Source organism: Dreissena polymorpha, chromosome 14, assembly GCF_020536995.1.
Source record: "Dreissena polymorpha isolate Duluth1 chromosome 14, UMN_Dpol_1.0, whole genome shotgun sequence".
NCBI lineage: Eukaryota > Metazoa > Mollusca > Bivalvia > Myida > Dreissenidae > Dreissena > Dreissena polymorpha.
In genome coordinates, this window is record NC_068368.1 from 5,634,662 (window position 1) to 5,697,067 (window position 62,406).

General features: G+C 35.9%; 1 protein-coding gene across 1 annotated transcript; it reads right to left on the bottom strand.

The window, feature by feature from the left end:
• Nucleotides 1–14,585: 14,585 nt before the first annotated feature.
• LOC127858527 (cytochrome P450 26A1-like) lies at nucleotides 14,586–36,081 on the bottom strand. The gene is given in 7 exon segments (XM_052395732.1): nucleotides 14,586–16,578; nucleotides 17,364–17,810; nucleotides 18,683–18,935; nucleotides 23,794–23,858; nucleotides 23,860–24,039; nucleotides 24,328–24,565; nucleotides 35,689–36,081. Coding segments are annotated over 6 exon segments (1,506 nt in total). The 5' UTR covers nucleotides 24,529–24,565; nucleotides 35,689–36,081; the 3' UTR covers nucleotides 14,586–16,218.
• Between the last annotated feature and the right edge of the window lie 26,325 nt (nucleotides 36,082–62,406).

Sequence of the window (62,406 nt, forward strand, 5' to 3'; positions counted from 1 at the left end):
TATGTCTTCCGATAGTGAATCTGTGTAAAAGGAGATTTTACACAGATCTTGTCATTATTGAAGTTTGTCATTAAATGCTTCATATTGATAAATGTAAACATTGTAAAAGCCCCAATAAAAAACAAGGATACAATTAAAAGAAGGAAAAAGTAACCCTCAACTGGGCTCTCACCACTGACCCCTGGAGTCCTGGAGTAAAAGTCTACCGCTTATGCTAAGTTTACATCTGGCCACGATCTCCCCGATTAGCCAGAGGCTAAAAAATCAGGGAGCTCTACGATTAAATGGTATACCCCACGTTATGTTACGCTTCCTTACGAAATCAGCACGTTTTGTTGCGCTCTACTGCGCTTTGCTACGATCGAGCCCACGATTTGCATCACGTTCTGTTACGCTTTGTTGCGATCAACACGATTTGCTTCCACGCTCCACAACGTTCCGTTACGTCTTGTTAAGATCTCCCACGACAAAGCCGCTTTGTTGCGATCTTCTGCAATTTGACCTACGATTTGAGACAAATAAACACGTTTTACGTCACGATTTGATATTTAAACAAGAACTAATTCAGTTTAGGCTTATTATTCGCAACAATGAACCAGCTGGATATAGACGATCCTGAATTGTCTGTTTTTATTTACGCATACGTTGTTGAACGAAAGAAAAGGCCACAGCAAACACGTGATATAACTATCGGATTACAAGTCAGAAGAAAAAATAAAAATCCTAGGTCATGCTGGGTTAAGCCATGGTTAAGTGTTGAAAGTAGGCTTCAATCTGGACATTACACACAACTATTAAATGCCGAACTCCGGTGTCGAGATGTCGGTGCATACATAAACTATCTAAGAATTGCTCCAGCAGGAAAAAAATGGATGAGAAAAATGTGTTTACGCTGGTCCCAATCTGTTGCGATTGTACTCCACGTTCTGTTACGCTTCGGTACGTTCCGTTACGTTTTGTTACGAAGGCCACGCTCTGCCACGATTAGAAAATGAATCGGAGCAATCGTGGTGAAATTAAAGTTTGATTTAAAATCTGTCCCGATGCCCACGATGTCCCCGATTCAACCACGTTCCGTTACGCTCCCCCACGATCACCCCGATTCGACTCCACGCTCTGTTACGTTCGCCACGATGCTCTGGAATCGGGGACATCGTGGTTATCGTGGCCAGATGTAAACCTAGCATTAGACCACTTGGCCATCCGTGCTGATACAATCCGTGATGTATTTTATACTTTATATAACCAATCCTCGTAGTATCACAAAATATAACGACAACAACAGAACTTTCCAAATTATTCAATCGTTTTGCGTTGCAACGCTTTATAATTTTCAGGTTTTAAAATCGTCAAAAGATGCATATAATGGATATTTTAGAGCATGGTTATGTTCAGTTTTACTGTTTCCTCACAAATATCATAACTGAAACAACTTTTTATTTTTGTCAATTTACCAAAACGTGAAAAACCCCTTTAAGAAAACTAACTTCCTTTGTGTATGCCGCATTTTTAGTTACAATATTATCTAACATGCATATTTACTAACAGACGTCAATTTGATAACACTTTTTCCATTTAACGTATTTATGCCTGTCGTCTATTTATGTATGCTGTCGACTACTTTCATAACCTTAAATATGTAAATTGCTTCTCATTTTATGTTTGCATGTAAATGAAATGTACATATATTTCATACGTTATCAAAAACGTTAAGAAATGTTCTTAAATCTTTTTTAAAGGTATGTTATGTGTTTTTTTATGAATTTTATTATATGGACAGTGTCCGACAAATCCATTGCCCGGAGCTCGGGAGCTACCGAATTTTTTCATCGGGCTACTGAAATTTTACATACGCCCACAGGGCTACTATAAATCTATAAGAGCGGAAGCCCGGTTTATTGACAGACAAACGTGGAATAAACACGCTGACCTTGTGTTTGTACACGGTGTATTGCTTATAATCGATAACAAAGTGCAATCAATTGACCAGTCGCCAAATTATCGATCGCTCCGCCCACATAGTCACGTGTGATAAGAAAACTCCGACAAGCAGTTCGCAATTATAGCGGATTACGTGAGGGAAATTCTATATTTGTAATGATGTATTATGCTCTTTTCTATAATATAAATTATTAAAGCCGCACACTAAACTAAACTGCTTAGTAAAACGATAATACACTCATAAATACTTTAGAGAGAAATGGCGTAATCAAAATAAATGAGTTAACGGCAGACTATCAGAAACGTTTCTTATACATATTATATAGGGAGTTGATGAAAAATCCGTTGTAAAAATGAGCAGTTATTTCATATTGATTTTGAACTTGTATTCAACCGTCTGACGGTGAACCAGGTGGCTATTCATATATAATTTTGAAAATATTTTTATTAAATGCAAATGACATATCCATATCATGATGTTTTTTTTGTTTATTAAAAAGGTTAAGATCTTTGTTTTATTGTGTTATTTTTTTTTAAAAGACGCCGATTTTTTTATTTAGATATAAATTAAATTTTTATTGTAATCATAATTTAATACAGGCCTAATTTCGTGGTTTCATTAACAGATAGTGTAATATACATTTTATTTCATTTATGTTTAATGCGAACTTGTTACATTTTACTATTAAAAAATGAAATGTTGGTATTACGGTGCTGTTTACGAACATTTGATTTGAATACATTTAGCATATTATGCATTTGCTTATTTATAACAAGATGACCCTTATATGTTAATTGCAATTTTCACATTTTTCCCCGTATTAATATATGTTGAATTAGGAATGTTGTTGTTGTATTATAAGCCGTACATTTTACACTTGAATTCGCTTAAAGCTGGCTAAGCCGCGTTGAAATCACATTTTTGTTGCTTTTACTTTAGTTAAAACAATATTTAAGTTAACAATTTATCATGATTTCCCTTGTTTATGATCCACAGAAAATAGATATATAATTGGAAATCATTTAAGTAATTAAATAGTTTTCTTTTCTTGTGTACAGTACCTAACAGTGCCTTAATGTTCATTCATTCTAAGATCCACGCAACATACTGTTATTTATTAATCATCGACAATTACGCTGAGATTAATAAGCACGTGTGGCAATTGTTATGTTGCCCAAATTGCTTAATAATATGGTGCATCAAACGGTATAACACGTTTTATAGAACACACAACTGGTCGAGCTAAACTATTTATTGTGTTTTTTTTTCTCATTACTTGTTCATATGTTCAAGAAATAAAGATAAAATAATAACCTTTTATAAAGTATGTATAGCACCTACAATTTTGAATAATGATCGAACAGTAATGATCATGCATTTGATATAAAATGTGTGTAAACTCTTAAAAATTACGTCCATTCCATATGTACAACACGCTTTGTTTGTCTATCAAAATGGCGGCCATTTCGACAGCGAGAGTGAAGCCACGCCCCCCCCCCTCCCCCCCCCCAATTTCAAGGGAGGCCACTCCGCCGAAGTCCGTCATAAAAACGGCTTCGCGAATCGGTAATCGGTACGTTGTAAGATATTCCCGATGATTTCGGTTCAAATAATATGAAATTTTTCTATTGCTATCATGTTTTATTTAAAATGTGTTAAATGTAATGTATCAAACGGGTGTTTAGCTCCCCTAAAAGATATAGTACCAGAAAGGCCGTTTACCAAAAATGCCTTGCCAAAAAGGCCGCATAAGTGTACCAAATAGGTCTCATGGTAGAACAGAAAGGCCATACAATATTTTTTATTATCATTGAATAGTTATGCTGAATATAATTATCATATCTATTAAATTGTCATAACTTTTTTATTAGTCTACTTAAAAGCCGATAATTTTATAATATAAGTCGGCAAAAAATTCGCCAATTATCGCATACATTATGAATCGTTCGATCGTCACAATACTATTCATTGAGTAATAGATGTTTCAGTTTTTAATAAAAAGCCGTTAATTTTGCAACCGATGGCAACATCGCAAATGTGGCACAGGCAAGTAAACTTATAAGTAAGTAAGTAAGTAAATATTTTATTAAAGTGACATGTGCAAACATATATAGAAATAACAACAGACAATTACAAAAAGGCATGCACCCGGCCCAAACGGGCCTATAAGTCACATAATACATGATAAAACATTAAGCATGAAAACAGTAAGCGATTCAATGGTCAGTAACATAGTCAGTATATCAAGAATTATCGACATGGTCATATCACAAATTCAGACGTCAATCAAAAAATATATTCTTCATTCTAATTAGGCAAAATATATGTGCTAAATTGTCAAATTGTCAAGCAAATTAGTATTTTCCTGCTAAATCACATTCCATAATATTTCATGTAGCGCCAATAATAGCGGCATGTAAGTTCTGACTTCAATGAAGTTACATTTGTACATAATTTGATTTTAATCAAAACTCATACTTTTAAGTGTATGTAGTGATCAAAATATTCATCCTTGTACGAAAATTCAAACTACAAGGATGAAACATGAAAACAATCTAATATTTATTGTAATATTTAAATAAAAGTGTATTCTTAATCGAGCCGAAAGATCAAGATTTACACTTCAAGAAAATAAACAATATCAAGGGTATTAAGTATGCGACTGATGAATTCAGAACATAAAACAGTAACAAAACGCCACATGTATACTATACTTATGTGTTATACATATACTTAACATGAATGAAGTGTAACAGCAACATGCATGTAACGTTCATCGTATCTTATCAATGCTTTAATTAAAATGGTATGGCATCGATATGATATGATATGATTTTATAAATACAGTCATCATTCACAGAGGCGTATTTAGGTGGGGGGCTAGGGGGCTAAAGCCCCCCTCCCCCAGCTGGCTGGCAAGATAAGATTTTTTTTAATGAGCCCCTCATAGTTTCAATCCACTTGTGTATTTTTTGTCATATGCCCCTAATAAATCCATAAACAGCTGTCGATTTGTGTGATCAGCCCCCAGGCATGTGTACAGACGATCTAAGCTTCGCCAGCTAAACTGCAGGCTTCACTGACAGTAAGTGATAAGCTGCGCTATTTGATTGGCTGAAGGATATACATTCAGCTGATGAAATTCATTGATACATTTAGCTATAGGTAAATGTTTACAAATGGCTCATTAATTTTTCGGTAAGTTTCTTTGATGAATTTAAAGGGAATCCCGGACAATCGCTCCTACGGACAATTGCTCCTACACTAAAGTTGACAGGGCCGACAGTCGCTCCTACGATGTTTTGACAGGGCGGACAGTCGCTTCCTACGATGTTTTTACAGGGCGGACAGTCGCTCCTACATTATATTGTCAACCCGGACAGTCGCTCCTAAATTATTTTAACTCCACGACAAAACTTAGTATACGCCGATCAAAGGAGAAAATCTATAATTAACCGACTATTAAAATTGCCAACTTGTTAACAGTAAGCCAAATCAACATGAATGTGATTTTAATAAATTAATTTACTTATTAAGAAACTATGTTACAGTTTGTTGATTCTTTAACAGTATTTAAGGTAGTTATAAGGTCAATGGTTCCTTCATTATTCCTATAAGGGACATGATTCCTATTACATTTATTGGAATAAGTGCCATTTTGCGAATGGAATAAACATAAAAACCACATAGATGAAATGTTGTTCTTTATTTCATTACACAAAATATGCAAACGAAAGCACATGCGAACACACAGCTTGATTTATACGAGCCACTTATCATTATTTATGATATTATGCACACTAATGTACAGAAAGGAAATGCTCACATATTTACATTTATAAACATATATACACACAAAATACGCAAACGAAATACTTCGTGAGAATGAGGATTCGTACCGTTCACTTGTGTTACCTGAAATTAGAAGTTATATTTATAATATAAAAGCAAAGAAATAGTATTTATATAAAAATACAATTAATTTAATAATGTAGGAGCGACTGGCCGCCCTGTCAAAACATCGTAGGAGCGACTTTCCATCCTGTCAAATTTAGCGTAGGAGCGATTGTTCGTAGGAGCGATTGTCCGGATACCATTTAAAGGGGCCTTTTCACAGATTTTGGCATGTATTGAAGTTTGTCATTAAATGCTTGATATTGATAAATGTTAACATTGGGTCTAAAAATCTCCAGTAAAAAAAACAAGAATACAATAAAAGACTTTAAAAAAAATAAACCTCAATGGGGCTCGAACCACTGACCCCTGGAGCCACGGAGCAAAAGTCTACCGCTCTATCATCATTAAACCATCCGCATAGATAGAACTTGAAATAAAGAGTGTTGTTAAAATGCTATTTTTATAATTTGTAAAAAAGATTTATCAATGACTTTGCCTTATTTGACAGTTTTTGAACCACAAGACTCAACAAGATACACATAATATGATTACAGCCAAGTTTGCTAAATATCCACCCATCCAAGAAGGTGACTTAGTAGGATATCCAACAAGGTTAAATAGGAGGTCCACCCATCTAACACTGTTAAAAAATTCTGGATAAAGATTATGTCTCCCACCACTTTAGTGGTTTGAGAGACATTTGATTTACCCCTGTGTCTATTTGTCTGTCACACTTGATGCCTGAACTAAAGTTCTTGTTTGTTTTACATGCACTTTTATCATGCCAAATGCTGATTAGATAGCAGGAAATTGCGTCATTTCAAGGTGCCATTTCAAAAAAAATTCGACGACAGGACGGGATAACCCTCCCGCACCCTCCCCAGTTCAGCCCCCCCCCCCTCTCAAAATTTTCTGGATACGCCTCTGTATTATAGGTCTTTGGTATAAGGGACACTTCAATACAAAGTGCATTTCATCTTCAACTGAAGCAGTGTTACGTAGTTTACAGAGTCTCTGTTCTGGCGCCTCACCAACATACCGTCCGGTTTCTATGCGGAGTGGCAGAATACCACATCTGAGCTGTGCGAGAAGAGACCGCTCATTTCGCTTTAAATTAAGGTTAAGATACGATTCCTTTTCAAAGTCAGTCTTAAAATGGATGTACGTTCGTAATTTGGAAACCTGAGTTACTTGTAAGCGCAAATCAGTTTTATGAAGTTCAGTGATGGATTGTTTGGCTTCTTCTAGATTTATTGGTTGGCGGCTACGGGCTAGTGAACTGATCATGTAATCCAAGTTTTGTCATAATATCTTTAACTTCACTACACCAGTTATTTTGACAACGGATGTAGTCCATATTAAATACTTGTTTTGTTATTCTATTGTCATCGAGTAGCACGAGTCTATTCCACATTTTTAACATGTTTAACCATCTTCTATAGTTGGTCGGATAAGAAGACGAAGAACGTTTTATTGAAATCCGATATAACACATATCTACAATGCGTTTGGTCAAAATGACCCATGAGCATTGTTATAATCGAATAACATAGTCAATGTCGTCGAAAAAGTAGCATACACAATATATTATTATATATTATTAATTTCCTCTTAAACTATTTTTTGCAATGTTTAAAATATAAGAAGTTGAAAGAATTTTCATGTACAAAAAAACCCTCGCTAATCAGACTGGGTATCAAAGTGTCTTAAGGGTCATTCACAGTTTGCGGGATCTGTTTTGATAACGGATTAGTAGAAAGCCCGCCTATGGTGTAAAGTGACACTTATTGGCACCTATTGATAATTACTTGCGCATTTTAAAATAGTTTCTTAACTTTTAACGATATAAAACTAGAAACATTAAATTCGGAAGACCTAAACCGAAAGAAATAAAAATGCTTTATTCTATGTGATATTATTGTCTTTATTATTACGCATTTCATTAGCATTAAAGGGGCCTTTTCACAGATTTTTGCATTTTTTAACTTATTCATTAAATGCTTTATATCGATAAATGTAAACATTGGATCGTAAAAGCTCCAGTAAAAAATCAAGAATAAAATTAAAAAAAGGAAAAGAACTTTGCTCGGACCAGGTTTCGAACCAGTGACCCCTGGAGTCCTGCCAGAGTCCTGAAGTAAAAACGCTTTAGCCTACTGAGCTATTCCGCCGAGTACGCATGCTGAACGTATTTTATACCTTATATAAGCAATCTTCGTAGTTTCACAAAATTTAACGACAAAAACAGAACTCTCCAAATTATTCAATCGTTTCGCGTTGCAACGCTTTATAATTTTTAGGTTTTAAAATCGTCAAAAGATGCATATAATGGCTCTATTAGACCATGGTAAATGTTCAGTATTACTGTTTCCTCACAAATATCATAACTAAAACGAAAATTTGCGAATCTGAAACAACTTTTTTCAATTTTGTCAATTTACCAAAGCGTGAAAAGATCCCTTTAAAAATGTATTTAAGCAAAGGTTATAATGTCTTTTTTATTAGCCGACTGCATTAGAATGTAAAATTTATTTAACGTTGGCCACCTTTGAAAATATGGTTTTAAATGTTCCTTTCTAATTTCTCTCTATAGAGGACAAACAAGTAAAAAGTGATACTAGTTTTCTATAGCGTGTCAGTTGCAAAACGTACATTTTCTATTTTCGCGTAGTATCTTATTATAACGAACTTAGAACAAACGTAGAGATGTTTTGCATTCGGGCGATCGCTTAATATGTTGAGATTAAGCTGTTCGTGTGGACGACCACAAAGACGAATCCAACGTTTGCATTTTTCAAGATTAGTACCCGGTTTAGGGAACGGAAAATACGTAGCTCCATCTTTTAACCGTTTTGGATACCTTGTGTCTGAATTACAAGTGCCATAACAGACAGCACCTTTAAACCATTCTCTTTGTTTAAAACACAGAATTACGTATAAGCTTATGTGTCGGACAACGGCGAGTTTGACGGACAAAATGGCGGATAGAAACGAGCCTAATCTATAGTGTAATCTGATTGATTAATAAGCCTGTCAATCCATCGGCTGTCGAAAGGTCAATTATCTAATCAGTCACCCATCACATGCGGTAATGTCGATTGTAAAGAGTAACAGTGTACATGTATTTTAATCATTCAATCAGAATCAACATTTGTCGTCTGCTAATTATATAATGAGAGCCGGTCGGATAATTTACGCAGCCAGCCAATATTATGAATATATTAGTGATAAATGGATTAGAGCCTTTTGGGTTTGTTTTAATGCATCTAGGTAATATTTGGTCTTTTTACCATTTTACATCTTACCTTTATCAATTTTCCATCAATAGTATACAAACTATTTTTCATTTACCGTGCACTCCCTCTGGTCCAAGGGAAGCAACCATTGTAGACTCCATCCCCAAAATTACCTCCCTTTGTTCTACTGAGTGACATTACCCCTGCTGGCTTTTTTTTCCCCACTCACATCGGCCTACACTTCCAAAAATCTCTTCTTCTTTCAACCCTCCAGGGTGGCAACATGTATTTTAAATATATAAACGCATATGGTTGCTGTACATATTGTAAATAATGTACCTCTTGTACAAATTTAGCTGTTTTTGTCTCATTTTTAACTGTAAAGCACATTGTCTTACCTTTAATTTTTATATGGCCCTATAAAGGTGACCGTTTGGAGACACGTAAGTTATTACCCTTAACATATAAGTTTTTTTTTAATAAACCCACTTTTAAATACTGGGGGGACTTATCTTCTCCATAGCCCAATCCTCCTTAAGTTCCATACAGACAGGGTCTTATGTTGGAGCATTACGGCTATATTCCCTGTCTGCAAGTGTTTAACATTGAGCCACATACATAAACTTATACTCATTACTTTTTTTTATAACTCAATAATCAATTGCAACATTAATATATAATTGAGAGTTATACTCTCTATGTGTTATCATATATTGTCTTTTTTCCTTTCTTTTTCATATAATTGCATGTACACATGCAACTTCACTTTACACTTGAGAGCTGTTAAATCAGGCTCTGACATCCCTACTAATTAATGTTCATAGACAAACATATCTCTCCAACGATTAGATCTTGTTGTGTGGCATCTAGTTTAAACCTTAAATATACACATAATAATGGTACTTGACTATGTATGTAAATATATAGTGGCAATGTTAAACCACTTTGTGATCTGGAAAACCCTCAAATATTATTATTTTGTGTTTGTTTCTCAAACATATTACACATCTGTGTATTCCTTTTCTATAAGCATTATATTAAAATAATCCTATTTGGATTTTAACATTTAAAACACAGATCACAGAGTCTAAAGACTCCAACAAACCCATTGCAGTATATACTGAACAGTGGGTCTAGAAATGATGATGCCACATACAACAGTATGTGTTTTCACCATCATTACTTATAAAAATTGGTCTATTCTTTCTCTCTCTCCTCTTTAAAAAACAAAACAAACAATAACATACAATAACAACATATATTAATAATAATAATTAATAAGAAGTACAGTAAAATAACATAAACATAGTAATTTATTATTATAAAATAAGTCCAAGTTCTTTTGGATTTATTCATCCTTTTCTTTCATTTATATTTTCTGCATAGAAACTATTATTGTTTACTTTTTGTAAAAGTGCAACGCTAAGGTCGTCCGCCGTGGGAAAATTCTATTAATAAACGGATTGACCTACTTGCAATTCTTAATAGAAATTTCGGCCAATCAGCGCCATCGTTTTAAAGTGTATCAACCAATAAAAACGCCGCTTTTTTAAATAAGTATAGATATTTTTAAACCAATAGATTTTTATTAAGGCACCGCACCAGCACTGCAAAGTTTTCTATTTATATCAATGTGTCCCGTAATCGTTCATAGTTCATGGACGACACATAATTACTAGCAATGTTCATTACTCTTAAATTACTGGTGTGTAGCCTATCATTCGATATCTCGTCATGCGCGTATTGCCAAGATGACGAGATTTGCATTAACTACCATTTTCTCGTGTCGCGCATGGGACAAGTCCGTCCCTCTCTATTAATGTTAATTTCTCTGCATAATGTAGGATAAAATATTCAACAACACCATATATCAGTTTCTAGTCCAATTTAATGTCTGACTTAACTAATTTTTCAGTTATACAAATACGTTGTGATTGCTACATGATTGTGTCTTTTTTCTATATGTACACCTCTAGGTCTAAACGCTAACTGAACTATTGCCCTCTAACATTTGCCCCGCGAAACTCAGTTATGAATCCCATTGGTCAGTCTTCTAAATGAGCTGATTGGCTAGATTACTAAGAATCCCATTGGTCATTCTATGCGTTGCTTGACCAATACAAACATACCCGGCCTTGTGTCAACTATACTATTCTTTAATCTCTCCCTCATCGATAAGCTTATATGTGCACTTTGTGACTGTCATGTTTACTGGCCCTTTTGATAAAATTTTCAATATTTCTCACATGAGGTAAACCCACATATTCCACCTACAATTTCTAACCATAATGTGACAAATGGTACAGCCCAGTAAAATCGGGCTGTCCATTTTATGGCCGTTTTCGACCTTTTTACGCAGAGTTTTATGTTAAGCAGTGTGCTCGGGTAATGGTTTATTAACCGAAGTCCCGAGGGTAAACAATCCAATTTGTTTGTTTGTTAGTTTACGCAGTAAAGGATCCGTGGTCTAGTGGTAACACACTGGCTTCACAATCCAGAGATCGCTGGTTCGATACCCCGCTGTACCTAACCTACTAACTCGTTTTTCGCATGAGACGTTAAACCGAGGTGCAGTGTACTAGGTGCTATACTCCGAGCACTAAAAGACCCAGGGTCACCTATGGAACGGGGTGTCTCCTGTATCTTGCCCTTAACCAACTAACACGTCTTTCTGGGGGCGACGGCCATATGGGAGACAATCCCGGTGCACTCGATAAAAAAATAATGAAGAATTAGTTTACGCACGTGATGTTGTATTCATGGCATGTCATCTACCATATGTTTGTTGTTTTTTTGTTGCGTAATAAACACATAATTTGTTATATTATTAGAAAGTAAAATGTTCATTCTTAAATTCATTTATTGCATTTCCTATAATTGTTAATTTTAAATGAATACAATGCATTGTCATGATTGTGTGATTTGTATTACTCGTTTTTTTCTTCATGTTTAGTAGTTTTGAGCTAAAACTCGTTTTTTTTTCTTTATGTTTAGTAGTTTTGAGCTAGTTCTTGTTATGCTCTCAAAAAAATTTGGCGACGAGTAACTGCACGTATTATAGACTGCTACTAATGATTGATTGATATATTTATGTATGTTGTATTTATAAAGGTCTTCAACCTCGCTTACTCATAATTTATATACTGGTCATAAATATGTGTTTAGCGTTATTATCGATGATGTTGTTATCAATTCCATGAACTTAAATGTGGCCTTCTGGAAATGTATATAAATCTTTAATCTTGAATCATAAGCGTTGAAATAGAAGTTGTAATTCAAAGGCGAATATCGAGGTCGGATAAGCCCATTTAAAAACAACGTTGTCATTTAAAGGCGAATATCGACGTCACATAAGCCCATTTACAAACAACGTTGTCATTTAAAGGCGAAAATCGACGTCGCATAAGCCCATTTACAAACAACGTTGTCATTTAAAGGCAAATATCGACGTCACATAAGCCCATTTACAAACAACGTTGCCATTTAAAGGCGAATATCGACGTCACATGAGCCCAATTACAAACAAAGTCGTCATTAAAAGGCGAATATCGACGTCACATAAGCCCATTTACAAACAACGTTGTCATTAAAAGGCGAATATCGACGTCACATAAGCCCATTTACAAACAACGTCGTCGTTTTAAGGCGAATATCGTCTGGTCTCGTTATAGAAACTGCAGCCACGGGCTTTCCACTAAGGTCGATTTGAAGTGATTTATTCCCACTTTTTGTTAAGTACTTAAACAAATGTAGCCATGAACATATCATAGCATCCAACGTCTTTGCTGTTCTTTCATTGTCTTAAATTACCAGTTCTTAAATATTTCTGAGATACGGTCCTTATCGGCGTCATGATGAATCAGAATGTTCATGCGAAATCCCTAATCAACCAGTGTGAGTAGTGCGAACTAAATATCCTTTTAACAGACGTGGAATACAACGGATTAATATCCTGCATGCTACCGAAGACCGACCAATTCCTGTCATCTTACTTATTGATTCCCGACAGCTAGTGTGCTCTACCAAGTATAGATGTTGACAGTAGGAGAAATTGGCTTCTTAAAAAAAACATTTGTACTTTCTTAAGGCCGTGTACCAGACTCGGCACATATACGACGACCCCCGTTTCCGAGTCAATGACAGTTTTGTGAAAATCGATCCAGACATGAAAGTTTTGGGTTGTGTCGTTGCAATTGTACATTTTATTCTGTGTCAGGACGTTTGAGACAGTCGCTTTGCGCAGTTTTGTTGAATTCCTGTGATTAACAGAGAGGGAAAGTTCATATAGAAAATTATTTGAGTCACGTTCTGCGAAAACTGGGCATAATGCTTGTGCGTAAAGTGGCATCCAAGATTAGCCTGTGTAGTCCGCACAGGCTAATCAGGGACGACACTTTCCGCTTTAACGGGATTTTCGTGTAGAAGAGACTTCCTTTAAACGAAAAATACCACAAAATCGGAAAGTGTCGTCTCTGATTAGCCTGTGTGAACTGCACAGACTAATCCGGGATGACACTTTACGCACAAGCATTATGCCCAGTTTCTCAGAACGCGACTCATTTAGATAATGACACCATGTACTCTTTCGCATCTCCGGCCCACGATGTTGACAATATTTTTGCTTTAACGCTGTTGCTCCCATGCTTTTATTATGACTGACCTAATATTTAGTTTGTCATTTGACCCCCGTCATGCGAAAACGGGTCTTATGCCATGCGCGGTCATCGTAGCCCCAGACCATCCTGCGCAATTGCGAACTCTGACCAGGGGTTACGTTGTCCGCTGTAAAGTAACGCTAAGTTTCGTGGTCTCATTTGCGGAAAGAGAAGCTACAGCTTCAGACCAGACTGCTCGACTGGATAAACGCTTTGCATGCTGGGAAATTTGTCGTCTGCAAAAATGTCGTCTGCTGAATTTCTCAAATAAGCATTTTCTTCGATTTTTTCAAAGAATAATATCAGAATAGCAAACAGTTTGGATCCTAATGATACGCCACGTTCTGTGGCATCTTATCTGGATCAAAACTGTTTGCAAAGGCCTTCAAAATTCGGTTCCAGCACCGAAAGGGTTAAACACCGGCCGCATATCATATAAGACTTATAATGAGGCGTGTCATATGTGTTTTGCGAAAACTAGTAAAATAGTCAATCCGATTGGTTTTAAGCGAAAGCACCCTGATAAAGTAAACAAGGTAATGAATTATCTAATCTGGTTGCGTGTGCTGTCTTAAGTTACTATATGTATATACATGTAGTAATAAAATAATTTTTAAAGGAGCACGTGTGACGGGGTTTAGCAAAAATTGTATTTACCCTGAATTTATTTTTAGGCACCACTACCAGCGGTAACACAAGTATTTAACACCACAAAACGAAGTTAATAGTTTAAAATATGTCTAATATAGCTTGTGTCTCGGACTTAAGATCGAAAATGGTGTTTGACAGATATCAAAATGTATGCTTAGTTTGAAATCAGTCAGTGACATAAAATAAGCAACAACACAAATAAAAGTAATGTTAACAAAATTTATTATAATTGTATGTCAATAATTGATAATGGCGATCAATGTAATAACATGTATAAAATAACCATTTACATCTATATCACCGGTACATGGTCAAGGAAATCACCAAAACATAATATTATGTATATAAGAAGATATAACAGAAACATTACAGTTATAAAATAAAAATAATACAACGTGTTGAACACTTAAAACAGGTTGGCCCATCGTTCACCGGTATGTTCCAGGAAAGCAAACTACTCTATGTAACAGGGTCATCGCGTGCTAATAAGAATGTTCAAATGACAGGTCCATTCAAGACTCTATACAGCATATTTTTTAGGTAAACCGTTTACTACGGAGTTCAGAAAATATTTCTTAGTTTAGTATATGTTTAGAATATTACTTCAGAATAAGTTAAATAAAATATGTTAAAACAAAAATAACAATTAAAAAAGTTGGTAAAATTATTAAAATATATTTTATCTAATATTGCCTACGTGCATGACTGAAACCAAAATATTGTTTGCAATGTTATGTAAAAGTTAATGTTGTTTACATGTACATCTGAATGTTGTTTTATGAAATATACCATTCGTTTACTCTGTACGGTGTGGAGTGGATGCCCTCGACCCACACTCACCACGAGGATAATAAAATATATTCAACGGGAACGTAAAACCTCGTGAAAGGTTCACACATAGATATTTAGCAATTCAATGGCACATGCCTAATAACAAATAATAAATACATTATAAATCTGATAACAACAAACCGAGTCTCGTGAATATGCAAAAACCTAGAAAGAATCAGACATTGAAATGTTTTTTTTAAAGACGTAGTTATTACGAATCACGTCATCCGTGTCAATATAATTCAACGTACGAGAGGACGTTGATTTCTGTATAGAAGGGCTCCACATCAAAGACAATAATGATAGATCCCATCGCTTCTTAAACCAATCTTCTAACCTGGCATCTCCTGGTGGCGGGTCAACACAATTCATGGTTACATTAAACTGAGTTATAATATTAACAAGAGATTGCCAAGCAATATATATTGTCCCCTACCGGTGAAACTCCACCATTGTCAGATTTTTTTTAATTTGTTGCCATAGCAACCAGAATTCTTGACGTAGGAACAAAATGAAATGACGTGCATAATCCCCATATTGCCATCTATCCATGTTTTTTTAAGTTTCATGAAAAAATATTAAGAACTTTTAAAGTTATCGCAGGATCCAGAAAAGTGTGACGGACTGACGGACAGAGCGCAAACCATAAGTCCCCTCCGGTTTCACCGGTAGGTGACAATAATGAGAGTAACACATAGTTCAACTCGATGTTTTATCCAAGCAAATATACATGCTAATGCTTTACACACGTGTTATTGCCCTCTTCGTAATCCTAAATATAGTCCTATATATTTATACCTGTTTTGCATAAACTCCATTCGTGAAGGCTTTCGCGCCAAGGAATAGATGTTCAAACGTGCGTATTCAAACACACCTTAATTGAAAGCTATCTTAGTCCGTATAAATAAGCATGTGGGAAAAAAATATCCCTATATGCACAAATTGTTAGTTATATAATTGTACTGGCTATATGAATCATTTAATAATTGTTTTATTGCACTTTGTTTTCACGTAACTGTTTCCGTGCGCGTCATCACAACGATGGGAAGATGGTCGGTAGAGACGGGAACTGGGAAAAACCTCATTTCCGGTTTGTCGTTGCACAATTGCCATTCACATTGCTGAACTAATTCTATTATGAAGATTTTCAACACCATCTGGGCATAAGTTTTTCCTATGCATCCGCGCGCTCCGTAACTGAACGGCAGGAAGTGAAACCTTGCTTGTTTATTACCGTCGGACGAGGCCGCGTCGATATCCGTCCACCGGTCTGGGTTGAAATCAGCAGGGTTTTCAAAGAGAGGCGATGTGTAGTGCGTTTCCCGGATACTGTACATGACAATCCAGTCTTTTGGTATCAGGAACCCCTACAGGACACACAAATCAGACGTGTATTCACAGAACTCTCTTGAATGACACTACTTGCTTTAACTCTTTGATGCAAAAATTGTTGATTATGACATCCTCTTTTTAAACCGACTTATCGTGTCTTTTTTTCTATCGAATTTTTATAAATGCATATGAAGTGAAAAAATGTGTGGATCAAGAATGTTCGTAAACACAATATGCAATACTTGTAAACAGGGGTTTTGGCCTTTTGGTATTTACGTCGCGTCGTGCAAAAATGGGTTTTATGCCTTATGTGGCCAAATTTGCTCCACACGAGCTCGCGCAATCGCGCAGTCTGGTCAGGAGCTACGCTATCTATAAAGGCACTCACTGTTTTTGTTTTCATTAGATGGCAAGGTAGCTCAAGAGCAGACTGCGCTGGTGCGCTGGCTGGTCTGGAGATACGCCGACTGCATGTGGCATAAAACGCTCTTTCGCATGGTCAATTTAAATAATATTTATAATGTTCATATTTTTCAATATGTAATTAAACGTTAAAGCAGGGTGGGTACAATACCACCATGTATGATGACAAAACGTATTCATAGTAAAACACGATCACGTCTAACCTTCGACTAGTCGATAGAAAAAACTGTATGCAATAATGCTTTTCATAAACTTCGACCTGTCGTTATGAAAACTGTTTGCAATAATGCTATTCACATAACCAACTGGATCCGTGACAACACTCCCGGTCAGTCGCAGTAGTACAAACATTTTTTATCTGCATAATTAATTAGCAAAATATACAAGTACCACTTACCCCCAGCTCGAAGGATTTCAGCACTTTCCGGAAGCCAGCCCCGGCAGGCGGACACAGACGCAGCACCTCATTGACGACGCTGTTCAAATACTTGAGTTCATTTATCTTCTGAAATGTCAGTCTCTCCGTTGAACAATCGCACCCGTCACCGGCAGCCATAGCGTTCTGATCTGTCCACAATGTATGCCTGATTTCGTCCCGTAATTTCTGCACGACGTCTTTCCGTTGCCCTAGAAACATGACGGAGTTCGTGGTCGTACTCGCCAGCGTCTCGTGACCAGCGAAGAGCACATCAAGCACGCCCTCGAGTAAATCGTCCTCTGGGTCGACGCCCATGGTTTCGCTGGATTTAAAGTAGGACATCATCACTGGGGTATAAGGCCCCTTGCGTACATCCGCTATAACCTCGCGGAGAATCGCGAGTAGCTGTTTTTTCGCCTTCAATCCCTGTCAGAAAATATAATTATTGTATGTATCGAAACAAATAGGACACTACTTCAGAGCATGTTTTACTCTATCAAAACCGAACGCTACAAAGTATAACTGGACAATTATTTACAGGCTTCACATGAAAACTCATATATTGATGGAGGGCTATATAAAAAAGTAAGAGTATAATAACTATTTCTTAATAATGTTTATAGTTATTGCTGTCAGTCAATGTTCTAGTGCACTCAACTACAATTGAAGAATTTAATACTTTATAACTTCATAGATCTACATTGAAAACTGTGTTGAAAGGCAGAATGCAAGATTTACAGCTCTGTTTTCGGAGTTATTGTCCTTGGTATGTCTATTGCGCTTAACCCAATCACTACGTGAATTTTATTGTGCAGATCGCTCCTGAAAAAGGATTCAAATGAAACTTTATAAAATGATAGACGACTTTAAGAAAAATTGCGGATTACAAGAATCATAACTTATTTTTTGAAAAAGGAATTAATGCCTTTTGTAAATTTTGTTTTGCATAACTTATAGTTTACAATTGACTGTCATGAAATGTGTGCATATGAAGGGCAATAAGATTGCTGATTTTTTTAAATAAATTATTTTTGCCAAATTTTGAAGGTCGTGTACATACTCTTTGGTCAAAATAATACTTCGGGGAAATCACGCATTTACAGAAACAGCATGTCGAGTGAATTTTTTTCAATTGTGCGTCCAACAACTGCCAAGCTAGCTGTCCGTCTTTTGAAAGGAGCATCTTTATAGCTGAGATGTAAGTAGTGCTCATTTAATATCCAATTTTCATGCAGAAGTTATTGATTGGTTTTCTGAAGGAAGATTTATACGTTTAACAATTCTGAAGAGCCACCTACCTTCCGAAACCCAAATCCAGGAAGGTTCACCGGTATTGTAAATAAACTATTCATAAAGTCCACAAACATCTCGTGCATTTTGCCAATCCTCTTCTCGGTTGGATCAATGCCCATCAGTGCGCCCGCCGCAATCCTAAACGTCATCTGCTTGCATTCTGGGTAGGTTACTATATCTCGTCTGCACTTCCAATCTGTCAGAACGGACGTTACGCAAGTTTTAATGAATGGGATCATCCCTTCAAGCGTCTCGCGACTGAAACAAAAAAATAGTTTGGCTTAAATTGAACTAAAATAGTTGAACATTAAATATGGTTTTCATCTCATTTTCTATGTTTTCCTTCAGATTGATCACGTCTGGAATTGAAAGATGATTATGTCCTCTTCCGTTGATAAGCCATGTACATAAACACACACAAAATGTGCAAGATCGCTTAAGTGCTTTTAAATCAGAAGAGAAAATCAAATCTTAATTTCTTCTTTGGACTAACTGGTGTGTTAACAAGTACTTAATTGATCTTCAACTTTTAATCCAGCGTTGCTCAATAATCCACGCATCTGAATTAATGTATCTTTTAAAGACAATACGTTTGTTAAACGTGCATTAAATATAAACTGGTGTGGTATTCCAGAAACATCTTAAGTCATTTCTTAAATGATTCCACTTAAGTTCAAAATAACAATGTTTTGTATTTCTTTACTAGATAAGGAATCACATGTTTCTTTTGGTATTCCTAAAATAACATTGACATAATGATGTTATTGTGATGTAATTCTTGAAGCCAAACTATTGCAATAGGAAATGAAACACTAATGAAAATTTCCCAATTATAGGATAAGAATAAAATATAACTTAAGATGCTTCTGGAATACGACCCCTGGCTTTCAATACTATATTCAAATTTAATAATTTTATAACAACATACAAAATATTTGTACTAATCAAATACATATGAAATGCATTCAGTCTCAGCCATTTGACAAATGATCATTCTGGTGTTGTGTTTTTAGTTTAACAATGAAAACCCATTAGGCAGGTTATTTACCATGTTGACGAAGTATTTAGTATCAACCAGCTACTTGCTGAAGTTTTAATGTTGACTTAAATACAATCGACATAATATTTGTATGAATCATCCGCCTACGTTAAAGGGGCCTTTTCACGTTTGGGTAAATTGACAAAATTGAAAAAAGTTGTTTCAGATTCGCAAATTTTCGTTTAAGTAATGATATTTGTGAGGACACAGTAATACTGAACATTCCCCATGCTCTAAAATATCCATTATATGCATGTTTTGACGATTTAAAACCTGAACATTATAAAGCGTTGCAACGCTAAACGAATGACTAATTTGGAGAGTTCTGTTGTTGTCGTTATATTTTGTGAAACTACGAGTATTGCTTATATAATGTATAAAATACATCATTCCTTGTATCAGGAAGGATGGCCGAGCGGTCTAAGTGGTAGACGTTTAACTCCAGGACTCCAGGGGTCAGTGGTCCGAGCCCATCTGAGGGTTACTTTTTTTATTTTTATTTTATTCTTTATTTTTTTACTTGAGCTTTTTAGATCTAATGTTTACATTTATCAATATAAAACATTTAATGACAAACTTCAAAACATGCCAAATTCTGTGAAAAGCCCCTTTAAAGCTTAATGCAACTCCTGGTTGTAAACGTTGATATAGCAAGTGTATGTCGTGTAAAACATATTCTTCTTATTATATTTAAAACAACAAATCTAGACATAACTGAGCCTCTTTCTTTAATAACTGGGCTTAATACATGTGGGTAACGTGTCGTCCGAGATAAGCCTGTGTAATCCACTAATCAGCGCGACTCTTTCCTTTTTTGTGGTATTTTCCTTTTAAAGTTAGTCTCTTCTCAACGAAAATCCAGTTAAGACGGAAAGTGTCGTCCCTGATTTGCATCTGCGAACTGCGCAGGATAATCTGGGACGAAACTTTAAGCACAAGCATTTAGCCCAGTTTTCCCTGTGGGGCCGTCCATAAAGTATGTCACGCTCCAGGTGGGGGGAGGGGGTGTAAGCAAGTGTGACAGTTTGTGACATGGGGGAGGGGGTGGGTCAGGCCATGTGTGATGTCACACATTTATTTGAAAAAATACTTTTAATTTATTTATTATTTCCGTAGTAGAATTTAAAAACAATTTTCCAAAAAATTGTGAAACATTTGAATTAGTTTTATATCAAAATAAGACGAATTGCGTATCTCCTGAATGTGTTGTTCGAATTTTAAATAGGCACCTTGGCAAAACCTCCACGCAGATTTCATAAGTAAATGACGAAATAATATATTGGACTGTTCCATTTTTTAGATAGTAAAGGGTTGAAAGAAAATCTAAATTATAATTTCGTTTTTATTAGAGGTTTACAAATGGATATTTTTTCATTGATGCCAGTAGTAACTATGGATGAACACTTCACCATGTATGGATGATGTCCACAGTGAACATTTTTGAATTTAACATGTTATTCACTGAAACACCGTGACAACTGTTGACAATTAACTATTCTAGTATGTAAGTCATTTTAATAATGTGGAAGTTCTTTTAAGTGAGATTTTAATACGGTTTAATAGTGAATCGTGTTTAAGATTCAATTTGAAATAGGTTTTAATTTAAAAAAAAATATGTTCGAAAGTGTGAGTTTGTGACGTACTTTAGGGGGGGGGGGGTCCAAGATTTTGTGACAGTTTGTGACATGGGGGGAGGGGGGATTAAAAATGGTAAAAAAAGCGTGACATACTTAATGGACGGCCCCTGACCTCTCTGTCACATTGATCAGGAGTTCAAGTTCACAACGTTGCGAAATAGGTTATCTCTGCCTGCAAAGATATTTAAGTGTAATATCGCGATAGACAGACAAAACAATACAATTTATTTTGCATTAATGCGAAATTAGAAAGCAATTCATCAACATTTACGCAAAAACTCGTTAATCGTTTAAAGGATTTAATTTGAATCATTTGTTGTTCAAATACGAAAACAATCAGAAATGATTTATATCCACATTCAAAACTCGTGGGACTTGAAAGGACTTATTCGAACGAGGAGTCGTACAAAAAATGTAAAGATGAAAAAATGGAGACCTCAGGTTTACTGCTAATTTGTATTACAGGTTAAGGTTGAACATATTACATAATTCATATCAAATGATGGGCGTTGATGTCTCAGAGAAGAATATTTTTGGAAGTTTTCATTTTTAAAATCCGTCTTAGGCCGAAGAGAAAACTTTCTTCTCTTAAACCGCAATGTCGAGAGGTAAATATTTGATATGTAAAATCGAATTGCTTTCCATACTTCTACAAATCATTTGCTCTGTACCACAAACCGACGAATTGCCCTATGTATGTTGTTCGTTTCTTGAACTATAAGTAATAAATTCTTTCGCTGAGTTGGTCCTAAGTCGAACATGTTTTGCAGCATTTTATTTAAAAAAAAACAGTAAGTAATAAAACGTGGTTAAAGTTATATACGTGAAATTATTGATTTAAAACACCAACCAATCAATTGGTGAGTAAAAAAATAGTTTTTCAACCAAAATTGAGGGTGTTTTTTTACACGAACATGTAACAAGTGGAGAAAACCACTTTCCAATATATTTTCTTATTTTCGAAAGTATTTTTCACCATATAAATGTGTATGGTTTTGATAATCAAAAAACCTGCAACAGGGTTTTGCCAACATACCTACACTGGTTTTAACTGCAAACAAACAACTTGTGTTGGCCCTATTGCGAACCAATGTTTAAGACGTTTTTTCCAAAGTTGATTGTGTTGCAATGCCACTCGAGAAACTAGCGAAAACAAATGTTCCACATCAGTTAGTGTACTTGACTTTTCCCTAAACAAATTAATTAGAACCCAAGCAAACGAATGATATGACAACATAACAAACTAGCATAGTAAGCAATAGATTATAAATCTCTTTTAGGTAACAGAAACTTATTCTTGTCATCTTGAATAAGCCGGTATTATCAAATGATATTTCAGTGAGACCTTAACTCTTTGCATGCTTTGTCGTCTGCTAAAATGTCGTCTGCTGAATTTCTAAAATTAGCATTTTCTTCGATTGTTTTCAGAGAATACTATCAGAATAACAAACAGTTTGGATCCTGATGAGACGCCACGTTATGTGGCGTCTCATCTGGATCCAAACTGTTTGCAAAGGCCTTCAAAATTCGGTTCCAGCACTGAATTAACCTTGCATCAATAACATCCTAATCCATATTCTGACCCAACTTTGAGTGCGTCTTTTTCTGAGTTCGATCATCATGTTCAATTTGGTGTTCCCATTTTTACAGATCTGAGTGTGTTTTTTCAAGTTTTGAGCTGAGTTCGATCATCATGTTCAATTTGGTGTTCCCATTTTTTTTAATTATGTGTGTGTGTTTTCAAGTTTTGAGCTGAGTTCGATCATCATATTCAATTTGGTGTTCCCATTTTATTTTATTCTGAGTATTACTCAGCCCCGAGTTTGAGGATGAATATGTGCGTATTCTTAGAGCTGTGATTTGAGAGTACCGTGCGCTGACTGACATTCTCAATACTCAGCTGAGTTGAACCTCAAATCTCATCGTCTGAGTTGAGCTCAAAAAATGAGCCGCGTAAACTAGGCTTAATTCATGTGCGTAAAGTGTCGTCCCTGATTATCCTGTGCAGTCCGCACAGGCTAATCAGGGACGACACTTTCCGCTTTTATGGTATATTACGTTTCAAGGAAGTCCCTCCTTACCGAAAATCAAGTTTATGCGGAAAGTGTCGTCCCTGATTAGCCTGTGCCTGCACAGGCTAATCTGGGATGACACTTTACGCACATGCATTAACCCCAGTTTTCTCAGAACAAGGCTCAAATTGAGAATGTTGATTATACGGGGCCCAGACTTTTCCTTACGTAGAAAAAAAATCGGGTACCAGAAAACCCCTGATGTGTATGCTAGTCAGCGGTTTAAGCGCTAAACACGGGATATCCGAAAACGACCATTTGATATTATTGCGGATATATTTGAATATCTTAGACGTTTCATGAAGGGTTCTGTTATGGTTTATGCCGACTCCAAACAATTGGAATGCGAAATAAAAACGGAGTCTCACCTTAACGCATACATCATGTGCTTTCTTCGTATTTTGTGCACGTGACCGGACGCCTGTGATAAAGAATCCCTTGCCGAGTAACAGTCGTGTACTTAATGGCCATGTTGCGGTCACGAGTGTGTTCTCTCCCATAAGAATCTTCTTCACGTTGTCGGCACCGACAACCCGGATGCATGGACTGAGAAGCAAGTGGCTCTTATAAACGTTGCCGTAGCGACGTAATTTTTCGTTGTAAAAGTCTGCTCCCTAGAGACAGTAAGTATCATTTACATATATATAATAGTAAGTCTAAATATTGGAGTTTTTCCTTTTGCTATGATGTAATGATTTAATACGCGTTTCTTGCACACACAAATTATGGCTCACAAAATTTGCAAATCTACAACATTTTTTTTTTCATTTTGGTCAAATTATCAAACAGTGAACAAGCACCTTTCAGATATGTTAGTTTCAGAAACGATACACGTGATGCACATGCTATAAGCTATACAAAATAATACACACATTAATACTCAGCAATGACCATCTGCTTACATGTTTGAGAAGGTCAATGGTCTCGCCTATGACGGGGTAGCCCATGTCTCCCGGGGGAAGGGCAAGGTCGGGAAACTCCTCACGCGCTACCCTGGAGACGATGTACCATTGCCATAGCAACCGTATAATGCCAAGCATAGAGTTCACCAACGTAGTGACGGCGTATGATAACGACATTAATGACGTCGTCAGCACTTCCATGGTACGCTTTGGAGCGGTCAGTTCTTGAATCAGTTTTCTGTAAAAAGAAAAGGGGAAGAACACGTCAGAAGATGTGCCGAATTGATACAAGTTTTTAAACACTATGTAAATGCTAGATAATGCAAATTGGTGCGGCAATACGTCGGAGACGTATTAGAATTGCGATAAAGTAAACATATTGCAATACGTATAAAAACATCGTGAATTAAAGAGATACACATTTCATAGTAATACATTAACAACAAATAGCTGCTATCTTAAAGGATATCACAAAAAGTATAAACAAACTATTTCTCGCCTGAAAGTACATTAGACATAGTGAAGACGAAGTCTTTACACCTGCTTTACTTCAAGGTGCCAAATTATTAGTGAAAACTATAAGTTTAGGTCTGTGTTTTACGTAAGAGTGAGTGTAACAAGCAACTATTATAGTTTTTTTCGTTAAACAAAATTCGAAACTTGTTACACATAAAGACGGTGAGATTGATGAACACTATACCTAAAGAGAAAAAATATAATTTTGGCGAAGAGGGATGGTAGAGCTAATGTATTGATAAGTATGTAAATATAACCATTTATATACATGATTTATGTAGTATTAATTAGAAACAACGCTATAAAAATGATCAAGTGACACCAAATGATATATAGCGAAAATGTATATAAATTGCTTTAATAACAATCCTGAAAGAATCATTCTTAAAATTGTATTCCTTTCAATATTATATATTCGTTGATGTAACAGTACATAAAAACATAAGTGCAACACGGTATTTTCCAATAAACTGATATTTACGTATAGCGCATATTGCATAACAAACACTACATACTAGCATGCTTATTTTAGTACGTATATATGTGTCGCGTTCTGAGAAAACTGGGCTTAATGCATGTGCGTAAAGTGTCGTCCCAGATTAACCTGTGCAGTCCGCACAAGCTAATTAGGGACGACACTTTCCGCCTTAATTGGATTTTTGGTAGGAAGAGACTTCAATTAAACGAAGAATGTCATAAAAGCGGAAAGTGTCGTCCCTGATTAGCTTGTGCGGACTGCACGGGCTAATCTGGGACGACACTTTACGCACATGCATTAAGCCCAGTTTTCTCAGAGCACGACTCATATTTTGCATGTTACAAGCTTGCAAGACGTAATGCAGTATATTAAACGTATTCTTGTTCAACGTAAGTTGTAAAACGTTCGTATATTCGATTATGCAACTTCTACTATGAGAGCGGTATTTTATTGTTTACATCTTTAATAAGAGATAATATTTACATTTAAGTGTTTGTAAGTACGTTTATAGACAGGTGTCCCCCTCAGACGGCCCACATAAATAGTTCGACTTTTTCTAACCACGTTCACTCATTTCAATGGAAACTCTGTGTTGTGACAGATTGAAAATCGAACATCAGAGAATCGGAAAGCTATTAATTCATCCGCGTCATACGTAAATGGGTCTTATACCAGTTGCGACCAGCGCAGCTCCTGATCAGGCTGCGCATGGGTGTAGTCTGGTCTGGGTCTACCGTGTCCGCAAACGGGACTACGGAAACTTGCGTAACTTCATAGCGGGCATTGCATCTGCTGACCAGACTGCTCGATTGAAAATGCTGTTCGGGAGCTTCGCCGGGTGAATTGGACATAAGATCCCTTTTCACTTGACGCGGCACAGTAACGACATTTTGCTAAAGAACGAACTTGTGCTAAAGAGCTCTTGTTATAAATGACCGCACCCCCCCCAAAAAAAAAATATATATAATTGTTTTTGAGAGAAGTCAACAAGCGACTCATACACAAACATGGCATATGGTACACACGTACAGATTAACATATTTTTTATAAAATAAGTATCTCAACCAATCAGACTTTTGTAAGAACTTCGTATGTTGTAGAGTTTTATGTGTTTTTGACCGGTTAGTAAGGTTAACTATTCAGCCTCTTCCCGTAAATATAATCCTTTACCAGCGCCTTTCAACCTTAAATAGCTTTTTCAGTAAACTCGAAAATTATCTATGGTTTGTTCTAACGTTTTATTCATTAAAAAGAAACGTGTTTTTTTTTTGTTTTTAAAAGGATGCAAATTCACAGTTCTACCAACTTGTGTGACTGATAAGAAGAATACATTGAACCAAAATTTTTTAATAAAAACTTTACCTGAACGAAAATGAATGATTCCTTATTTTATCCATTGACAGTATGTTATAAAACAAAGATGATTAGAGCAACTGGGATACTTTTTGATAACCAGCCTAGCAATGCTTCCTCGGCAGAATAAAACGAACAGCTATATAAAGCTTATTTATACTAAACAAATAAACAAACACGTAATATGGGTTGTGTTCTTAATTGTTTGAACTATTTTGTTTTGAACTTTCCTTAAAAACTATGTTGAAAGATGAAGATTAATTGTTTGCTGTTTTTTTTTTGAGTGATTTACGACGCCAGTCATGCACATCCGTTCTTGTTTTTTCGATAACAATACAGCCAATTCATCTTAATTACCATTTGACGTTTCGAGTAATTACATTTATAGGATGATTTCAGCATTTATTTCGTGTCTTCTAAATTGTAAACGAATCTTAATGTTTAGTTCCGCGTTTACCTAAAATCAGGATTCTTTTCTTTCAGTTAAAACATGTTTGGATGACGCAGTTTATCACGCAAAAACCCGCTTCCAAACTTCTTATATATTTGCCTTCAGGGATTGTCTTAGAGTTATATATAATACTCTACTAAGTGCAACATGAATTTACATTTGATTCTGCAGTTTAACGTTTTTTTAATAATTACAAACATGTGAAAAAGGGTTCCTCTGCTTGTACCGGTGATGTTCGTTTTGGAATGGTAATCCAACCAATGGAGAGTAAGTTGGTTCCTTTTTCGTAGTTTATTATTCCTTTTTTCGAATAAGGAATAAGGAACAGTTCCTTATTCCTTATTCAAGCTTAGAATTTTTTATATATGATTTTAAAGAAAAATAATGCATACATTTCTTAATGTATTACGTATTACATATTCATGTTTCTTCTTCGCGCTTGCATAGGATTTCTTGCTTAAATTCGAATACTTACTTCACATCAACAAAACCTAAATCATATAACATTATTTTACATGTATGTGTTATAAAAGTGCAATCTTGTACATTTCAACATGTTTGTTTTTATTTAAAGTCCAGTTCCCTTTTCGCGGTTCCTTATTCCTTATTCAAGCCGAATAATGAACTGGCATTTTTTTACTTTAACATCAATGCAATTGATCTAAAGTGAACCACATATAATGAACATCAGTATACATGTACATATATATAGGTTGTATATAAATTTAAATACTTCTCCTTAGTTTTATGTAATGATAATCCTTTTTCAGTTTGAATAAGGAATACAGAACTGGTTCCTTATTCCTTATCACATCTAACAAGGAACTGTAATGTTCTTTCTATACATTATAAATCGCAATGAACCAACGAGAGAAATAAAACGAAAATTATTGTAAATGTAGGCCGGGTATAAAAATATTAATTGCAGTACACTTCTACTTTTTCTATTTAATGATAACATAGTTCTTTATTCGGTTTGAATAAGAAATAAGGATCTTGATCATTATAACTTATTAAAATCTTGAGAATTGTTTGCATGATTTTCTTAATTTTTTTAACAAATATGTTATGCTTGACAAAGGAATGATGAACTGTTCATTATTACTTATTCGAAAATGGTATGTGGAGCAAGGTACAAGAAACCAACTTACTCTCCATATTCCAACAGGCTATTTCAAACGGATAAAAACGGTTCTGTGACCAACTTGAATATATACAAGTATGCTATTACTTTTTAAATATAATTATTTTAATTCTAAAAAAGTATAATAGCTCTATTTAAAGAATATGAACAAGTTTCTTGGGAAACCGGTCGTATTTAACCCTTGTATGCCTAGAGTCTAGAAAAAAGGCCTTAGCAAACAGCGTAGACCCAGATGAGACGCCATATGATGCGGCGTCTCATCAGGGTCTGCGCTGTTAGCTTAAAGGGATTTCTATTAGAAATAGTATAAATATAGAAATAAGTATACTAGACAACCCTAATTTTGGAAATAAATTGATCCAATTTAGAATAATGGGAGAGTCCACTAGGCATAAATGGGTTAAAGAATATGAACAAGTTTCTTGGGAAACCGGTCGTATTAATAAGCTTACAGAGTATCGTCCCAGATTAGCTTATGGAGTCCGCACACGTTTGACTTAGCTTGTGTTTTTTTTTAATGTAGATCCGACTTCCTCAAAACTTACAATAAATCCGTAAAAGCGGAAAGTGTCGTCCCACAGGAAAATCAAATATGAACCGTGCTCTGTGAAAATGGGGTTTAATAAATGTGCGTAAAGTGTCCTCCCAGATAAGCCTGTGCAGTCAGCACAGGCTAATCAGGGACGACTCTTGTGCTTTTATGAAATTTTCGTTTGCAAAAAGTCTCTTCTTGGCAAAAATCTACTTTGGACGGAAAGTGTTGTCCCTGATTAGCCTGTGCGGACTGCACAGGCTAATCTGGAACGACACTTTCCGCACATGCATTAAACCCCTTTTTTTCCGAGGAGGGCTTATATGTATTCGTATAGTGCTCTGCATGTCCTCTCAACGATTTGTATCAATTTAACATATGCTATTATTTGATTATTATGGCTCTGATAGTTTTACATTTCTATTTATGTCCTCTTTGTGGTTTTGTCATTAAACCCCTTTCACAGTTAGGGATTTATCCGTACAATAAGAGTGTCAAAAGCAAAGGCCACTAAACACTTTAAATATAATGTCGAGTTACTATGATTATTAGTACGCTTCTTTTGCCCTTCCTCTAAACGGTAAACATTTATAAGACCTGTTAATCTTATGCAATGTGTCTTATTTACACTTTGTTGCATGCACATTAAATTGCAATCCGTCACAATGTTTCATAAAACATTTACAATTTGCTTGTGACAGAATGCAATTAACTGCTGCACTTTTTATTCGTGTGTCATTGCACATGACACTACTTTTCTGAACCGTCTGGAAGCTTGCCACGATTTCAATGGATCTACTAGTATTTGGCTGCAAATAAATAGCATTTTCTGCCACGTTGTATTTGCTTTAACTGTAATGAATAGCTCGAAAAATAAATCGTGAACACGTCAACTCCATCATTAGCATACGTCTTGCGCACTGATTGTTTGCTACATTTACAGACGGTTTTGTACGTGCACTTTTTGCACCAGTTTGCACTGTTACTAAGATAAATATGTATTTAAAATCGGTATGGGCAATTAATTTATTCGTTGTTGGCGTCGCTCTGGAGAGCGGCGACTAGTATGCAATGCATTTTATTTCGCATATGGGAGGAGAAGTTATTTTACGGATCAATGTATTTTTTTAAGAATATCTTGCATAGTGGTGATTTTTTGTGTAAATTAGTGTAAATAAGTACTGCATTTCAATGTTGTGCCTATTACATTTATTACAACATTTATTGCCAATAATGCAAAGCTTATTGTTTTAATTAATTACTGATCCACAACTGATCACAGGGGAAATATCACAGGGACTGGGCAAATACGCGAAACTTTCTGGTTTTGTATAAAAACAAAACATAATCAAAATATATTAATTGTGTGGTTTTTCTAATTTGCTTGTTTAGTGGAGAATGAATGTAGTACGATATTGTAGTGGTACGAAAACGTACAATGTATTAGTTTATTAATAGACATTTAATAACGATCGCTATACACAACTTCACCAAATAGCAGTATTTAAGCCGGAATAGCTCGGTTGGGAGAGCGTTAGACTGAAGTTGTGTACGCAACAATGATCTAAAGGCCCCCGGTTCAATCCCGGGTTCCGGCACGAACGGAACAGTTCGGCGGCTGACAATTTTTTTCAGTCAGGTTAATAAATATAATAAAGATTTATTTTATGTAGACATTTTAAAATCCATTTTACTACAATCGGACATTTTTATTAAAATTGATGGATGCCGCGTGGTGACAACGTTAATTAAAATTTCTTACATCACTTAAATATCTTATAAAAAAAATACACGTGTTTTTATATTAACAAATAAATGAAAACAAAACATCTATTAGCCATGTATTTTTATGGTTGTCTTTCATAGGCCCTAAGTACTATCCCTACCACATATAGAGTGCGAAGCGCGACACGTATTATTGATTGTAACAATGAGTTGCGATAAAGGAAGCAGCCGCTTATCAAGGAGGAGCTGTGTCCCAGCACCCCTTTTCCCTAGAGTAAAACACTCCTCGGAGTTTGTTTTTTTAAGAACCACATATAGAGCGCAAAGCGCGACACGTATTACTATCCAGGTGGTATGGGCCCTTTAGCATTATCCGATCATTACGTCCATAGTTATCTTCCTTAGAATTTGAGAAATTTTTAAATCGTTTTTCGAAGTCCAAAATTTTCATCCGATTGTTCCCAAACTTGCACAGGTTTTTTATCAATGAGGACCCAACCCAAACTCTCTATATGAGCAATATCGGACCATAAGTCCAGAATTATGTATCTTTGAATTTAAAAATAAAAGTGAAAAACTGCTTGGTTATGTGATTATGTCAACATTTGTCATCAGATTCTTTCCAAACTTACAGTGTCTTCATATCAATGAGCATTTTTACCTCATTTAAAATGAAGAACATAGGGACAATAAGTCCAGATTTTTTTTCTATAAAATTTGACAAAATAAACAATTTCCACTTGTTTAAAAGATTTCAAAACTTTCGTCTGAATCTTTCCAAACTTGTTAAGTGTTTTTATATCAGTATTATTCGAACCCTATTGAAAATGATGAATATTGGAGCAATAAATCTATTGTGATATTTTACTGAATTTCAAAGTATTGTGAAATGCAGCTTCTTTATGCAATTTACAGTTTTCATTCATTTTTTCCAAACTTTTACAGTGTTTTCATTTCAATGAGTACTCAACCCATATCGTAAATGAGCAACGTAAGAATAAGTTCAGAATCATCTCCCCTTGAAGTTGAGAAAAATATGAAATTACGCTTACAAGATGAAGCAGTTTTTTTAAACCTACACAGTTCTGTTCGATTAATGCACACGGATGCCAGTAAAAAAAAGGAAACCAATGTAAATTAAATGAACTATGAAATATTTGGGGGTTACAACACAAAATCATAGATAATGGTTATTTGGGGTTTATAACACAACATCATAAATAATGGTTATTTGGGGGTTATAACACAAAATTATAGATAATGGTTATACCAGTATCTTTTTCTATTTTGTTTCAAATAATCGGCCAATATATTAAAATTTACTGTAAAAAAAATCGTTCCATGTAACTTCATTGAGTGCCTTTTACACTGAAATTCCCGACGCCCTTTGATGCTTTGCATCAATACTTATCTTGTAACGATCCTTCAATGTATATTGATGCATGCAGGCGAGTGCAAAGTTATTGGCGAGCTATAAAAAGAATAAGTAATTACACACATGCTTAAAGTGATATTATTTGCATCTAACAATTTATAGGTGTCTATCGCAACCGTTGCTTATTTTTGGTGTTTTAACTTCATATACACTTGTATTTGTTAATGCAGCATCAACATACTAAAACAATATAATGCATTTGAATATCAACCGTACTTTCGTTTTGACAACTGACGACAGAAATAGTTCGATTTACGATGTGAATCTAAATTGAGTTTTAGTGCAGATTTGTTCATACGACACACAGACACTATTTTGTTTTACGGATCATTTCGGCAAAGAAGACTCGCCAGTCATGTAAACTATCGAATATAATATATATATTTTTATAAACAACTGGAAGAAGATGAGTTGCAGATAATTGATCAGTCACCATATTTTAACTTATTCTTTTGACCTGTTAATTAATTTCAGCTTAATTTAACAGTGAAAAATGCCCATAATATCACTTTAAAGCGAGATTATACGATTTTGTATTTATGTTAAATTGTAATATATTGATAAAATATATTACATTAACACAAAATAGGCAAGAAAAATTATACATTAAAGACGAATTTCATAAAAGGCAGCAAAGACAAATTAGCGCCCCGAGCCGATTGTGACGAAGATATTTCATACAAATTTCCCTACAATAACCGAAGCATTCGTCTTTGTATTAGGATCAGAGTTAGTGTTCGTGTGTCGTATGAATATATATCGTTGCAGAAATTTAAAATGAACCGTTAAACTAAATGTCAATTTACATCGTACATGCATGATGTACATGCTGGCGAATTCGACTGTACAGACATTTTCGAATTCAGAATTAAATACCTGGCTTATTTCGCATTTTCGACACATGTTCTTCTTAACTTGTATTCTGATTTATATTGAAATATATATATAATAAGTTTTTTTACATATTTTATATAAATTCCTAAAAATTGACAAAATCGTATAATCTCGCTGAAAAATGTCAGTTAAATAAGCCTTCCACAAATGTATGGTTTGTTCGACGTGTAAGCTTCGTTCATTTTTTCATTTCTTTAGCCTGCACATTAAGTCATAGAAATAACATTTGTACATGGAGTTATACAGATTTTGTTTATAAATTCAAAAAATAATTATATATTATTATATGCTTCTTAGAAAACATCCACTGAAAGCACATCGTATGCTAAAATTAACACCGTAGGGTTAAAGATATGTATATTTTTATTTATGTTTAAAGGACATCGAAAACAATAAGTCACGGAAATCCAACATTGCAACAAGGTAGATATTTATACAAATGACCGTGATCTCAAATAGCCTTTTTTAAACGGAATACAATTAGGTTAACTCTAAATAATCGTTAGGTGGTAAACTGTATGCTTTATCTGATAAAAAAGATTATCTTAATGGCCTATAAACGTTATGGTTGGCTTTAAATCGGATTTGTATTCACATATTGCTACAATTAAATCATCACTAAACCAAATGACATTCCTCCGATTATATACTTGACTAAAAATCATAAACAATGAATGCAACTAAAATGTATGCATTTGTTGAAATATGTCATGCATTTATAAATAAAAGTGTGTGATTAAAATTAGGTCGAGCAGGTATATTAATTACAACTGATTATCATCAGTGTGTCGGTAAAGGCTCGATGTTGTCAATAAAAAAATACCATAAATATTGTAGGGAAAGCGAATATGCTGTGTCAACAATCCAAAACAATATAAATTACGCCCATGCATTTATACGATATTTTGTTAAAACCATTTTTTTTATTCTGAATTTATTCAGAATTGTTAGCCAATTAAGAAAAAATGCGTAAGGTATACTACCTTCCTACTTCGGCAACCACCTTGGCTATATACATGTACATGTATATCGATGCTTAATGCCTTTTTATAACGCTATATTTTTCCGTTGCAAACCTTGCAAAATCTGAAAAATATGCGCTGCAGCTCTGTGAGATAATAATCCTTCTGTTAAAGTCTGAAGAAAAGTGCACACATTAATTTCACAAATTAATGAGAAGTTTTGCACAGAAGATTGCATGCGTAATTTTAAACAATAACGTTACTGTTGAAACTTGACAGTTCCTGCTGCAGCACTTAAAGGGGCATTTTCACGTTTAGATAAATTGACAAAATTGAAAAAAGTTGTTTCAGATTCGAAAATTTTCGTTTTAGTTATGATATTTGTAATGAAACAGTAATACTAAGCATTTACCATGCTCTAAAATAGCCATTATATGCATCTTTTGACGATTTAAAAACCTGAAAATTATAAAGCGTTGCAACGCGAAACGAATTAATAATTTGAAGAGTTCTGTTTTTGCCGTTATATTGTGGGAAACTACGTGGATTGCATATATAATACAATTGTTATCGTATCATGAAGAATGGCTTAGTGGTCTAAGTGGTAGACTTTTTACTCCAGGACTCTAGGGGTCAGTGGTTCGAGTCCTGCTGAGGGTTACCTTTTTTAAATTTTATTATTGATTTTTTTACTGGATCTTTGTATATCCAATGTTTACATTTATCAATATAAAGCATTTAATGAAACACTTCAAAACATGCAAAAATCTGTGAAAAGGCCCCTTTAAAGATCACAGCAATCTTTACCTGAAGAATTACCATTTGCTTTATCTAATTGTAGGCTAGAAGCTTATTTGTAGCTTAATTGCCGAAATAAATGTTGTTGTTGTTGTTGTTGTTTAAAGATATGTATTGTGTACAACTTTTTAGAAAAAGGCATGCAAAGCGTAAGAATAGTTGCGCATGCGAACTTGTATGTGCAATATTTTAGTGTCTGTGTTGTTTTATAAACCACTATTGCGAAGCTTTGCCAATGTGCAATGTAAACTTTGATGTTATAAATATATGTAAACTATGAAGAAAACCCCGCCCATAATGTAGGTGTTGCGCATAGATATTTTATATATAAATTTCACACAAAACGCAAAAACTCCTTTAAAAATCGAAAAAGCGAAACCTTTACAATTAGCGCTGCATTATTCGGAGACAATTTAACGTTTGCGAAAATCGCACGCCAAATATAGCAGCTGCGCACAAAAGCTTTATTTGTAATTTTCAACAAAACGCAATAGAAAATCATAAGATTATTCAAAATGTTGATAAATTTGCAAATATAAGCTTTTAAGTAATTTTAATAATAAATAATAACGCCTTAAAGAGTAATACAATTTAGAAACCATGACAATATCCACTGCAGCGCATTTAGATAATTGTTCTGTAAAACTGCGAAGAATGTGACGGACGGAAGCACGCATCCACGCACGCACACACGGCCGCCTACTTTTGTATAACCCAACGCCTTTTTGCGACGGATAATAACCCAAGAAAACGTATTATAATTAACTCAGCGGCGCGGATATTAATTGCGTTCTGCTCACCTCAAGTGATACTTCAGAAATAATTTCCGACAAGTTTTTGTTATGGTGGTCTTAACAAAAAATATTTTTTTAAAAACTGTAAAAATAACTGATTCTGCAATATTAAAAAAAACGCCAAATTTCACTTAAATAAGATCGTATTTCAATCAGCCTGAGTTGAGTTTCATTATTCCAACGTTATTCCTCTCTATGGTGGTCATAACAAAAAATATATTTAAAGAAAACTGTTAGAATAACTGATTCTGCAATATTAAAAAAAACGCTAAATCTTACTTAAATAAGATCGTATTTCAATCAGCCTGAGTTGAGTTTCATTATTCCAACGTTATTCCTCTCTGCGGTGGCAGTGGAGCTGTCTGTTTAGTTTTATATTTAAACACCTTATAAGTTGCAGGACCGCTCCTGTATCATTCAATAACACAACGCATTATGTAGACACTTAAAAAGACTTCTGCCACTATATTGGAAACGCACATACCGTACACACACAATTTAAATCCGTCGTCTTTGTTCTACATTCCACGCAGTCGTATTAAGTACATCTTTCGCAACGATATCATTTAACAGATCTCAAAGCTATAAACTTTCAGTGATGAATAAAATATACAGTGTCATGATACAATTTTTTTAATATTCCGCATAATACTTCACCGTTTGTCAGCAATATTTCACCTTTTGTCCACAATTTGGATCACAGCCCTCGTTTGTATGAAGTAGATACAGCAGCTCAGTGATACCAGATTTTTCGTACCATAAGTATACTGCACGACAAGTTATCGAAAAAGAGCGCGTGAACGACAAGGCGAAGTTTACCTCAGGTCACGCTGACACGGCACGCTAACACATATTTTCTTAGATAGATATAAAATGTTGTTTTTAAGCAAGATGTAAGGATTATAGTATGTACTTTCTGCGGGTTACATATACATCTTATTCTGATTGCTTTACAGTGTTACGCATACTGAGCATTACAATACATGTTGTAGCATTGTGTAATACATCGAAACGTACAGTTTTCTCAACGTAAACTGCATTAGGGCCAAAAAAGTCATTCGTTTGCGCTGACATCGCCAAAAGAAGAAGGTTATGTATGCCGACTTCATTTTAAGTCGTTTACTGTTTTCAAAGATTCCCTGGCATGAATAAATCTCCTACATCTGTATATCAATATTTCTAAAGGTGTTCTATGTAATGTAATGCCATGTTAAGTTTATTTAGCGAATTTATAGGATGTATAGAATGATCACTAACTCAATAGTTGTGTCAGTGAATTTTGCTAAAATTATCGAATACACAACGTTCAAAACCAACAAACAGCTAAGGGTATGCACAAAAAGGGTCGGTCGGTTAGTGGAAACAAACAATTGACGCTCGATGTTCTAATATGCCTTTGATAACAACTCGATGGTGTGTTATATATGTGTCCGTGTAGCGAGCGTGAGTGGGATATTATCATATTTAACCATACTAGTTTATTCGCATCAAAGACATACTGCATAGCGTATCGAAATAGTATTAAATTGCACATTTATTGATGACGGTAAAAATTTTGACACTGAAACATTTATTGATGACGGTAAATAGTTCGATACTGAAAACATTTCATACTTTAAGATTCAACTTTGTGTGTAACTCAAATTATCAAAATCACAGGATGAAGTGTGTGTTCTCTTTTGGCTTGAACAGCATTCATATTGTAATTGAGCTGCGTCATGCGACTTTGGGTCTAACGCCATATGCGGCCTGCCTACCTGCAGACCAGCCTTTGGTCTGAAGCTACGCTCGCCGAATGTCATTAGACTCATTTTTGCATGACGCGGGTCAATTGACGGACAAACATTCAGTTTTAATGGAGTAGTTGTGGTTGTGGAAGAGAAAGATTAATTATTTCCGATATAATTGGAGTCAGGTAATGCACGTTCTTTTAAAATTCAGTTCAACTAGGTGAGTAAAACAGATGCTTATGTACAAATTGTTGGTGTCCATCGATGATATTTATAGATTATGTAAAACCAGTAAGTCAGTGTTATTAGAAGCTTATTGGTATTTGTATATACCTCAGAAATAGACATGATTTTTATTTCATTTTCAAAGATTTCAGTCCTAAAATGTCGACTCTTGGCAGGAAAGCAATACAAAAACATTTGAGCCGCGTTATGCGAAAATGGGTTTTATGCCGTATGCATGTACCGGATTTTGTGCATGTCATCTATTTGCCTACAGTGTGGGGGTTGGACGGTTCAAGTCTCTATGACATGGCCGGTTTCCAACAAAGTAAAATTAAATGACCCGCGTCATGCGAAAATGGGTCTTATGACTCATGTGGCCAGCGTAACTCCAGACCAGACAGCGCATAATGCGCACTCAGTTCAGGAGGTGCCTTGCCAGCTGTACTGGCACAAAAAGTTTCGTGGTCTCATTAGAATCTTCCGAGTCCTAATACGACCCCTCATTATTATCGTCACGACACTGTAGTATACAAAGACGCTAGAGACAAAAAGCTGTGAAAATTTAGACAACATGCAAGCTTCACAGTTTCTCGGAAACTTTTTTATGTTTATATTGAAATCGCCACTTACATAATGTATGTTATGTGAATAATGTCAAAGTCATTTAAACATTTTGCACAGATAACAAACCAAATAAGTGTACGGCGGAAGACTCGCCACTGTAAGCAACAATAATTATGTTGAAATTTGTCAGTAGGCAAAACGTCCAAAATTATAGTGCAACTATGTCGGTGAGCGGGTATACAACTAGTTCATTATAGCCCATGTTCAGTACTGTAATCGGACGCGTTACGAAGAATTCAATGCCGGTCGCAGTACTGTAATCGGACGCGTTACGAAGAATTCGATGCCGGTCGCATGATCATTTAATTTAATGGCTCATGAATGTAAGAAAAAACTTACAAAGCAGTACAAGTAGGTAATTAACAAAACGTACGTGTTTGCTCCGTATTTATTGGTTCTCTTCAATTCAGGTGTTGAAGTTTTCATGAGACATGGTATAAGACTTTTACATATTTTAAATATTGTGTATGTATTTAGTGCGCGTTAATCTTCATGCTATGAACCTATTTTATTTTTACAAAGACACATTGTGTTGTGTGTGCGTCTACGTTTACCTTTCGTATCACAATAAAAAGAAACCTCTTCCCTCCTTCGTTTTATTTGTGAACGTGCAATTTGCTCCACGAAAAATGGTGGTCATATTAACTTAATAGTAAATTAAAGCCACACGTTTGGCCTAGTTTTGAGTATCATCATAATTATTTTTCACGCGTTATATACACACTAGGATGTTATGAAGTCAATAACAGCTGGCGACAAGAGGACCGATTCAGCAGGGTTATACAGGTACGTTGCGTTGGCGAATGCGGAACCGACCAATTTACACTTTCTCTACAAAATCTATATATATTGACGAGTTTAATACCGGTTTGGCTACCACGAAATTACGATGTTCGAATGTTATTGAAATCAAAAGTGAAACAACTCTTATTTAGTTCTCGTTTTTTTCTATAAAAAATCCAAACCGACGTACATGTATCACTCACATTTCCTATGTCTAGCATCAACTAAATTATATTGTTTCTAATTCACTGCCAATAATGTGTAAACATAATCCCAAGGAGAGAAACCATATAAGAATTATTTATTTCGTTTCAATCCTTTTCTGAAATATATATATTATTGTGTATTTTGATATATTGTTCTTGACAAAAGAAATAAGTATGTTTAAACTAAACAACTCGCGTGCTATGTTAAATACTAGATGCGTTTTATAGACATATTGATATCCTCGCACAGGGCTGCAATATGTGAGGGCCCGGGGTGAGACCCAGCACTCATGCATAATTATATGAGTCGCGTTCTGAGAAAACTGGGCATAATGCTTGTGCGTAAAGTGTCATCCCAGATTAGCCTGTGCAGTCCGCACAGGCTAATCAGGGACGACACTTTCCGCCTTGACTGGATTTTCGTGTAGAAGAGACTTCCTTTAAACGAAAAATACCATAAAAGCGGAAAGTGTCGTCCTTGATTAGCCTATGTGGACGGCACAGGCTAATCTGATACGACACTTTACGCACATGCATTATGCCAAGTTTTCTCAGAACACGACTCATATTACATATTACTGGACTCATGATGTTGCGACGGAGTGGTCCAATAATATAAGGGAGAACTGGTGTACACGGAAGAAACCCTACCGCCCGGTCTGGTAACCACCACCAACAAAGCTCAAGTGCGCACGGATAGTGTTGTATTAAAATACTGCACGGTGCTGACGGAATAGAATAAGCCTATCAAAGCGTATAAATATAATTGACATATTATTGATCTTGAAACATATGCATTCATTGCAGCACATGTGCTGTGATATGGCTGTGATACTCATTCACAAAAAAATATTGTAATCAAGTAGTGAGGGTAAAACAGCTTGTATAATTAAAATAAAAAATCTTAATTAACAAATTAAAACAGCTTGTATAAATAAAATTTAAAAAATCTTAATTTACAGATTAAAACAGCGTGTATAAATAAAATACAAAAATCTTAATTGAAAAATTAAAACAGCTTGTATAAATAAAATTAAAAAAATCTTAATTTACAAATTTAAACAGCTTGTATAAATAAAATTAAAAAATCTTAATTTACAAATAAAAGTTAATAAGAGGTGTTGTTTTGCAATCTCTTGATAACATAAGTATGTATTCACTAAAATAAGTATTACCTTTTGCACTTGAACCATCAACGACCATCGATGCACACGGAACAATCGAGGACAGGATCTGTATCCAAACGTTCATAGATCCTCAGAATAACGACTAAGACCGAAGAATATTATTCAAGCCGGTCGGTTTAAAGTATACCTTTAAGTGTAACCTTATTTGGAATTAACTCACACTAACTGAACAATCCTTGTTCAGAACGATGCAGATTTGTTACTATATTACGCAACATCGGTACTCGCAGTATTTTCACTAGAGTTATTCATTACATGTTTTCACCAATCCGTTATAGTACCTAAGAATATAGACCGGTATATAAAGTGAACATATACAGAGTGCGTATTTAAAGGGGGGCATTTTCACGTTTTGGTAAATAGACAAAATATTTATATAAAAATGTTTAAGATTCGCAATTTTTTGTTGTAGTTATGATATTTATGAGGAGTCAGTAATACTGAACATTTACCATGCTGTAAAATATCCATTATATGCATCTTTTGACGATTTAAAAACCTGAAAATTATAAAGGGTTGCAACGCGAAACGATTGAATAATTTGGAGAGGTCTGTTGTTGCCGCTATATTTTGTGATACTATGAGGATTGCTTGTATAAAGTTTACAATACATCAATCACTGTATGAGCACGGATGGCCGAGTGGTCTAAGCGATAGACTTTTACTCAAGGGGTCAGTGGTACGATCCCAGTTTGGGGTTCCTTTCTTTTCCTTCTTTTATTTTAAACTTGTTTTTTTACTGAAGCTTTTTAGATCCAATGTTTACATTTATCAATATAAAGATTTAATGACAAACTTAAATACATGCCCAAAGTATTTGAAAAGGTCCCCTTTATTAAGTGGGCGTATTTAATAAGTGGGTGTATTTAATAAGGATGTACACGTATTGCTGTGTATACCGTTTGAACGGCGTATTGTCGATTATTAAGCTTTAACACATTTATTTATAAATATTGAAATGAAAGGATCATATAGCAATCTAGCATCGTATTTCTCAGACCATAATTTGCTGTTGGAAGAACAGTTTTTCTTTGATGTGTATTTATGGTTTCCATCATCTGACAACTTACCGGAAGTCATTCTTAAATTTGTTCGATCAACAATTCTTGAAAGCTGTTTTTGTTACATTTACAGTTATCAGCGTAATGACGGCTTTAAGAATGTCTTAAAAAATTATAAACAAGTGTGCATGTACCATAAACTAAATACGGTTTAGTTTTGCCCATTACCGCGAAAAGAAAATATAGTTTCCAATTCATTTCACATCAAAACATTTAATCGATGTTTGTTTCAATAAAATAGCAATCACGATTATAAAGTATATACTTATATTCAAGCTTTATGGCAATATGGAAGGTCTAAATGTCAAATGCTGTAGGCAATTTATAGACATCTGTGCGCATCTTCATAAAGTGGTTGTTGTTGTTGTTGTTGTTGTTGTTGTGGGGGTTGGGGTGATGGTGGTGGTGTCGGTTTCGGTGGCGGCAGTGGTTGTGGTGATGATTGTGGCGGCGGTTGTGGTGGTGAAAGGATTGTTTGCATCAGCATCAGTAGCAGAAGTAGTAGAAGTAGTAGTAGTAGTAGTAGTAGTAGTAGAAGTAGTAGTAGTAGTAGTAGTAGTAGTAATAGTAGTAGTAGTAATAGTAGTAGTAGTAGTAGTAGTAGTAGTAGTAGTAGTAGTAGTAGTAGTAGTAGTAGTAGTAGTAGTTGTTGTTGTAGTAGTAGTAGTAGTAGTAATAGAAGTAGTAGTAGTAGAAGAAGTAGTAGTAGTAGTAGTAGTAGTAGTAGTAGTAGTAGTAGTAGTAGTAGTAGAAGTAGTAGTAGTAGTAGTAGTAGTAGTAGTAGTAGTAGTAGTAGTAGTAGTAGTAGTAGTAGCAGTAGAAGTAGTAGAAGTAGTAGTAGTAGTAGTAGTAGTAGTAGTAGTAGTAGTAGTAGTAGTAGTAGTAGTAGCAGTAGTAGCAGTAGTAGTAGTAGTAGTAGTAGTAGTAGTAGTTGTTGTTGTTGTTGTTGTTGTTGTTGTTGCATTTGTTGTAGTAGTAGTAGTAGTAGTAGTAGTTATTGTTGTCATTATTGTTGTTGTTTAGTAGTAAAAGTAGTAGCAGTAAAATTAGCAGCTGAAGATCTAACAACAGTTCAATCAGAAGCAGCAGCAGCACCGGCAGTAGTAGTACTAGACGAAGTAGTAGTAGAAAGAGGGTGCTGCTGAACTGACAGGGTGGAAAACCGGAACGGTCCGGTGACCTCATCTAATGATCTAATAAAGCATGGAATTTCTGAGCCTTGTAATTCAGTTGTTGTTTTTTACCAAAGTCGATTTACTTGCTATTTACTATTTATGAATAGTTAATGCATGCCAACCGAATTTCAAATTTGCCGTGATCCCCAACCTAGAAGGACATCATGGACATGTGTGGGAAACAAGAAGGATCAGGTTGGAGAACCCTGATAGGCGCTATTTCGCTTTTGAGTCTTCCTAAAGTAATAGTAGTGATGGTAGTAGTTAAAGTATTTGCGTTAAAAAATTTACCTCTGTTTTGATGTAATAACGTTATCCCGGATTGAACAAGACACTAATCCATCTGTATAAAAAAAACGGTGACAAATGTATCAACCAATAAAGTGGTTTCGTTCAAATATCAGCAGATCAGTGAGTTTTTTTTATAATATTAGCAAGCCAAATATTTTTTCGTTAATTACTACACGGGTTCAATTTCAAATGTGCTTACTGACCTTATAAGTATTGAAATACAATAGTAAAGTGACATACTTTTGGTTTCGTGGAAAAAGTCTAAAAATAAACGAGCTGAGTATCGCATGACCTGGTTAACCTTTAAACATATTAATACAGTTAACGTGTATAACGCAAATTATAATTTGCTTAAAGCATAGATAAACGTTGTAGGTTCTGTACTAAGAGCCTCGTATGATGGAGAATCCATTAATGACCGAGTCTCTTTTAAACTTCATGTTAAAGTTAAATTTCAATTAAATTCAATTTCAAATACCGGTATTTGCACTTCAATCGTGTTCTGTTCTCTAATCTCTATGAAATTGACAGCTTATTTATTACATAAATATATTTATATAGACATAAAATATCTTATAAAATCATAAAATACTGACACTATATATAGGAATATATGAGATCATGTATAACCTCATTAAAGTGAGACGATATATACAAATAATGATAACGACGATGAAGAAGAAAAAGATAGAAGAAGAAGATTACGATCATTATGTTTATAACTATTATTATTATTATTGTTTTTGTTTTATTTATTTTTAATTGTTCAGCATCATCATAATTATAATTAAAAATATTATGATTTTAAATATTCTTCTTCTTCTTCTTCTTCTTCTTGTTCTTCTTCATCTTCTTCGTATTATTATCATTATTATTATTATTATTATTATTATTATTATTATTATTATTATTATTATAATTTTTATTATTATTACTCGTATTATTATTATTATTATTATTATTATTATTATTATTATTATTATTATTATTATTATTATTATTATTATTATTATCATCATTATTTGTGTTTACTTGTATTAAAATATAATTCTTTCAGATAAGTTGATTGTAAGTGTGTTAGGTCATATGCATGGCTAATTAAATTACTTAAAATCATTTAATGTACATGCATCACATGTAGGCAATCAATATCATAGCGTATCGGCTGTTGACCTCACGGCAATAGGTAAGCTTAACAATTTGAGCAGCCAAAGCATGATTAATTGGCGGACATGTTGTGTACAAAAAATATTGTATTATACTGTCTACAGTGATGGAAATTAGTGGTTGCCCGTGAGCCCGGGGCAAGCAGATTTAGGCATGGGCAACACAATTTCAAAAGTTTGTAGTCCCGCTGGGAAACTATTTTTTTAAGCTTGAAACAAGTCAGTGCAATGAAAATTGAATACAAATTGGCGACCATGGATCTATAATAATTTAAATAATATTCATTATAAAGGCAAAGGAAATGATTAAATTCAGGCTCATAATTATACATCATGCATTAAACATGTGTCATGTGAGCAATGTTAGGTAATTATATATTATTTTATTTAAATAATGTAGTAGGTACACATGACACGAAATGTACATATATCTGGACTCGTTACTCTTTAGCTGGGCAACCAACATCCTTAAGTGCTGGTAACCAATAGTAAAAAGTTAGTTCCCATCCCTAGTCTATTTGTTCATTTATGTTTTTCTTACTAATGATGGCGTGATTGCCAAATCTCAGAGCGTATTGATAGTTCGAACTTGCTTGTGTATTTAGTACATACGCTGTTCTCCTGTATATATCGGCTCAAAAAGACATTGCTAATAAATTGAGTCGTGTTCTGAGAAAACTGGGCATAATGTATGTGCGTAAAGTGTCGTCCCAGATTAGCCTGTGCAGTCCGCACAGGCTAATCAGGGACAACATTTTCCGCTGTTATGTTTTTTTTTAGTTTCAAGGAAATCCCTACTTACCGAAAATCAAGTCCAGGCGGAAGTGTCGTCCCTGATTAGCCTGTGCGTACTGCACAGGCTAATCTGGGACGACACTTTACGCACATACATTATGCCCAGTTTTCTCAGAACACGACTCAATTGCAGTTGCAGTATACGAAGATATTCATACAATATTCATGAATTTGTTGCAATTGTCCAACTCCCATCTGGGTCGCTGGAACGTATGTACTCAAAAAAGCTAAAATCATGCAATTAACTATTTCTTGAATACAACGAGAATTGAATCAAATGTCAGCATGGGTAGTAGACAAAAGTGTGAACATATTTATTTATTTTAATGAAGTTTAGAGTCGGTTATTGCTTGAAATGTTTACAATGTCAAGTTTCGAAAATAAATATAATACAGAAGGCTGCCAGCAAACTAATCTTATTTCAGCGGGTAGTCACCCAAAGTTTTAATGCTTACAACCGATGCACTGAAATTGCATTCAGAAAAAAGGCCTGCTAATTCAGAATAAACGTGATGTGTATATATATAGATATTGTAACATGATTTCAGAGCTTTGATTACACCAGATTACTGGACCAAAACGCTCCCTGGAGTTTGGGGCGCGACCGTCCCGATTCACCACAACGTTGTTCGCACCTTCTCAGGAGCACTAATAAACTAAATTGGATTGTCCCCAAGATGGTTAAAAGGTCGATGCCCTACAGAAAAGTACATAGATTAGTTATCATAGAGGACGACGTAAATTGATCTGTTCTCACTGCGCAGAGCTAATAATAGCGATACGCTTATTGTTGACCTACATCCTGCCTCGACATAATTTATAGTCCAAATGAGCTGATTGTGAATATGACAATTTCACGTAACTTGTTTTAAAGGGACTTTTTCACAGACTTTGGAATGTATTGAAGTACGTCATTAAATGCTTTCTATTGATAACGTAAACATTGGATATAAAAAGCCCAAGTAAAAAAATCAAGACTATAAGTAAGAAAAGAAAAAAAAGTAACACTCAACAGGACTCGAACCACTGACCCTTGAGTTCTGGAGTAAAAAGTCTCCCGCTTAAACCACTCGACCATCCATACCCATGCAAGAGGACGATGTATTTTAGTTAAATAAGCAATCCTCGTAGTTTCGCAAAATATAACGACATCAATAGAACTTTCCAAATTATTCAATCGTTTCAAGTTGCAACGCTTTATTATTTTCAGGTTTTCAAATCGTCAAAAGATGCATATAATGGATATTTAAGAGCATGGTAAATGTTCAGTATATTACTATTTCCTCACAAATATCATAATTAAAAGGAAAATTTACGTATCTGAAACAACTTTTTTAATTTTGTCAAATTACCAAAACGCGAAAAAGCCCCTTTAATATTAAGGTCAACGAACCCAAAAGAACAGCTAAGGCGTTTCGACACCGTGTTGAACTATCATCCAATCGCGAATATGTCTACCCAGGAAGATAAATCTAGTTGTGATAAAGTTAACGTGTTTATATCAAGACCATGCCACACTAGGTCATGACCAATATTCAACGCTTTACATTTGCTTTTACAAGGATGTGTATCTTTACACAATTCAATTTGCTTTAAAGGGATCTTTTCACGCTTTGGTAAATTGACAAAATTGAAAAAAGTTGTTTCAGATTCGCAAATTTTCGTTTTAGTTATGATATTTGTGAGGAAACAGTAATACTGAACATTTACCATGGTCTAATATAGCCATTATATGCATCTTTTGACGATTTTAAAACCTAAAAATTATAAAGCGTTGCAACGCGAAACGATTGAATAATTTGGCGAGTTCTGTTTTTGTCGTTAAATTTTGTGAAACTACGAAAATTGCTTATATAAGGTATAGCTTGCATTTTCGCAAAGTGCAGGTTACCTGCAAGTGTATTGGAGACTTTTCTTACGCAACACTTTTCAAACTTTCAAAGCTGTCTTAAAAGTAAAGATTTTCATTCAAAATCGCATATATAATCATTGACTCGGTCGGTGCAAGCTAACGATAAAATCATTCATCCGTGACGATCAGGGTGGGTAGCATGGAATCATGCGCGGTTACGATTCTGAATATTCATATGAGCCATACATGGTTTTAAATTTATTTTATGTTTTCCTGGTGTAAGAATATGGCAAGCGGTTCGACGCATAATCCCAAGAAACTAGGTTTCTCATGAGAACCTAGGTTCTAGCTTGAAGATTACACATGGCTTCAAGAACCCACGTTTTCAAATGAGAACCTAGGTTTTCATGAGAACCTAGGTTCTCATGAGAAACCTAGTTTCTTTCGGTTCGACGCACAATCCCAAGAAACTAGGTTTCTCGTGAGAACCTAGGTTCTCAGAATGAGAACCTAGGTTTTCGCTTTAAGATTGCACATAACTTCAAGAACCCAAGTTTTCAAATGAGAACCTAGGTTTTTATGAGAACCTAGGTTCTTATTTGAAAACCTAGGTTCTCGCTTGAAGATTGCACATGGCTTCAAGGACCCAAGTTTTCAAATGAGAACCTAGGTTCTCATTTGAAAACCTAGGTTCTCATGAGAAACCTAGTTTCTTGGGATTATGCGTCGAACCGCTTGCCATATAAGAACCCACATAAAATGATGAAATTGAAATAAATTTATAATAATATTTTGTTTCACCATTTCCAAGTGCAAACAGACGAAACTATACATACCCCACGTGCTAAAGCGTCCGATCGTTACGGATGAATGATTCTATTGTGAGCTTGTTCAGAATGAAGTCAAATGTCTCGCAAAATACCGTGCGTCGCTTCGTGTATCGCGCAAAACATCGTGCGTCGCCGCGACTGTCGCGCAAAATATCGTGCGTCGACGCGACTGTCGCGCAAAATATCGTGAATAATAATAGTAATAAAAGCTTTATTTACAGAAGGGTACACATTAAAACAATGACACATTTTACATATTATGCAGATGAATCAATACTTTTTTACAATGTGGCCTTCTTAAAAAAACATACACACATAGGTCTATAACAAGTAAAACATTCAAACAATATTTTCTTACACCTATACATAACACATTTGTCTTTTAGACAGACACACATAAAATAACATTGATTAGAAAATAACATGACATATCATTGATTAGAAAATAAATGTGCTTTATATTGCCTTTTAATTGCAGAGATAGAGCATGGCATTCTTAATCCAATTGGTAAACTGTTCCAGATATGCATGCTATGGTATGAAAAAGCTCGTTTCTTATAATCTGTATTTGCTTTGGTATTAACAATATCGTTATGGGTGGCAGATCTTAAGTTAAAGTTGAGATTTTGAGAAAAAGTTATAATATCATTAATATATTCCGGAGTCTGATTGTTGACAAATTTATATATTAAGATTGCCGTGTGGTATTTACATCTAATATTAAACGAAAGGCAATTAAGTTGTAAAAACAAATCTGTGGATGGTGTTCTTTTTGGCTTTTGTAGAATTACTTTCGCTGCGCGTTTTTGTAAAACATTCACTTTTGTTAAATTGGTTTTATTAGCGTTGCCCCAGATCATACAACAATAATCGAAATTGGTTAGAATATATTTGAATTATGAAATAATTTCTTCATATCAAAAGTGATAATTTGATATCTTTTTTAGCAGAGATATTTTGCTGCTTATTTTAGAGCATGTTTTATCAATGTGTACTTTCCATTGCAGATGTTTGTCGATATAAAGTCCTAAAATATTATGGCTAGTGACATTCTCAATAGCATTATTATCTATTTTTAGATTAAGGTCGATATTCTTAATTTTTTGTTTTGAGCCAATAAGCATGCATTTTGATTTATTAGGGTTTATCATCATGTTATTGAGAGTGCACCATTTTTGTATGGAATAAATATCATTTTGTAAGTTAGTCTGAATTTCGGAAGGATTGGACCCTGTAGCATATACTCGAGTCATCAGCGTACAAGTCTATGACTGATTGGTTTAGTAATAAACCTATATCATTTATATAAATTAGAAACAAGAGAGAGCCCAAAATAGAACCTTGAGGGACACCACTCTTAATAGTTAGAGGGGTAGAAAAACTAGTCCCTAGTTTAACGCATTGTTGTCTTTGACTAAGATAAGAACGAACAAGGGACAAAGTACCATCTGAAAAGTGATGAAGTTTTAGTTTGTACAGCAGAATTACATGATCTACTAAATCAAAAGCTTTTTGAATCGCTTCGTGTGTCGTGTCTCACGTTAAAAAGGCGACGCACGAAACACGAAGCGACGCACGATATTTTGCGCTACAGTCGCGGCGACGCACGTTATTTTATTATTCAAATATTGCCCATATTATCCGAATCTCGTGCATCACGGTCTTATTTCTACTGAATCTGGATAGTGCCATCTATAATCTCGCCCTTCTTTCATCAAGGGCGAAACACGACACACGAAGCGATACGATACACGATATGGTGCGCGACAGTCGCGGCGACGCACGATATTTTGCGCGACAGTCGCGGCGACGCACGATATTTTGCGCGATATACGAAGCGACGCGCGAGAATGTACCACGAAATATCACCCTTGTGTAGTTAGCCCAAATGGCGATATATCGTGTAAAAATATATCGTGCGTCGCCGCGACTGTCGCGCAAAATATCGTGTATCGCCGCGACTGTCGCGCACAATATCGTGCATCGAAGTGTGTCGTGTGTCGCCCTTGATGAAAGAAGGGCGAGATTATAGACGTGCGATGCACGATATTTAGCGCGATAGTCGCGGCGACGCACAATATTTTATTTATTCAAATATCGCCTATATTATCCGAATCTCGTGTATCGTGGTCTAATTTCAGACCACAACGAACGACGCACGAAGCGATACTCAATATTTTGCGTGACAGTCGCGGCGACACGCGATATTTGTACTGTTCAAATATCGCTGTAATAATATCGCCTTTAAAAGGGCGACGGTCGCGTTCATAAAGGGCGACGGTCGCGTTCGAAAAGTGCGACGATCGTGTTCAAAGGGCGAGATATCAGATGCAAGTTATACGTGTTTTTATCAGGACTTGCAAACAAGAATACGCCGTGTTCACTGTTGATGCTTACATAATTGTTGACACTGACGCATCTAAAATACCTAAAAATTTATTACAATGTCAACAATTATGTCCGCATCAACAGTAATAATAAATCTTAATGTTTATCGTGACCTGTTCCTTACTGGCAACGTGACAAACAAATGTTTAATATTTAAAAAAGAGTGTTTTCCTCAGATTCAACCAAGCGAAATACTGCTAATGAATAAGAAACTTGTTAGAAATATGGTTTGGTGTATTGATTTTCAACGACTGAAATCGATAAAATAAGAAAACTTGTGTTCATGTAAGACGTATCATCGACAATTTGGTAGAAAACGTGTATTGCAACATTGAGTTTACACTACGTTATGAAGTTTGGAATGGCTCACATCAAGAATGGTTAAAATATAAATATAGGAAACATTGTTAATCGATTTTTTTCTTATTTTAATTAGTTAAGAGTATTGCACATGTTCTAGTTCTACAGCTCTGTCAGCAAATAGTCTAAATGACTTCTTTAAAATATAAAATATGACCTGTGAACAAGTCTGATCTATTTTGCCGTTGCAGTAGTTTTTCCCCATGGTTAGTTTTTAAGTGCTCGCTATAATTTTGCATAAACACTCCAATATAATTTTTTCAATATTATTTGACCGTGGACTCGAGCTCTATGGCCCCAATAGCAATTATTGCTAGGTCTGTATGTGCTTAAAGCTGGTCACTGCTTCTGACGTCTTGCCGTGCATGGTGATGTATGTAGTTCACTGCTGGTGCCTTACATGACAATATCATCAGCGAACCTCAATTTGAATATCGGTCTCCCACCGATTGAGAAAGAGGTGTGGTGATCTTGGAGGTTCTCCTGCATAATCGTTTTCAGGAAATTGTTTAACAGTACAGGGAACAGCAAACATCCCTGTCGGACGCCCACTGATTTCATGAAGAACTCACCGAGAAGTACTGCGCCGCTGGCGTTTCCGAAGAGTTATTAAATGACTTGAACCAGCCCTTCGTCAATGTTCAGTCAACTCAGAGCCTGCCATAGCGGTCAAACGCTTTCTTTAAGTCGTTGAAGTTGTTGAAGATTTCACGTTGGTGTTGCAGGTGTCCGTCAATCATTTCCTGGAGTCAAGGATCTGTGAGTCGTTTCATAAACGATCGTACGACAATGTTAACTTACTAGAGAATTGTGTACATGTAATCTTAACAAGTAGACGAATAAGCTCTCTATGCTCGTCAAATATATAGGGCGCTAGAGATGCCAATGTAAGTAAGTACTGAAAAATTATAAACATATGATATGGACTTAAGCAATTATGCATCTTCGTAAAATGTATCGTATCGTAAACGTTTATTACGATGTTTATTGAAACGGCCCCCTGTGTCGCTGATCTCCACAAACCTCTGAATCCAGTCTGCTCCTCCGCCAGCAGATCATCGGCCTGTCTTTTCAATTGGACGATGATGATGCGAATCATGTCTTTGTCGAGATGCGACGAGGCTGATGATGCGATAGTTTTCGCACAGCTTGAGGTTGCGGGCTGATGATGCGGTAGTTCTCGCACAGCTTGAGGTTGCGCTTTTTTCTGTATGAGGATAACCAGAAACTGCGGTCACTCCTTGGGCCACTTACCCTCCCAGATACTCTGACATAGTGTTGTCATTGCTGAAGTCGTTGCAACTTCTATGGGCTATATTAGCCCGGCAGGGCCGTTGTCCACTCCCTAAGATTTCCCAGCATTCAGACTGCGCAATGTCTCCTCCACATTTGCCTTAGCTGGTGGTTAACTTTCATCGTCCGGTTCTAATTTGGGATCGTTCGGAAAAAGACTGAGGTCTGGCTAAAGCGAGTAGTTTTAAAGTTCTTTGTAGTATTCAGTCAACCTGTTAAGAATTTCCGCACTCTAGGTCAGGAGGTTCCCGTTAGCGTCTGCTAAAACACTTTCCTTGGACTGACAGATCTTTGCGAGGGTCTTGGTGGTGCTGAAGGTCTTAATACTGCTGTATGTGGTCATTAACTATGTCAATGTTGATACATTGCTACTTAATCCACTCTTCCTTGGCCTCTATCGTATGCTTCCTTCTTCCTTCCAACTCCATAATCGCTTTCTGGTAGTCTGCCCTAGACTCCAGGCTGGTGTATTTCTCATGCCTCAGCTCTCTTCTTTCGTCACAGAGGTTTCTGATGTCGGTCGCCATAAATGGCTTGTTCTCTCTCAACTCTCTCTCCCAAAAACTTCGTCGGCAGATGACAATAGTACCTCTTCGATGTTTTAGGTGATGGTGTCGATGTCATTGTCCATGATGTTCCGTTTTGCAAACTTGTCACCTTTATGTGCTTGAAATGCCTGTTATCTCTGGATCTTTCAAGTTTACTTATTTTTTTAACTTTGTGATAACGTAAATGTTAAAAGTTATATTCTGTCGTTAACCCTAAGTGTTAAACCAATACAATTGTATGCTTGTCCGATATCAATAAGATATCTTAATAGAATAACCATATAGGACAGTATTACAATATTTTTATATAAACAATAAGAAATTTACGTCACGAGCGAGACGTTATTCGTATTCGCCGGATATAATATATCGGCCCCGTGCCGAAATATATATCTGAAAATTATACTATACCGCGACTTCAACTGAACAAAATGGCGTCTAAATTCAGTGAGGCCTTACTCAAAATTACTGAATACAGAAAATATCATGTGAACCAATAAATTCATGAAAATTCTGAATATAACTAAAAGCATAGATAGGCTCGACGAGCTTGAAAGAGAAATAATTGAATAAAATGAAAAAAACGAAATTTTTACCTCACTGAAAACTTTATTCCAGTCCTCTTTTACAAAACAAAATCACTTCTATTTTGGCGCTTATCCTATCAATATTTGTTTAAAGCAACCAATTTAAACGTAAAATTCCATCGCACCATTCGAACCATAAACACAATTGAAAAAATCAAATGGCTAGTCAAACGGATTAATTTTATCCCTATTCAAGTTTCCAATAATCTATTACGAAAATCCAGAATATTTAGTTATGACATGCGTAATACGTCATAACAGGTGCATTATAAATTCAATGTTAAGCATAGGTACGTAATAATGATTTGGTAGGGAAGTTGAGTCAAGAATCAATTTACGGGGATTAGTCAGATAAATATACACTAGTCCGTACCGTTTGACTTAAAGGTGATGATTTGTACAATGTATATAAAACACCATAGTTTTCGAGACGAGGAACATTTTGATTGAATTGTTGACATCACTAAGCAGTAAAATAAAACAGTATTGAAATTCAATTTATGACATTCAGCTGTCTACTGTCACCTTATACACAATCACCTTTGTCTCATAGCGTTAAAGTATCGGTGTCGTCCTCCTCGTCTTCAGTACAGACCTCCTGTGAATTATTTGGATTGTCACAGTCTTCAGTTTGGCAAGGGTCACATACAGCAGTGCAGGGGATTCCAGTCTTCAGCTGCATTGATAGGATTTTTATCCTACAGAACAATTACAGTGGATTATTTTCAATAGTTCTTCAAGTGCAGCATGGCTTTGGGTCATGATTGGAATTTATTGGTCGTTTTCCTGTTTTCATCCCCATTCAGTGGGTTTCGTTGTATTTTCTATCCCCATTTATACCATCATGGCATAATTTGATAGTATACTCGTTGGCTATGACATAATGTTGCATGTGATGTGGGGGTAGTCGCTCAGGAGTGGCGAATGTTTCGGCAGTAGCCACTTTTTTGTGAAAATATTATGGCGCAGTGATTCTACGGAATCATCGGACTTGCCAACAATAGATCGACCATCAAGCATTTGTCAATATTTGATATTTGATACAAGTCTAAATAGGAAATATCAAATATTGACAAATGCTTGATGATCGATCTATTGTTGGCAGGAGGAATGAACTGTCACATGACTTCATGATAAGAACAGGTTTTATTAATTTCCGAAAGACTGAATTTTTACCGCCGAAGAAAATCATTAAAGTTGAATCTTAGCCTCTGTTAGCAGGAACAAAGAGCAACTCATTGCACACGTGTTCTCTTTAAAGTTCTTTAAAGTTTTTTTATACACTTTGTGTTCCTTTGACTGTTTACATCAGAGCGGAAGAAGATGGTCTAATTTTCACTTTCGGAGAAATGCAGGAGCAAATTCAGTAAATGTGTATCCTCGTAGATTAATATTTTGTTGCTATGAGGGGGGTTGTTCCACTGTTGCTTTTACAATATCAACGTCTGCATCCCCTAGTAACACAACGACATAGCATACCCTTTTAATCAGAGCTGTGCTGATCAGAGCAATCACACCTGTCTTGTTTTGGCCACGAGACAAAAAGTCCTTCCTTTTGCAATAGCATTCTTTTTCTTTGGTGAAACTCACAATTGGGTTCACGTTTTTTTCTCGTCTCTGGTGTATATTGTCTTTGATAGAAGGACCGTCTTCGTAACCATCAAAACTACTGTCGCTTGTCCATAATGCCTTACAGTAAAACCTGCATAAGACTCGCCCTTTTTCCATTGTAAACTATGAAGTAAAAAGCCACCATCAAGCACGTAGCAATCTGTTTCAGCCTCACTTGATGCGTTTGCAGCATGATCTCGAATTGCCTGAATGATCTGAGGCTTGTCTGCTTTAATCAGTATGTTATTGGCTTCAAAGAGGGAATGAGGATGGGAGCTCAGTTCATACGACAATATGTCTCCAAGGGAAAGGTTACCTGGAAGCGCTGGAACAGAAGGGTGTGATTAATAGCACGGTCTTTAGCAATATTAACGGTGCAGCTATTCCCAAGAGTTTTGGCTGCTCTGTCTTTTATAATAAATGTATAAGCAATCGCCGACTTTCCTATGATACCTCTTACGTTCATGTTCCCAAACTCCTGCAATGCATGCACGTTCACATCTGACCCAGCCAATGTCTGCATTTTCTCGAGTTCAGAAGTATTTCTCTTTTGATGCAAGCCTCAGTTGAGTCTTTGTGTTGTGGGATCGTAGAACAGTATATACCAGGTGTGTGAAATCCTGCATCGCACAGTTGTACTCGGATGTTAAAGGTGCAAGAAGGATCCACGGGTTTTGCATTCCCTAGGTCATCCCACTGCCGCGAGTAAGACCACCTGTGCTCTTAAGAGAACTAATCAATGTTTGCTCAATGACTATATCACTGCTTAGCCCAGCCAAGCACTGAGTGCTCGTACGAAAAACGTGAAAACCGTCAACGAACTTTCGATAAACGTCTGGGTGCGTTTCCTCTAGGCTGCTAATTTTCTGATGATATCAATAAGCAGATCGCAGGTGATTGAAGTGCCCAACTGAAGCAAAGACGGATTATATAGACAAAGCATGCATCATTCCCTGCCAATTCGGTGTTGCCTGTCTGATGCTGAAGGAGACTTCCAACAATGAATCGACCCTCTGGTCATAATCCAGAAATCGCGGCAGGTCCTCGAATACTAACTCACACAAACATGCCTTGCCAACCGGTACTCAAAAATAAGCATTTTTGTCTTATTTCTAGTGTTCAGCTCTGATGTCTCTATTCGCGGAATCAAAACGTTCGTCCGTTTTCCGGGGGTTATTGATGCAATGACACCCATCCTATGAAAAGTACCGTTGCCATCAATTTGATAATAGTGTAGTCAACATTATTAGCGGCTAAGAGAAAAGACATCTCCAATAAATCTATATAACTACCCAGGACATTAGGTTCCACAAAATCCACTGCATTATTCTCAAATCTCATAACTTCTGTATATGGGCACAATATAATTGCGTTGTTGACACAACCTAAAAAAACAAGTATCAGGCAGGTTTAGGGCACGCAGGTCTGATATGTTTGTACAATGGTAGTCTGTATTTATATTGTGTTGTTTATGAAGCTTGACCTTCAAAATCAGACGTTTGTATACAAAGTTTTGGATTAATATTTATAAAAACATGAAACATTATTTTTAATAAAATAAAGTAAAAAGAACAACACGTTACAGTCAATAGTTATGCACTTGCGGGTATTGTGTTAGCGGTCATTAGGACGCAATGTTGGATTTTTCTGTTCCGTAATATACAACATAATTTGTGTTATCGTGATGTGTTATTTGACCCCCGAAACCTATGTTAAGACACCGAAAGTATGAAATTTGAGTGGATAGTCATATAGTTATCATCATTAATAGGTTTAGGCGGCCATCTTTGAAAAAACAAATTTCCGGTGTTCCCATTTTGGTAAATATTTTATGTTATAAAGGACATTCTACCCTACCAGGATCACTAAAAATACCTTTTGTAGCAATTTTTTGGTAGTTAGGTGGTATTTTTTCATATACATGTAATGACCCGGCTAGGTGAATTATTAACGATCATATGCGTTGCGGAAGAGCTTGACCGGACGCCTATCATTGGCTCTAGTCGTATTAATGGCCCTCGATTTTCTCAATAGGAGACTACTGAGGGAGCTGACATAATTGCCAGAAACTACAGCTCTTCTATTCCTATGTAAACAAGCAATTTCAAAATTGTGAAAGACTGACGGACTGACGGACAATGCCTATTCTATATCCCTCCGCCTTAAGCGGGCGCGGGGGGGGGAGTAATTAGTCTTAATTTACTAGAAATTAAGAATGGTTGGTGAACATGGGTCCAACATGTTTGAATCATTAGTATTTTGGAAAATAAAAAACTTAAAACATAACATTGTATGCATATATTTTTTGAGAAATGAAATGCGTTTATGTACAAACAAGTTTTCATTGAAATGCACGAAAGCAGTTCCACAATATGCTACTGGACACAAACGTTTTCTGGACGGATGGACAACGCCAAAACAATCTTATCCAGATAAAAGGACAGATGGACAACGCCAAAACAATATCCTCCTCCAGATAAAATTATAAGAGAAGGAAGGACAGACAAGTCAGCAACTATATGCTCTCCCTTGTTGGAGCACAAAATCTATCGTGTAATTTCTAAATACAAAGATATATACATAATTCTGGAAAAATGCTGGTCAGTTTAGGGGTTTAGCGTTCGACCTTACATGAAGCATTTGTGTAACCTTGACCTTTGATGTGAATCGTATGACCTTATATGAAGTATATTGTGTGACGTTGACCTTAACCCTAGACATGAACCTTGACCTTAACCCTAGACATGAATCTTACATATCGATGGTCCCAATTCAAAATGCCGAACCTACATTTTTTGGCATTTCTCGATTTTGATACTGTGCAAAGCGGGAAATCAATGCGCATATACCACCAAAATAACTAACTAGTTAACCAATCGCAACAGCTTCAAAAAGTCATGTTATGTAATGACGAACCGCAATTGATTGAAGTCAAAATAACGAAGCTGAAAAAAATAAACTTCGGCATTTTGCGCGTTAATTAATATATTAAAGTATCAATATAGCCATGTATTTTTAAGGTAAATTGACGAAACGTAAACTTGTGCTTATAGAATAATTCATTGATGTACATTGTATAGCATTGATGAACGCAAACATAGATCAAAATAATATAGAATGTTGAGGCCTTTTTGAGGCCTTAACTTAGTAACATGTGGCCACAACTAATAGCTTGTTCCTACAACTTATAAAGTTGAGATATCAACATATTAAGGTGTTCATGAAACTTAATAACTTCTGGTCGCAAGTTACTTAGTTGAGACCACAACTTAATAAGTTGTGGGAACAACTTACTGAGTTTGGACCACAACATAGTTTAACCAATCAGATAGGCCGTTTCATCTTTACCGTTTTATGACAGTTAGTACCCTTATACTCGTACTATTGTGCGTTCGGGTTTGAGCGCCGGTTTAAGCACTATCCCTGTAAGCTTTGGATCCCGGGAATGAGCCCCTGTCCGAGCACTTGCCTTGTTAGCGACTGAGTTCAGGGTTCCATCCACGTTCTGAGCACTAGTAACGTAAGCGTCAGATCCTGGTTTCGAGTCCCAGAGCACTCGCTTCATTAGAGAGTGGTCCATGGTTTTTGGATTCGAACCCGGGACCCTTCTTGTAAAGGGTGACTGCTCTGACCGGGACTCGATCCCGGGAACCATCGCTTACGTGGCGAGTGCTAGATGCCTAAGTTTTTGACGGTCCCTGGGTTCGAATCACGGTATGGGCACTAGTCCTTAAAGCTAATTAGGAGATTTAGACGGTCCCGGGGTTCGAATCACGGTACGAGCAATAGCACTGAAAGCTTTGGGTCTCTAGATTTAGCCTCGGTTTGAGGAATTACCCTCAAGCGACGGCTTGAATTCCTATGTGAGAATTTGCACCAACCGTGCCAGGTCCCGTGTTCGAGCCCCAGTCTGAGTACTAGCCTTGAAAGCTTTGGATCCCTGGTTCAAGCATGTGTCTTACCACTTGCCCAGTAAGGGAAGGATTCCGGTTGCGAACCGCAGTCTGAGCATTTGCACCGAAAGCTACGGGTTCACACAGGGACTCAAACAGCCGTCGCTAACATACCATACTGAGCACTCGCTTTCTAAGCGACCGGTTGCCGAAATGAGCACTATATCCGTAAGCAACATTTTCTGGTTTCGAGTCCCGGAATGAGAGCTCGCCTCGCAAGCGATGGGTGTTCGGGTTCGAGTGCCGGTCTGAGCACTAGCCCTGTTAGCTATAAATCATGCATGTTTCGGGTCCGGCGCTAAAACTAGGACCTGGATCAGGGTTAGTTCGCTTAAATTGTAAGTACTTAAACCTGGACTTGAGCCCGGAGCCCATAGCATACAGGGTGAGTGGTCAGGCAAGGCCTCCAAACCGGGACCCGTTACGTAGGGTGCGAATGTTCAGACTTGGGTCCCAGTCGCTAGCAGGAAAAGTTCTTTGACTGGGGCTAAAACCCAAAGACCCATCCTTTAAAAATGAGCTATCAGGCCTGGATTCGAAACCGGAATCCGTCGCTTATGCGGCTAGTTTGCACACCAGCGTTCGAACCCTGAACCCAGCCGCTTACTTGGCGATTGCTCAGATAGGGGCTCAAATCTGGAATCCATGGCAAGTGCTCAGACAGGGCTCGAACCAGGGATCTATAGCTAACAGGGATAGTGCTCAGACCGGCTCTCGAACCCGAGCACCGAGTTGTATAAGGGGTACTAATTGTGATAAAACGGTAAAGAGGAAACGGCCGATCTGATTGGTGAAACTTAAAATAATGGCCTTAACTTAGTAAGTTGGTCCCACAAGTTATTTAGTTGAGGCATTAACAACTAAAGTATGGGAACAAGTTATGAAGTTGTCGCCACAAGTTTCTAAGCTAAGGCCACAACTTAATAAGCTGTTCCCACAAGTTATTTAGTTGTAGGAATATGAAAATAAGTTAAATAAACAAATTACTAAGTTGAGGCCACACCTTAATAAGTTGTGGGAACAAGTTATGAAGCTGTGGCCACAAGTTACTAAGCGGAGGTCTCAACTTAATAAGTTGTGGGGAAAACGTACTTAGTTATTTTAAAAGTTGTTTCCACAAGTTATTAAGTTGAAGCCACATCTTATGAAGTTGTTCCCTCAACTTTATAAGTTGTTCCCACAAGTTACTAAGTTGAGGCCACAATATAAATTAGGAATTGCGGTTGTCAGCTCTGTGCCATCGTGTAAAACAGAAAAACACGCATTGCTTTGCTATATCTAATGAAAAACCGTATAATAATTTATTCTATTGAAACAACATATACATGTATTACAATTAGCTGTTCAATTTGCCGAAATATCACATAAATGCAAGTCTAAATGACAAAGAAACATTTTACAGTTAACTTAATTAAATTAAATAATTAATTTAATTAAATATTAAAAAAATAATTAAAAATAATAATAAACTAGATACAACTTCTGACCAAGTGTGGTGAAGATCGGATGAAAACTACTTGAATTAAAAAGCAGACACCATGCTGAATGAGTGAAACGTAACACAGTGACCTAGTTTTTGACCCAACATGACCCATATTCGAACTTGACCTAGACATCATCTAGATACAACTTCTGACCAAGTTTGGTGAAGATCGAATGAAAACTACTGGAATTAGAGAGCGGACACCATGCTCAATGTTTAAAACGCACTTAGTGATCCCTTGACCTAGTTTTTGACCTGCCATAACCCATGTTTGAACTTGGCCTAGACATCATCTAGATACAACTTCTGACGAAGATTGGTGGAGCTCTGATGAAAACTGCTCGAATTAGAGATTGGACAACATGCTTAACGTTTAAAACGCACTAAATGACCCCATGACCAAGTTTTTGACCCGGCAAGGCCCATGTTCCAACTTGGCCTAGATATCATCTAGATACAAGTTCTGACCAAGTTTGATGAAGATCGGATGAAAACTACATTGTACTTAAATTAGAGAGCGGACACCATGCTCAATGTTTAAAACGCACTAAGTGACCCTGTGACCTAGTTTTTGACCCGACGAGGCCCATGTTCGAACTTGACCTACACATCATCTAGATACAACTTCTGACTACGTTTGGTGAAGATCAGATGTAAACTACTTCAATTAGAGAGCGGACAACATGCTGAATATTTAAAACACACTAAATGACCCCGTGACCTAATTTTTGACCCGGCATGACCCATATTCAAATTTGACCTAGACATCATCTAAATACAATTTCTGACTAAGTTTGGTGAAGATCAGATGAAAACTACTTAAATTAGAGAGCGGAAACCATGCTCAATGTTTAAAACGCACCAAGGGACCCCGTGACCTAGTTTTTGACCCGGCAAGGCCCATGTTCGAACTTGGGCTAGATATCATCTAGATACAACTTCTGACCAAGTTTGGTGACGATCGGATTAAAACTACTAGAATTAGAGAGCGGACACGGACCGACCGACCGACAGACAAGCTCACTCCCAAGGTGCCTGTACCACGTGACTTTTTCGGCTATGTGTGGGACAATCGGATGTCAACAAACCATCGCTTCAGGTAACGTTTTTGATAATTTCTTCATTAATTCAAAACCATTTTCACAAAAAAAAACAAGACGAGAGCCCGGTCATTGTCAAAATACACAACTGTATTAAGTTTGCGCCAAATTAATTTAGTATTTTTTTCCAAAAAGTTTAACCGCGCGTTTGAAAAGACGCGAATTGAAATGCTATGTGTGGTAAATTTTTTATTCAATCAACAAAAACGTTCATTATAATATTGTCGAAGGTTTAAAAAATAGGGTGGACATTGTAATTCTTCATAGAGAAGCTACATACATTGTATGTTTGCACAAATACTTCTGATTCGGAGTGTGTGCTTAAAAATGCAATTATGCTATGTGTGGGACACGTTTTTGAAATGCTATGTGTGGTATACAAACTAAACTAGAGAATCGAAAGATTGACATAAACACCAATAATATTTAAGTCTGTCTAAATAACAAAAGTTGGTCAATAAAACATTGTTGGTACTGTTTTGCGGGCTTAAAATATGATAATCACGACGTTCATGTTACTCAAAATTATCATGATTGTCGATAATTTATATTCATATTTTTTACTTGTAGAATGCCATTTGTTTGGGAACAGTGTGGTAGACAGGTCAAAACACAGTCGGGAATCTCCAAACACAAAGCCACCCACGCACGGGAAGGAAAATATTTCTGTTACGGCAAACCTTTTCTTGTGAGTTTCGATAAAATTGATTGTTACAAAATTTTTAATTTTCAGTGAATTGTTACTTCCAACTGAGGCACTTATAATTACACAAAATCGTAAGGATTGTTTGTGCATGGTGTCATGTGAATATAATTGCAACAAAATTACAAAAAGTGTTATTGAACTTATGGTTGTGTGCTTTTTTCAGGAATGTGTAAACATATAAGACCGTAACGAGAGTTATTAAATAAGCATAAAGAGATAATACAGCATTATTTAAACAAATAGACAAAAGGATCAATAACTTATTTTTCTGTAAAATCATGTATTCGTATCTAAATCCTATTGAGCTATCTAATATATCACGCGTGGCAATTATTTATTTTTTTTTTTTAAGTTTTACAGTTTATTTCATGAGTAATTTGTTCTTTTCAGGGAGATTAAAGTATTTTTGGAAGCACCTTCAAGAGACGTACTTCGGTGGCACTAAGGTGACATCACCGCTCCAAAAAAAAAGTTGGGAAAACACAAGTTATGTTTTCCCGTCGCCAAAAAAAAATTAACTCGGGGAAACACAAAATAAGTCTGTTTTCAGGAGTAATTTTTTTTTGGCGACGGGAAAAAAAAAGTTCTGTTTTCACGTCTTTTTTTTTGGAGCGGAAAACCACAAGTTCTGTTTTCCCGTCTCTTTTTTTGAGACTTGAAAACACAATCGTTATATTGTGCGCACAAGATAATCGGCCAATCACAGACGCGGATTATATGGAGGGAACATTTAAAAACGTCCTAAAGGCAAGTTCTGATAAAACAAAACATACTACTACTACTACTACAACTACTACTAATATTACTACTAATACTGCTGCTGCTGTTACTACTACTACTACTACCTCTACTACTACTACTACATATGTACTACTACTACTACTACTACTACTACTACTACTACTACTACTACTACTACTACTACTACTACTACGACTACTACTACTACTACTACTACTAGTACTACTACTACTACTACTACTACTACTTCTACTACTACTACTACTACTACTACTACTACTACTACTACTACTACTACTTCA